General features: G+C 50.0%; 2 protein-coding genes and 2 long non-coding RNA genes across 4 annotated transcripts; 2 read left to right on the top strand and 2 right to left on the bottom strand.

The window, feature by feature from the left end:
- Window positions 1-18,273: 18,273 nt before the first annotated feature.
- Window positions 18,274-21,198, bottom strand: LOC138916720 (uteroglobin). The gene is made up of 3 exons (XM_070230005.1): window positions 20,987-21,198; window positions 18,725-18,912; window positions 18,274-18,420 (listed from the first exon to the last, which is right to left on the bottom strand). Exons 1-3 carry the CDS (start codon window positions 21,111-21,113, stop codon window positions 18,388-18,390), a joined length of 348 nt encoding a protein of 115 aa, XP_070086106.1. The 5' UTR covers window positions 21,114-21,198; the 3' UTR covers window positions 18,274-18,387.
- Window positions 21,199-21,493: 295 nt separating this feature from the next.
- Window positions 21,494-25,327, top strand: LOC138916721 (uncharacterized). The gene is made up of 2 exons (XR_011424057.1): window positions 21,494-21,630; window positions 22,894-25,327. It is a non-coding gene; the product is annotated as an uncharacterized lncRNA (long non-coding RNA).
- Window positions 25,328-40,641: 15,314 nt separating this feature from the next.
- On the bottom strand, window positions 40,642-43,723 carry LOC138916722 (uteroglobin-like). The gene is made up of 3 exons (XM_070230006.1): window positions 43,355-43,723; window positions 41,093-41,280; window positions 40,642-40,788 (listed from the first exon to the last, which is right to left on the bottom strand). Exons 1-3 carry the CDS (start codon window positions 43,575-43,577, stop codon window positions 40,756-40,758), a joined length of 444 nt encoding a protein of 147 aa, XP_070086107.1. The 5' UTR covers window positions 43,578-43,723; the 3' UTR covers window positions 40,642-40,755.
- A 137-nt stretch (window positions 43,724-43,860) lies between these two features.
- Window positions 43,861-56,677, top strand: LOC138916723 (uncharacterized). The gene is made up of 4 exons (XR_011424059.1): window positions 43,861-43,998; window positions 45,262-45,382; window positions 54,360-54,539; window positions 55,620-56,677. It is a non-coding gene; the product is annotated as an uncharacterized lncRNA (long non-coding RNA).
- The last annotated feature ends 2,671 nt before the right edge of the window (window positions 56,678-59,348 follow it).

A 59,348-nucleotide genomic window follows, 5' to 3' on the forward strand; every position in this document is an offset into this window, starting at 1 on the left:
TCCTGCCTTGTCTACTTGTCCAAATCCTATTTGTATTTCAAGATTCAATCACATGTCTGTTCACTCATTCATTCAATGAATGTTGACACCTACTGTGTGCCAGGCACTGTGCTAGGACTTGGGGTAGACATGGAGAGGCACTGCCTGGAGCCCCTTCAAGAAGAACTTGCCACCTGGCTACGAGGAGTGTGGTCAGCAGAGAGCTGCCAGCTGCCAGTAACTTTCGGGTCTGCTCCAGCTGCAGACTGCTGCGTCACTCAAGTCATGCCCTTCCTGGGGCTGCTCACATCTGGTGACCCAGCAAGGAGGGCACTTCTGCACCGTGTGGGATAATTCTGGTGGGCAGGACTTACTCCAGCGCTCCCTGCCCAGTTGGCTGAGACTTTGCCAGGCCTGCATTGCAGGCCAATTTTCCTTTTGTCCAGTCCTGCTTTCCCCACTTCCCTTCACAGTTGCTGATCCCTAATGACAATCTTGCACTCCAGACTCCATCTCAGCATCTGCTTTCTTGACAGCATCAACCCACGACAGAGATGCAGCGATGAACGAAGCAGGCCTGGGTCCCTGCCTCTGTGGAGCTTCAGTCTGCTGGGGGAGACAGACAAGGAAACAGGGATGAAAACAAAATAATTGCAGGTGTGTTCAGTGCTAGGGGAGGAATTAGCATGGCGCTGGGACAGAAAAGGCGAGTGAGACTCACTCAGGTGGGGGAATCAGGGCGCTCCTCTCCAAGCAGGTGATCGATGCTGAGCCCCATATGGGGAGGGGTTCTGGGTGGAGGGGATGCCAGCACTGAGGCCACCAGGTGGGAAGGACTTGAGTGGACCTGAGGAGCACAGAGGGGCCCTTGTGCTGCAGTGAGGAGCATGTACCAGATGTACAAGCCCCGCGGGGACCAGATCTCACAGGGCCTCCCCCTAAGGTCACGGAAAGCTCTGGAAGGGTTTTTTTTAATGCTTTTTTTTATTGTGTTACGATACACGTAATGTAAAATTTACCATCTTAACCATTTTTATGTGTACAGGTCAGTGGTATTAAATACATTAACATTGTTATGCAACCGTCACCACCATCCATCCCATAACTTTTTCATCTCGTAAAACCGAAACTCTGTACCCATTAAACACGAACTCCCCATTCTCCCCTCCTCTAGCCCCTGGAAACCACCATTCTACTTTCTAGCTCTATGATTTGACTACTCTAAGTATCTCATATAAGTGGAGTCATGCAGCATTTGTCTTTTTGTGACTGGCTTATTTCACTAAGCGTAATGTTCTGAAGGTTCATCGTGTAGCATACTGCAGAATTTCTTTCCCTTTTAAGGCTGAATGAGATTCTAGTGTATGTATAAACACGTTTTGCTTACCCGTTCATCCCTCGATGGCCACTGGCATCGTGTCCACGTTTCAGCTACTGTGGATAATGGTGCTGTGAACATGGGCAAACAATCCGGAAGATTTTATTCAGGAGCGGGGTGTCTGATTTTCCTTTTGGTGAGATGGTTCCTGACTATTCTGAGAAGGGATGGGGTGGTGTGAGGGTGACAGAGCAGCTCAGCAGAAGAGATGGTGGGGTTTGGACCAGCTTACGGCAGCGGGGTGAGGATCTGAGAGACACACAGACATGCTTGGTGCTGGATAGAACAAGGCGGGTGGGGGAGAGGCAGGTGTCAGGATGAGCCCTGTGGGTTTCTGGCACGGACAGCTGGGTGCCTGAGGTACTATTCTCTGACCAGGGAAGACTCGGGGGGAAGCGGGTCGGGGATGGGAACAGAGTGAAGCCTTCTCCGACCTGTCTCTCCCGTTAGTGTTCCCTTTCACTGTGAGTGGCTATATCCCCACCGTACGCTGTTTTGACTCCACAATTGTTTACTTGTTCAGCTCTTTTACGTGATGGTTGCTAAACAGAAATCCATGGAGCATGAATTGATGAATGAGGCCTTCACATCACGTGATATTTGGAGGCTCAGAGGTGCCTTAACGTGGTTGAGAACACAGGTTCTGTAACTAGGCACCCATGAGGACTTGTGGAGTAAATTACTGTGAGTCCATACAATAAAACACCGTGTGGCTGAAAAATCAGGATAGGAAGTCCTTCTGAGTGGATGAAGAAATGACCCCCAAGGCAAGCTGCAAAGGGAAGAAAAACCAAGGCAGAACAGAATCAAAAACAGACTAAAAAGGAGCAAAAAGAAGCCACCTAAGTAATTGCTTGTATATGCATAAAACATCTCAGGGAATGGATGGTACGGGTTGTTTCCAGAAAGGAGAACCATGTGGAGGGATCACTGAGAGAAGACTTCACCGTAAGCCCTTTGGTACCCTTTGAATTTGGAGTCGTATGAATATATCATCGATCCAAAGTAAATTTTTAAAAAGAGCGAACAGATTTCACACATGCTATGACACGGACGAACCTGGAGGACATGATGCTGAGTGAAATAAACCAGTCACAAGAAGACAAGTGCTGTATGAGTCCACTTACATGAGGTACCCAGAATCGTCAGATTCTTAGAGACGGAAAGGAGAGTGGTGGTTTTCAGGGGCTGGGGGGACGAGAATGGGGAGTTTATGTTTGTTTAATGGGGACAGAGTCATAGTTTGGGATGATGACAACGTCCTGGAAGTGAATGGTTGCACAACAATGTGAATGTGCTTAACACCACTGAACTATACACTTAGAAGTGGTTAAGAGTGTAAATTTTATGTTATATGTATTTTATCACAATTAAAAAATAATAATAATAAAAAGAGGGAGAGCAAGTTCTAGAATAAGCCTGTCTGAGTTGAATCCCAGATCCATCGGTTACTAGCTATCTTATCTTGGGCAAAGTACTTCACCCCTCTCTGTCTCGATTTCCTTGTCTGTACACTGAGCATAATGATATTATCTACTGCATTCGGCCGTGAGGATTAAATCTGTGTAACGCCCTGTAAGTGGCACCTGGCGTGGAGAATGTATTCGGTGAACGTTGTCGAGTATTGTGTTTGCACGTCTCCGTGTTGAAGGCACAAGAGGGAGGCCTTTCAATGTTGGGTTTTCTTGTTCAAGTCTACACACGCGTGACTCTGGGGAATACAGAGGATCTTGGGTAAGCTGTGCTGCTTTCACGCTGGCCTGGGCCATTAGGATGAGCTTTTCCTTTGTTCCTGCCACCCTGCTGTGTCCATCACGTATACCTGTGGGCCTAGCTGACTCCCGTGTTCCTGACCTGATCCCAGGGCAGGGGTTGATAAGTAAGGTTACTTGAGGACAGAGTGCTTCCAGGGTCCACCTGTAGGTAAGCCGTGCAAAGAGGCTTAGGGTACCCAGGAGTATTTTCACAGCTCCGTCCTTGAGCTGTAGAGTGAGGGCCTCTGTGTGTATCCTCCCCCAAGCCAGCTGTTTGACAGAGAGGGCCTCCTGGACACACGACATGACCACTTAGTGACATGGCCCAGAGGTCATGCAGAGAATGGCCCCACGAGTGTCATTTGAGACAGTTCATTGGGTCAGTAAGCTTAAAAATAGCACTCTGTGTGATATTCTCCAAGTTGTGATATAGGAATTGTGTACATCCTGTTCTTGCTCCTGCCATCTCTCTTTGGATGTTCCTTCTCTGGTTCCAAGGGTCCCCAGACAGGCGCTTCCATCCTGGCCCTTGGGAGAGCCTTACCCGGTGGCAGGGCTGTCTCTCTCCCCTGCCCAGAAGCCTGTAGAGCGCTGGCTTCTCTGACTTGCCCTGTGGAACAGTTAGGCAAAAAGTGTTAGTCAAGGCTCAGAGCTTCTCAGACTCTAACACCTGCTCCTTAAATCCCTAAACCCCACACGCTGTGAGTTCCAGGCCAGAGCCCTCAAGCCTGCCTCAGCACATCTGAGGGCTGGGAGCCACTATTTCTGGCTAGTTGTGGGCAGTCACCTGGTCACTGTGCAAAGAGCAACTGTTTGCAGGAAGACAAGCCACTCGATTCTTAGCACCCGGGGCATGGCAGTGAATTGGCATGGCTCCTGCCAGGCCCCCGAACCAAAACCACACGCCGCGTTGGCTCCTCCTGGCTCTGGGTGAGCCCTGACCCGGAGTTACTGGAGCTTCAAGGGCAGGGCCTGGCCACAGATGGGGGAGCGGCCAGGGAGCCTGCCCTAGGCCCAGCCTTCCCCTGGCTCCGGCTCGGAGGGTGTGAGCGCCTTGTACCTGGCTCTGGCCTGTGAGAAGAGCAGGAGAAAGCCTCAGCCAGAGCCTGAGGGTGGGAGGGACCCAGGGGACCCTGAAGCCCTGCCTGGGGATTTGGATTCTAATGTCTACTGGCTCCTCCTCCATGCACACAGTGTGAGTACGACACATGGGTGCCAGGTTGTGAGCCATCTTCAAGGCCCCTCAGGGAGCCTGCCCAGGTCCCCACTCAGAGGTCTGGCAGCAGTGGGGGGGGGGGGGGGGGGGGGGGGCGGTGGTGGTTCTGGGCCAGCAGCAGCTCCCAGCTCATGCTGCTAGAAAGTATCAACTGAGACCAGATGTTTACCTCTGGGCTTGGCGCATGGCTATCCTGATGAGCAGGAAGCGGAGGTACAGCCTGTGCTGGCATCTGGCTGCAAGTCCCAGCAGGGCCCAGAAAACAGGTTGGAGGCCATGGGCGGGCCATTCTGATTCTTTCCATCCTGTTTGGCCACTGGGGGTCAGGCCACCGGCTCATGAGGTCAAGGGGTCAGCTCATGGGGCAGACCAGAGCTCAGCCTCCTCCCTCCACCCTGGGCTTCAGGCTCTGTGCTCGCTCAGGAAGCAGCCCCTGAGCACAGCAGATTTTCCCTGTGGGTGTGGTCCATTCTCTTCTGCCTCGGTGGCTCCTGGGGCTGACCCCTGCATTGACCCAGGACCCTCCCGGGAGGGCCTGGCAACTTCTGGATACTCCAGCTATTTTGTCCACTGGTCACGATGCCTAGGGCCTGTGAGTTTTTAGAGGATCTAAAAAAATGTCATGGATTTACTGGCTCCAAAATATAAAGAGAAAATCTCAAAATAGTAATTAATAAATATTTATCTAGGTAATGTTACTGCAAATAGATTGTTGCAACTCATTTCAACCATGATATAGTTATATGTAGATACAATAAAGTTTAAATCGTAGGAACCAAATCATAATTCTTCCTAGGATCAGAATTATTAAATTTATACAAGCCCCTTCAAAAGTTTACAGCCAAAATTACATTCATTATGAGAAGTTTATCTATTTGAATGTGTTTGATATAATATGGAGTGGGAACATCAAAACTAAGATTAGCGCCTCGTGTCCTGCTCGCCCAATATCCGCAGCTATGGCCATACCAGAGCACAGCCAACCGCAGAACAGGCAGCGTGGATCAGAGGGAAGAAATACTCCAGCTTTCCTCTCGTCCTATCCTCCAATCTATAGCCAGAACCTTCCACGGGCTAACCAACTGGCGTCCAGCCAGCAAGGGGGCCCAGGTTTCCTGGTCCTTAGAGGTCGGCCTCCTGAGGCACAAAACAGATCAGAGACAGGTGCAGAATGGATGGTTGGGTGAGTTCGAATATAGAATAACCAGCACATAACAGTATCGTTCTATATATTCAGCTCTGGATCTCGCTTTTCCCACTTAATACTATGTCTTGGATAGCTTTCAACTTTGGCACCTGTAGATACACTTGATTTTTCTCATGCTACACAATATCCCTTTGCAGGATGCAATCTCATCTTATATAATATAATGTAACCAGTACCATATTGACGGACACCTGGATTGTTTCTAGTTTTTGTCCTATTACAAATCACACAGTGACCTACACACCTCCTTCTGTCCTGGGGGTTCTTTCTGTGGGAGAGACCCCTGGATTTAGACATGCTGCCATTGGTATTGACTTTCCCAAGCTCATCCGTTGCCACTGCAGACGGGTTGTTGATGGTGAATGTCAGGGCTGGGAGGCGGGAGGGTGTCAGGGGTGGGATTGTCAACTGTTCTGATTTCCCACAGGGATCTTGGTCATTTTTCCAGTGCAAATTGGCCCTCAGCCCATAGATAGGACAGTAGCTGGTGTACTGAGAGTCAGCAGAGATGTTAATGTGGGCTGCTGAGAGGCATCCTGGGGGCACACATCACCCACCCCCAGCTGTGGGTTGTACCCAGACACAAAGTGACCTGGCTTTTGCTGTTTGGAGGGTTTCAGGGAGGGGTGGGGGTGCGGCAGGCTTGACCTGCTGAGGATCTGAGCACTTTCTTGGCTCCCCACCGGGCAGGGCAGACTGAGCTGAAACTTGGGAGTGGGCGGGTGGAGCGGGGCCGGGAGCTGGGGATGTGCCTCCGGAGTCCGGGGCACCCAGCAGAACCAGCAGGTTCGTTGCTCTGGGGTAGGCTCCCTCCGAGGGGTGGGGACACTCAAGTTGATGGAAGTCCCTGTTCTGCAGGCTGGAAACTGGTTCCCCTCCGTTTCACAGGCCGGCTCTGCGGATTTGGGCAGCAGATTTCGGGGTTGACAGCACATGACACGATGCACTTCTTGACCTTCCTCAGGAAGCTTCCTCACTTTCTTGCTTAATTCTGCAGGTTCTTTGTTCGGTGGCAAATCACCCGCGTCCTGTCCTCCGTTTCTGCCCTCTCCCACCTTCCCTGTCCTGTGCTTGTTCCCACCCGTAGGCTTGGTAGGTCACCGCTGGGGCCCATCTGCCCCAGCACCCTCAGGGTGCTTTGCATGGGGCTCTCAGCTGTCATGGGGCACATGAGCCGACATGGTCAGCAGACGTGGGGCAGGGCCCCGCTCTGATGCTGGCCGGCCCAGCGGCTCTGCAGGGCTGCAACTGTCCTGTGCGCACAGGGAGCAGGGAGGGGAGACAGCTGCAGGCTCCTTCTGGCTCTTGGTCTGAGGCCCAGCGATACCTCACCCAGAGGAGCCTGGTGAGCCCCTGGCCCTGCGTCCCCCACCCAACGGCCTACGCTGTCCCCTCTTATCACCACCTCACCTTCGGTCCATCAGGGTGATTCAGGGTCCTCGAAGACAGGCGCTTAGGAAATGAAATAGAAGTTCCCTTTATCTGTCAATCTCTCTGGCATCTATCTATCATCTATCTATCTATCAGGTATCTAGCTTTTTCTATCTATTTTTATAACTAACGTAGTTATATTCTATATTAATATATATTTTGTATCTAATATATATTACGTAATGTATATTTATCGCACATACATATATAAATATATAAAGATCGTATATTACATAGGATACATAATATACACTATAATGTTTATATTATAGGGGGCCGGCCCGGTGGCATAGTAGTTAAGTTCGTGTGCTCCTCTTCGGTGGCCCGGGGTTCGCTGGTCAGATCCTGGGTGTGGACCTACACACCTCTCATCAAGCCATGCTGTGGTGGTGTCCCACATAGAAGAACTAGAAGGGCTTACAACGAGGATAAACAACTATGTACTAGGGCTTTGGGGAGAAAGAAAAAAGGAAGATTGGCAACAGATGTTAGCTCAGGGCCAATCTTCCTCACCAAGAAAAAAAAAAGCATAACAAAAAGAACCTGGTGTTATGATTCATTAGAAAAAAGTTTATGTTATAACTAAAATAAAATGTAATTTCAGTCTCAAGCCTTCAGTCTGCTAAGGGGATAGAAACTTAGTCTCTGTCATCTTGGGGACCCCCTCTCCAGGGTTGTGCCTATCTTTCAGGGGGCTTGTGCGGAACCAAGGAGTTGGCAGGATTTGTGTTGGTGAAGGCATCTGGTACTTGATATCTATCACCTGTCACCAGCCTGTCCCTTGTTTGCCATCAGTCTGTGTGGGCCGCTCCTGAGTGGTCCCTCGACATCATCCACAGGCCTCCAGTTCACTGGCTTTCTCTGCCACCTCGGGGCCACTCCTGGCTGCACAGGAATCCTGCTGCTGCTCCCACGCTGTCCTGGGGCCTGGAAGTTCTGCAGTGACACCTCCGAAGGCCTGTATCATGCTCCCATTTCTTCTTGAAGGGTTCTGCCCTCTGCTCCCAGATTCTTCAAACCCATCTGGGGACTGCCACCTCACTAAGGCTTGGTCTCTCCAGTGGCTTACCTGGGGGATTTGATGCCTGGAGAAGATAATTTTTTACTGCTTCCCTACTCTAGACAACAAAAATTATTCTCAGTAATAGCTGTGAAATAAAATGAACAAAAATACAGGTCAGAAAAGAAAGGCAGATGGTGATCATTTATTTATATATTCATGAAGATCATTTCTTTTATTGAAATACACACACACACACATGTGTGTGTATATATATAAAACCATGCCAGTAAAAATAAAGATATTAGAGCACACACAAATAGGCACACATTAAAACACAACTATTTATTAATAGTTTGTAGATTTCCCTAACGAAATTTGATACTTTGGTTATAGTCCGATATATTAATATTTCATGTAAATAATTATCAAACTATATTCACCAATAAGTGAATTTTATTAAACCAAAATGTCTGCCAAAGGTAAAATGTAAGCAATTGCTCAACTGTACCACTGATATAATGTTTTATTGTTTTGATTTGTCCTTTAGTTCTAAAACAATCAACTGAAAAAGACTACGTTTGAACTTCAAAGATACTAAAATTCTATAAAAGATTTTATGTACGAACTAAAATTTTCACTTTTCCAATAAAAGTATTACACCTTATACTCTTTTACTATTTACAATTTTAAAACTCAAATAAAACCTCCAAGTGGCCTCACAGGATGACAGAAGCGCAGCAACTCAAGTTCTGTTTCGTGGTCTTTACAACCACGGTGCTTTCGTCGTTTACTTTGAATTTACGGTTTGAACGCAGGAAGAAGTAGCTCACAGGAGCCAAGTCTGAGGCCCGTTCCAAGGATTCTGCACCTTTGTGAACCGACTCTTGACACAAACGTGGCAGAGACCAGCTGTGTGACTGGGAGTTCTCAGAAATACTGTCCACACAGAATATAATGTTTATTAAAAGATAAGCCATAAACGTGCTCATTTGGAGCTTACATCTATGTTATGAAAACTCAACTGTGACCACAGCAAATGCGTAAAACTCTGGGGAGTTTGTAGGTTGGAGTATTTTGTCACTGACGTTTAGAATTGCTGGCACCTGGTGATAGTAAAAAGCATACTGACTTTTAGTCAGTCTTAATCGTTGTTTTTATTTATTTATTTTTTTGGTGAGGAAGATTGGCCCTGAGCAAACATCTGTTGCCAATCTTCTTCTTTTTGTTAGAGGAAGATTGTCAGTGACCTAATATCTGTGGCAATCTTCCTCTATTTTATGTGGGATGCCGCCACTGTGTGGCTTGACGAGCAGTGCTATGTCCCGGCCCGGGGTACGAACCTACGAACCCCAGGCTGCTGAAGCTTGGGGACTCAAGCACTGCACCACCGGGCCGGCCCTTAACCATTGTTTTTAAATCCTTTTACTGCCTGTTCCTGGAGTGGGCGGCAGGCAGGCTGCTGGTTTCTGCGGGGACCACCAACCTGAGGTAATACTTGCTTTTCACATTCCGGCCTCCCTGAGAATCCTTTCCTAGGCCAGGGGTGCTGTGGGGGCTCTGGAAGTCTGGCTGTTACACGAAACGAGCGCCTGGAGGTCTTTCCATTCCTGGGAAGGTCTAGGATTCTGAACTGCATAAGCCAGGAAAAGACGCCCTCTTTCTCTGCCTTCCCAGGGCCACCTGAATCAGAGGCAGAGCCAAGAGAAGAAAGAAAAATAAGAGAGAAATAATAGGTTACTGTTTCAAAAACTTCCCATGGCAAGTGGACGGCTTGGGAGGAATCTCCTCTGCTTGTGCCCCTGGGAGCTGGGCAGGCGCAGGGCGGCTGCACCCTACCGTGGTGGCGAGGCCCAGGTGAGGTCCTTTCTGTCTCTTTAGCCCCAGACAGCTGGGAAGAGGCCAGGCTGCCCAGGCCTGAGATGGCCGGGTGGTTCTTGGGAGTGCCTTCAGCTTGCCCTAAATCTGAACTCCGGGGAATTCTACTTCTATCCTCTGGAAGGGCCAGGAGGAGCATCAGCTCCACCCTCTGAGCTCTGGAGACGGGGTCTCAGGCCCAGAGAGATGCTGTAGTTAGCAGAGGTGGCCTAGCATGTTAGGGGCAGAGGAAGCACTTGAACCCGGCCCTGCGGCGCTCTGCCCACGAGCCTTCCCGCTGTGCTGAAGCGGAGAGCACAGCCTGGCTCCTGCTGTTTATTGCTCATCTCTAAACACACCCAATATTGTATGAGCAAACACGGTTAAATGCATGTGTGCTCTGAATTTCATGGGCCCTTGGCGCTTGTAAAAATGCTGAAAAACAACCACTCCTGGCTGTAATTCACTTTTCTCTAAAATCACTGGTGGCTCTTTTCTGGGTGGGTTCAGAAGGCCAGGAGATAAGATAACTAGAGACCACGCGTCCCTCAGTCCCAGAGGCTGGAGATGGAGATGCCCTGGCCAGGCAGGGACAACTGTGAGCAGCCTGTCCCCAGTGGCCCCGGAGAGGCCTGTGACAGACAGGTGGCCTGACCTGAAGGGACAGAAAGTGTGGGGGTTGCGTTCTTGGGGCTCTGGCTCAGCATCGGGTTCATGTCCAAGGTTAATTAAGGTCCACGTTGCCCCGCTGAGGTCTGATGAGGGGTCGGTGAGCCGAGGAGTCGAAAGAAAGATTTCTTAGACTCTCAAGATCTGGCAGTAGTGCTCTTTTATTTAGAGAATAGTGTGGAATAGCATGGGGACAGGACCCATGGGCAGTCAGAGCTTCTGCTGCCGCCGCTTCTGCTGCCCCCGCTGGCATGGGGACAGAACCCATGGGCAGGCAGAGCTGGTGCGTGGGGACAGGACCCACGGGCAGTCAGAGCTCCTGCTGCTGCCCCGAGTTGAGGGTTAGGGCTAATTTTATAAGGCATAGGTATGTGATTCATCTCTTTACAAGACAAAGGAAAGAACATGAAAAAAAGTTAAAATGGTATCAGTGCGGCTGGGGTCTGGTCATTGGGTGATCCCATGACTTTTAGCCAAGAATCAAATCGGATTAAGTAAAGGTTAGAAAGGTTAGACGCCACCACCCTAAACCAGTTACATGAGATTGCCAGACAGCAACCAACTTAAGTTCTTGCCTTCCCCATTAAGAGCTTCTAGAGATAAGACCATTCCCCCTTCTTCCTGGCACAGAGAGGGAGGCATCTTCACAGATAGAGGTTTCCCTTAGAAATGTAAATGTTTCCCAACAAAGGGGCAAAACAAATTCCACTCCTTGGAGCCTGAATCTCATCTGTAGTTTTAAAACTAACCAGCCTAAAAATCCTCATCATAAGCCATTTTAAAATTAAGCAGCCTAAAAATCCTCATCAAGGTCCATTCTCCCCAGAGCAGCCAGAATGACCTTTTTAAAAATGTAAATCAGATTACGTCATTTCTCTGTTAAACCCTTCTTGGCTTCCCACAACACTTAGAATAAAATCCAAAAATCTTACCTGGTCCATGCGACCCGGCGTGACCTGTCTTCAACCTTCTCTCAGGTCCCACCCTGTGTCACTCCCCTCTCACTCAGTATCCTGTCGCCTCCTTTCCTGCAGGGTACACAGAGCCCAGGCCACCTCCAGGCCTTAGCTCCTGCGTGCCCTCTGCCTGGACACTCCACTGCAGATTATTTTCAGATTGCGCCTTCTCTCATCATCATACAGGTGTCGCCTCATGCATCCCCTCTGCGGATAAGCCTGCCCTGGTCACTGTGTCCCCCTCCTCAGTCAGTCCGGGTCCAGAATCTGGCTTTCTTGCCTTCAGAGCCTTTGTCACCGTCGAAATGCTCTTGTTGACATGTTTATCTGTTTATTACCTGTCTCCCCCCTAGAATGTGAGCTCCACGCTCACCTCTGGTTCTCCAGGGCCCAGCACACAGTCAGTACTTATTAAATATTTGTTGAATGAATAAACAAGGCTCTGAGCCTTTCACCCTTCGGCCCCAAGCCCCTGCTCCAGCCTCACTTCCAGGTGTGCTGGAGCATTCGTGGGAGGCTGCGTATAGCACCCAGGCCCACCCCTGGGGTCTGGCCTCAGCAATTTCTGGCCTCCCGAAATGCACTCAGCTGTCTTGCCCCATCTCCACCTGCTGAAATCCTTCTTACCTTCAAGACCAAAGGCAGCCCACAAAGTCTCCTCTCACCTCTTCAGGGACAGTATGTCATTGACAGTGCCAACAGCAGCCATGACTCACACCTCCCCTCTTCCCGGCACCTTGCTGATGCCCTCTCTCATTTAACCTTCACAAGAACCCTCTGAGGTAGGTACTATTCCTGTCCCCATTTCAAAGATGGGGAAACTGAGGCCCAGAAAGTCGCCCAAGCTCTCCTAGTCAGCAAGTAGAGGAGTTAGGATCTAAACCCAGGGCGGCTGACCCCAACCCATGACCTGCACCCTCTCTGCTGAGCCTGCCTCCCTCTGGCCCCACCTCGCCTCTCCCCTCACTTGCAGCACTGGTCCCTGCAGTCTGTCTGGAGCGACCCGAGATCCTGCTGACATCCCCATCTCGAGGCTCTGGGCCCTCCTCGCTGTTCCTGGAACCTTGGCATGCTGTGCATCTCCACCACTGTTGCCGAGTGGGATTGAAAATAATTTTAGCCCTCTCTCCCCACCTCAAGCCTCTGCCCTTTCTGGGGTGGTGGAGGCGAGGCACCCTTTTTTCCCCCTTTATCTTTTATTTTATTAATTATTTTTGACAATAAAAATTGATTCCAGGGGTCGGATGTGTGGCTTGGTGGTGTGGGGACCTGGAATTGGCCACCCCAAGATATGTCTCTTTTGCATCAGGATTATTTGATGCTGATTGTTTTTGATAAACTGTGACAGGGAAGGAGGCTCTGAGGAATGTAACTAGCCCTTCGTTGGGACACATTCACATTTGTAAGGTAAATCTCTATCTGTAAAGGTGCCTCCCTCTCTGCATCAGGAAGAAGAAAGGAGATGACCTTCTCTCTAGAAACTCTTAATCAATACCAAAGGCAAAGACTTAAATCTGCATTTTATTGTGCTAGTCTGGTAACCTGCTGTAACTGACTTCCCTCCCCCTCCCAACGCTGGCATTTCTTTAAGGATTAAGCATCTTTCCTTAGGCTAGGAACTGATTGCTGGGCTCACCTGTGACCACCCATCTCCAGACAATCGACTTGCCTCCGGCTACGCCCTCTGAGATAGCAGACCATTACCTGCTGTGTCCATGAAGCACTGTTCTGACAGGGCAATCTTGTGACTATTGTGGGAGGGACTTTTCAATCACATGTGAAACACCCTGTTTGGGGGTATACAACCACTATGTGCACCCCGCTTCTTCGGTGCCCTTTCCTCCTTCTGGAAGAAAGGCCCCGGGCCATGGTTCCTCATAAAGCTTTGTTTAATTTTCTCTTGTTATTCTGTCTCACGTGAATTTAATTCATTCTCCGGCCAGACGAACCCACATTTGGGAAGAGGAAATGTCTTCCTCCCCTACAGTTTTGGCACAGTCAGCAGGATGAAATTTACCTGGCTGGACACTGCTTGCTCCTGGACTGCTGTGGCCGAGAGATCCCGGACCCCTGACGAGAGCCGGCAAAAGGTAAGAGTTCTTACCACTTCAGTCTCCCGGATCTCTGCCTGCAGGCTCCAATGGAAGCAAGAGTGGTGAGTTTTTGCTCTTCTAAATTTAGATTAGCAGGAGAAAATGTTGGTGAGGCTAGCTTCTTGGATTCAGCGATTGTAGGATTTGAGTACTCACTGGTTGTAGATCCTTTTCCTCCCAGAGATAGACTTTTCCTTGTCTCTGTCTTTTTGTTTGTCATAAGACACAGGCGTCTCTATAAGCCTGTTGTCTGGGCTTTTTGTCTTGTTCTATATCTTGAGAGCTTGGTTTTGTGACCTTTCTGGTCTCTGCCATCGGAGGATGCATGTACCGGCACGCATCTTGGCGGCCAGTCACATAGACTGGGGCTCTGGGAAAGTTTAGATGTCTTGAGAGCTTGGCTCTCTTTGTCTGGCTATGTAAGCTCTCGGGGAAGTTTGTCATAAGAGGTCCCAGTTGCTTTCATAGGGGGCCTTTGTTGTCTGAACCTTTGTTGCTTACTGTGCAATGAAGGTCTTTACTTTCTTAGGCTATTTTTGGGAGTGAATTTTCTGGATCTCTTTTGGGGACGCCTCTTTGTCCTTGGTTAAGCTTTGGTTGAGTTGCTGTTAAGATCCTATTCGTCAAATCGGCCAGATGCTGGCTCATTTACATTCGGAAAACTTCTAAATTGGGGGAAAAAAAATTGTGAGAGCTCTCATCTGGTATATTTCGGACTACCAATTCGGTTAGGTAGTTTTCTATGCTGGTTTTCTTAGTTTTCTCCTTATTTATCATTTGTGTCTCTGTTCTAATTATTTGTTTAGTTGTTACCATGTGGTTTGTATAAAAAATCTCATAGATGAGATAGTACATTTTCTGATAGCCTCGTATTTCCTTAGACTAAGCTGGTTCCATCCCTTTCCTCTTCCCCTTCTAAGTTGTTACTGTCACATCTTATTTCTTCTTGTGTTGTGAGCTTGTGGTTAAAATGACCAGATTATGTTTATTCTTGGTGTTCTCCTTCCCTTTATCTTTAATGTCATAATTAAGCATTTGCTAACCTGTTCTGATGGAGAGCTGCAATTTTTTGATTTTATCTTTCTACTTATCACCTTGCTCAGAGTTTTGTAACCCCTTTCCTTTTGCTTTTCTTTTTTTGTAGGTATCAGGGCCTTCCTGAAGATTTCTTGTAGGGGAGGTCTTGTGGCAATGAACTCCCTTAACTTGTTTATCTGAGAAAGTTATCTCTCCGTTGTATTTGAAAGATATTTTCTCTGGATAGAGTATTCTTGGCTGAAAGTTTCTGTCTTTCAGAATTTTGAATCTATCATTCCACTCCCTCCTAGCCTGTAAGGTTTCTGTTGAGAACTCTGCTGACAGCCTGATAGGGGTTCCTTTGTAGGTCATTTTCTTCTGCCTTGCTGCCCTTAATCTTTTTTCTTTGTCATTGAATTTTGCCAGCTTCACTACTATGTGCCTTGGAGTGGGTCTCTTTACATTGATAAAGTTGGGAGTCCTATTGGCTTCTGTTACATGGATTTCTAGCTCCCTCCTCAGGTTTGGGAAGTTCTCAGCTATTGTTTCCTTGAACAAGCTTTCTGCTTCATTCTCCTTCTCTTGGCCCTCTGGGATACTTATAATCCTTATGTTGCATTTCTTTAGTCAGATAATTGGTTGCACCAGGCCTTGAGCTTGGTTGGCAGGGCCCCCCCCCCTCCCGCCCCCGACTGGGACAGAGCCCGAGTCACTCCATGGGGCCACAGTGGGACTGTGGATTTTCCCACTAGACCAAGGAAGCATCACGCTGGGGCTCAGGGTTGTCACTGCCCACTCCCACAGCCCTGCTGGGTCTCACTGGCCTTTTCGGGGCTGCAGCAGAGCTATGGGAGTTTAAGGCACCTGGCAGTTTTGCTCACCTGGCTGCACTGCATCTGCTCCTAGGTCTCACCAGCCTTTGAGCTTGGTGGGCGGGGCCTCCCTACCAGGTCTGAGCCCGAGTCACTTCCTGGGGCCGCAGTGGGACTGTGGATTTTCCCACTGGTCAAAAAAGTAATCACAGGGGTCTCAAGCCTGCAGTCACCTGTTTCCACAGTCTCGCCAAGCTGCACGCCCACCCTTGGGGCCACAGTGGTGCTATGAGCACTTCAACTGGGAGATCAGTCGCTCGTGGATACTGGGCTGTCTGGGGGCCAGAGAGTTTTCACCTATCTCCACCTCCTCCCTGGGGGTAGTCCATCCACTTCCCAATGTATAGCAGCGCCGCTCTGTCAGGCATCCTGAGGTGCTGTGTGAGTATCCTCCACTGATCAAGGAATGTCCATTTAGTTGTAGCTCAAAGGGGGAGAGACAAAGGGAACTGCTCACTCTGCCATGTTGCTGATATCCTAGGATGATTTTTAAAACCAATCACCAGTACTTTTTCAGCAGTCGATGCTGTGTGGCCTGTGCAAAGGCCCTGAGGTGGGAAGGGGCTTGGATCTTTAAAAAAACCACAACTGAAGGAGGCCCAGGAGGTGTGGGTGGGGGTTGTGGACTGAGCAGGAGGAGTGAGCAGTGGGATGGAGGTGGGAGATGACAGTTAGTGATGGGCATGCTCTGCATTTAGTATTTTATGAGAGTCCTGGGAAACTTTGAAGGATTTTACTTGGGGGAGGTGTGGCAGTGGAAGGGGGTTTTCATTTGATAAGAATTGCCTTGGTGGTTGCCTAGAGAAGGGACTGCAGGGATACCATTGTGAGCTGGGAGCCAGTTAGGAGGCCCCTGGGGTTGTGCACGTGGGCTGGGTGGTGTGGCCAGGGGTGGCCCGGTGGACACAGAGAGGGTTCGCAGAGGTGCTCTGGAGGTAGTCTTGCTTGACTGGGTGTGCTGGTGCTGGAGAGGGGAGGGTCAGGGATGCCCCTCTGGCTTCTGGTTGGAGCTGCCGGGAGGATGGAGATAGACCTTACTGAGATTAGAAGCAGACTAGGGAGAGGGATCAGGAGCTCTGCTGGACAAGAGGAGTTTGAGATGTTGGGTAGATGGTAGGATACAAGGGAAGGAGGTCTGGGCTCTTTTGGTGGCAGGTAATAGAAACCTAGAGGAAAGCTTCTAAATTTTCTGCTGGGGCCCAAGGGCATGGCTTAGTGGCATTCAAAAAGGGTGGGGCCGGGGGGGAGCCCCAAGCATCCTCCACACTGCATTCTCTGTGCACCTGCCTCATCTTCCCTTTTGCTTGATCCTCTGCCTGGAATGCTGTGTCCTCCTGCCCTCATCCCTCCTGTCTGGGTCCCCTCATCCCTCCTGTCTCCGCTCAAATCATAGACAGGGGACTCCAGAGCTAAGGCCTGTCCAAGCTACTCTTGCTCACAACGCTCCTTTGATTTGTTCTATGGCTTTTATCACAGGTTTATCTATCTGTCTATTTGTTTACTTGCTTCTTTTGAGGGAGCTGGTAATCTTCCCCGCTAGATGGCCAGCTCCCTGTGAGCAGAGGCTACTGTTTTATTCACTCCTCTCTATTCGGGGCTTATGTGTTTGTTGGGTTATGAAATCTGCTCCTGGGTTCCTCAGAGTGCCCAGCACCACTGTGAACACATTGAAAGTGCCAGTAAATACCTAGGGATTAATTTCATGTCTGAGGTCCCCTTTGCCACAAGGAAAAAGGGGTGACTGATTCTCTTTTTGCGTGAAAGTTGACTGGACAGGGACTCAGGCATCGGGGACAGGGTGGGGAGCAAGTCAGAGAGGGACCTCGGGGTCAGAACAAGAGCATCGCCCAGTGGACAGCAGTAACCGGGTGCTGACCATTCTGGTCTTGACCCTCCCGCCCCCCCCAAGCGTCTTCTGGGCAGAGATGTCCTTAAAGCAAGACTGACACAAAGGGACGGTTTGGTGTGCAGGCCTCTGCAATGTAAGCCTGGAAATAGGATGTCTTCACACTGGTGACCAATAGAGGATCTAGAATATGCATAGGAAGGGGTTTTTCTGTTTTCCACCTCCTTTAAAAAAAGTCCGACAAATAATTTCATGTAGCAAACATGAAGTGTGCAAAATATTTAACCCGCCATCTCTGAGGACTCCCCTCAGGGTCTGTCACTCCTCAAAGTCACCCCCAAACACCCTGGTCCCTAATCAGGGAATCGAGTGTATTCCTCCCTCCAGCCTTTGTTTTCTAAGCATCTGACAGGAATCCGATTCCTTCCATAAGTGGAGGGCAGTGTCGTGTGCTGTGTGTGACGTGAGCGACTCTGACACAGGGCCGTCCAGCCCCTAATGGTCCCTGCTGCTCTGTCAAAATTCTTGAAATAGCCACCATTTATCTTTGGGAGATGGGACTCTCTGGAAAGCTCCATCTTTGCTTGCAGGCACGTCTGGGTAGCATAACCACCTTTAATATTTCCTTTTCCACCCAAGAGCAGGATCTCAAAGGGACTGGAAGAAACAGAAGAATCTCATCACTACATGGATGGGGGTTGTGGGGTCAGCCACCACCCTATGCAGACCTCCCCTCCCTCCCCTGCAGGTCAGGTTTGATCAGGGCCTTGGTACTTTTCCATCTTCTCTCTGCCCGTGGAAGGGAGTGTGCGCTGGAAGCTGCTCTTGCCGCCTGTGGCTAGCCTGGAAGGTGGACTGGTAGGGAGACATGGGCGTGGGCCCCTTGGGGATGTGTTTGCATGCCACTGCTTCTCTTTCTGCTCCTGCTCAACCTTTCCCCAGCAGTGACAGACCGTCCCACTCCAGCACAAATTAAAAAAGAGGCAAGGGCACAAGGGTGAGATGCTTATCCTTTATTAAAGAGAGCCAGCCTAGGCTGCTGGGGACAGTGAAGGAAGCATCCTGGCAGTGGCAGGGGCTTCCAGCAACTGCAGCTCTTCAGCTTCTAAATCCTAAGCACACAGTGGGCTCTTTGCTATTTTGTCCTAAAAGAAAGAAACAAACAAACAAAACCCAATATAATAGTGAACGAACCTTAAAGTTGGACGAAGATGGTGGAACACAGAAACTTTAACATCAGATAAGAAGTTCAGTCAATCTGGGAGGAGCTAAGCTTGTAAACACTTTGATTATTTCTCAGAAGCCTCTTAAAAGGTGCGATGACTGTGCCTCCCTCCCCGGGGACATTTACATTGTGACTGTCCTCTCTGGATTGCAAAAGGGGCCGAAAAGCATCCAGGGGCTTGGGCAATCCACTGCTAAGCAGTGTGAGTGGAGGAAGCCGTGTACCATGAGCTTTAAGATGCTGTCCTTGGTGTTCTTGGGGAGGAAGTCCACCAGCGTCTTCAGCTGGGTCGTCGCAGCTTTCATGTCTGCATCAGGTTTGAAGGGTTCCACTGCAGCCTCGAAACTGGCAGGTGTGCCCAGGAAGAGGCCTTGAATGATGTCTGCAAAGCTCTGGCAGATTTCTGCAGAAGCTGGAGCACGGGAAAGAGAAAGCACATGAATCCAGGCCCCCTTTCAAGCTGGCCAGCTCCCTGGCTGGGCCCACCCCAGGTGCAAACAGCCAGGCCTGTCAGCAAGAGATAGCAGCCTTTTCGTCGATGGTGAAGGATATGAGATTGTTGATGCTCCAAGCAGCTGGCTCTTGGGCTGTGTGGATACTTCCTGGGTTGCAGCCAGCTTTCTGTGGCTTGCCTGAGCCTTCCTTGCACTTCCTGGGTTGGGGTGAGGCAAGGCGCCATTTGTTCTCTCTGTTAGATTTCTAGGCAGAGTATTGACAGCAGAAGCTGCTGGTCTGATTTTTTTTTTAATTAATTATTATTGTTTTGAAGAAGACTGGCCCTGAGCTAACATCTGTGCCAAACTTCCTCTATTTTATATGTGGGATGCCTGCCACAGCATGGCTTGGTGAGGTGTGTAGGTCCGTGCCCGGGATCCAAACCGGCAAACCCTGGGCCTCTGAAGCAGAGTGCACGAACTTAACCACTGTGCCACCGGGCCGGCCACTGGTCTGATTTTTCATGCCGTGTCGGGGATGGGAAGAGGCCACGGAGAATTTTGGCTCCCACTAGAAACAGGTCCCTGCCCTCAGGAACATGGGCAAGAGTCACCATTTCCTACTTTTTCTTCCTCCTTCTTCTCACTAAGCCTCAGATCGCGTCCTTGAGTTCTCTGCCTTGTGTGCAAATTCGGCTTCTGTGCCTGGACTCCAGGGCCCCACCCAAAGTGGGCGCTCCAAGTCAAAAACCCTCTCCGGAACCTAGACCCCTGCTTTGCAACTTACTATGTCACCGGGGAAGTTATTTTAGCTTTCTGTGGCTCCGTTTGCTCATCTGTAAAATGGGGATAATATCCCTACTTTGTAGGGTTGTCGTAAGAATGAAAAAAAAAAAAAAACTATGAAAGGGGCTCGGAACAGTGATTCACACACTGTAAGTACCAAATAAATGTTGGATATTATTGCTGGTGTTATTACCTGTGTGCTCACACATATGCACAAGTGCACCCAAGATCCACCCCAAAACATATTTCAGTCCCGTCTTTCTGAGCCACCTCCACTGTACACAACATCAAGTTCTTCTAATTAATATACTTTTCAGTCCAAAATGATGTTATTTCCCTTTAGAACGAGCATCTCTGCACAATAGCTGTTTCCACCGTCTCTTGGTTTTGGTTTTCTAACTCTTCCCTCATCCCATCTCGCCCTAGGGTCATAAAACTTATTTCCATGGGTATTATGAAACTTTCAAAGTGAGTTCACTGGAATTAGTTAAAAGAATATATATATATATATATATATTATTAAGAGATGAGGCTGTTAGGTGTTAAAAAACAGGTAGGTGACCCAATTCCCAAAAGATCCAGGGGCTTGGAGGGAAGTGTGGTTGACTGTTCTCTCCCTCTCTCTCTCTCTCTCTCTCTCCCCTCCATTCCTTTCCTCTTAGTGACAGCTGAAACTACTCAGAAACTGCTAATCTCCTTTTCGCAGAGGACAAAAATGTTTAGAGAACTCCACTCTGGGTTGGTAATTTCCCAAAGGAAACATCCTCTTCTGGAATATTCCTCTCTGCCCAGAATGGGAGACCTTGCCTTGGTTTGAGTTTCCTTTGAGACATGAGGCTTTGCAGCTCCTTCCAGCCCTTTGGCTGCCACACTGGTGTGCAGACCTCAACCTTGGAGGCTGCACCAAAGTCTCTTGGCATCTTGGGGTCTGTCCAAGTTGGGCTTTGAGGAGCTCGTTATTCCTATTCTGTTGGTCGTTGGACAAATGCATCTATGTGGGATCTCCTCCATGCCTCCCTCCAGTCTATTCCACTCCCTGGAATCCTGAGGCTGTTGGATAGGGAAGATGGGATCATTTTCAGGTTTTCTCACAGTCTCAGGGCTCTCCTCAAGTTCCCCAGATGGGCTTGTTCACTAGACCCAGCTTCCTGGCCGGGAGTCCGCGTGTCCAGGCCCTCCCAGGAGCCACCCTTTCTCCTGAGCAGAAGTGGGCGGCAGGGAGAGTTCCGGAGCCCAGCTTGGGGGAGAGGGGCTCTGGGCACTCACCAGGGCTGCAGCAGAGAGCCAGGATGGCCAGGGTGACGATGATGGCGAGTTTCATGGTGGACAGGAGGCTGGTGAGTGAGGCTCTGGCCGTGTCTCTGGATCCGGTGGTCTTGAGTGAGATGTGCATATTGAGATGCCTTCTTATATGCTCGAGGCTGCACCCAGAGAGAGGAGGACAAGGCGTGGGACCCAAATTACGGGAACACACTATATACTTGGGCATCGGATCCGTGGAAAAAGTAAATATTCTCTTTTCCCAACCCAGTTTCTGACCCCATTGAAACTGAGGTCACACAATGGGCCACTTAGGAGGGGTGGAACCCAGAGTCCTACACGGAGGCAGCAAGGAGATTGGAGTCAGAGAGCATGGAGACCTGGCTAACTGTGCCACTCTCTTTGAACCTGAGCACTGGGGCAGTTCAGTTCAACAGAAGCAATTGTAGAGGCCGCCTGGACCCAGCACCCCGGGAGAAACTGAGTGGCAGTGACAGGATGCGGACTCAGGACTCCTGATCCTCCACTGGGCTCCTTCCACCACTCCTCTCCCAGGGAGGCGGCTGAACCTCAAGCCTTGAGGATCATATGGTCCAGAGCATCACGGTAGTCACACTTGGGGGATACCCTGGAGAGAAGTATGTGGACAGGTGAGAGACTTCTCCAGAATGCCCACGACAAACCCAAGCCCCAAATCAGGCTGGAGAATGCCCTGCTTGAGCTGGGTCCGTTCCCACCTGCAACTGCTCTCAAGTCCTGCCCTCCCGATGGCCAAATCAATGGGCGCTCCAGCCCTTATCTCGCTTGATCTCTTAATGGCCTTGACCCTCTTAACGTTTCCTTCTTAAGCTGTTCTCTCTCCTGTGCTCCCACGCCTCAGTTCTTTCCTCCCCAACTTTCATTGTTCTTTACATGTTTGTTCTTTGCTCACTGTGCTTACGTGTTGGTGGTTCCAGACTTTGGCCATAGCCCCCTTCTTGCCTCCCCTCGCCACGTCCCGTGGCCACTCCCTTCCTTCTCCAATGCCAATGCCCTAGAACACAGGCCTGGCCTGGCTAAAGTGGAGTCCTAAACGGCCCCTTTGCCTCCTAGCCTGCCTTCCTCAGCCATCCTCGGAAAGGCCAGCAGAATGAGCTTTCTAAAATCCACTGATCATATCCTTCTCCTTCTTGAAACCCTTTGAAAGCTTCCTTTTTGTGGACAGGATAAAATTCAAGTGCCATTTACAAGGCCCTTGTCCACTGACCATTTGGGCATGTGGAATTTGAGCCTCGGTCCACCACTCCCATACGGTAATCTGACTCTAGCCTGGTATTTGTAGATTTGAGAACACTCCATGTTTTCCTTCATGCCGTTCTACCTTTACACAGGCTACGCCTTGGTCCTGGAATGCACATCTCCTGCCTTGTCTAATTCTCCCAATGCTATTTGTATTTCAAGATTCAATCACATGTCTGTTCACTCATTCATTCAATGAATGTTGACACCTACTGTGTGCCAGGCACTGTACTAGGACTTGGGGTAGACATGGAGAGGCACTGCCTGGAGCCCCTTCAAGAAGAACTTGCCACCTGGCTACGAGGAGTGTGGTCAGCAGAGAGCTGCCAGCTGCCAGTAACTTTCGGGTCTGCTCCAGCTGCAGACTGCTGCGTCACTCAAGTCATGCCCTTCCTGGGGCTGCTCACATCTGGTGACCCAGCAAGGAGGGCACTTCTGCACCGTGTGGGATAATTCTGGTGGGCAGGACTTACTCCAGCGCTCCCTGCCCAGTTGGCTGAGACTTTGCCAGGCCTGCATTGCAGGCCAATTTTCCTTTTGTCCAGTCCTGCTTTCCCCACTTCCCTTCACAGTTGCTGATCCCTAATGACAATCTTGCACTCCAGACTCCATCTCAGCATCTGCTTTCTTGACAGCATCAACCCACGACAGAGATGCAGCGATGAACGAAGCAGGCCTGGGTCCCTGCCTCTGTGGAGCTTCAGTCTGCTGGGGGAGACAGACAAGGAAACAGGGATGAAAACAAAATAATTGCAGGTGTGTTCAGTGCTAGGGGAGGAATTAGCATGGTGCTGGGACAGAAAAGGCTAGTGAGACTCACTCAGGTGGGGGCATCAGGGCGCTCCTCTCCAAGCAGGTGATCGATGCTGAGCCCCATATGGGGAGGGGTTCTGGGTGGAGGGGATGCCAGCACTGAGGCCACCAGGTGGGAAGGACTTGAGTGGACCTGAGGAGCACAGAGGGGCCCTTGTGCTGCAGTGAGGAGCATGTACCAGATGTACAAGCCCCGCGGGGACCAGGTCTCACAGGGCCTCCCTCTAAGGTCACGGAAAGCTCTGGAAGGGTTTTTTTAATGCTTTTTTTTATTGTGTTACGATACACGTAATGTAAAATTTACCATCTTAACCATTTTTATGTGTACAGGTCAGTGGTATTAAATATATTAACAGTGTTATGCAACCGTCACCACCATCCATCCCATAACTTTTTCATCTCGTAAAACCGAAACTCTGTACCCATTAAACACGAACTCCCCATTCTCCCCTCCTCTAGCCCCTGGAAACCACCATTCTACTTTCTAGCTCTAAGATTTGACTACTCTAAGTATCTCATATAAGAGGAGTCATGCAGCATTTGTCTTTTTGTGACTGGCTTATTTCAATAAGCGTAATGTTCTCAAGGTTCATCGTGTAGCATATTGCAGAATTTCTTTCCCTTTTAAGGCTGAATGAGATTCTAGTGTATGTATAAACACGTTTTGCTTACCCGTTCATCCCTCGATGGCCACTGGCATCGTGTCCACGTTTCAGCTATTGTGGATAATGCTGCTGTGAACATGGGCAAACAATCTGGAAGATTTTATTCAGGAGCGGGATATCTAATTTTCCTTTTGGTGAGATGGTTCCTGACTATTCTGAGAAGGGATGGGGTGGTGTGAGGGTGACAGAGCAGCTCAGCAGAAGTGATGGTGGGGTTTGGACCAGCTTACGGCAGCGGGGTGAGGATCTGAGAGACACACAGACATGCTTGGTGCTGGATAGAACAAGGCGGGTGGGGGAGAGGCAGGTGTCAGGACGAGCCCTGTGGGTTTCTGGCACGGACAGCTGGGTGCCTGAGGTACTATTCTCTGACCAGGGAAGACTCGGGGGGAAGCGGGTCGGGGATGGGAACAGAGTGAAGCCTTCTCCAACCTGTGGTTTCCGTGAGTGTTCCCTTTCACTGTGAGCGGCTATATCCCCACCGTACGCTGTTTTGACTCCACAATTGTTTACTTGTTCAGCTCTTTTACGTGATGGTTGCTAAACAGAAATCCATGGAGCATGAATTGATGAATGAGGCCTTCACATCACGTGATATTTGGAGGCTCAGAGGTGCCTTAACGTGGTTGAGAACACAGGTTCTGTAACTAGGCACCCATGAGGACTTGTGGAGTAAATTACTGTGAGTCCATACAAATAAAACACCGTGTGGCTGAAAAATCAGGATAGGAAGACCTTCTGAGTGGATGAAGAAATGACCCCCAAGGCAAGCTGCAAAGGGAAGAAAAACCAAGGCAGAACAGAATCAAAAACAGACTAAAAAGGAGCAAAAAGAAGCCACATAGGTATATGCATAAAACATCTCAGGGAATGGATGGTACGGGTTGTTTCCAGAAAGGAGAACCATGTGGAGGGATCACTGAGAGAAGACTTCACCGTAAGCCCTTTGGTCCCTTTGAATTTGGAGACGTATGAATATATCATCGATCCAAAGCAAATTTTTAAAAAGACCGAACAGATTTCACACATGCTATAACACGGACGAACCTGGAGGACGTGATGCTGAGTGAAATAAACCAGTCACAAGAAGACAAGTGCTGTATGAGTCCACTTACATGAGGTACCCAGAATCGTCAGATTCTTAGAGACGGAAAGGAGAGTGGTGGTTTTCAGGGGCTGGGGGGACGAGAATGGGGAGTTTATGTTTGTTTAATGGGGACAGAGTCATAGTTTGGGATGATGACAACGTCCTGGAAGTGAATGGTTGCACAACAATGTGAATGTGCTTAACACCACTGAACTATACACTTAGAAGTGGTTAAGAGTGTAAATTTTATGTTATATGTATTTTATCACAATTAAAAAATAATAATAATAAAAAGAGGGAGAGCAAGTTCTAGAATAAGCCTGTCTGAGTTGAATCCCAGATCCATCGGTTACTAGCTATCTTATCTTGGGCAAAGTACTTCACCCCTCTCTGTCTCGATTTCCTTGTCTGTACACTGAGCATAATGATATTATCTACTGCATTCGGCCGTGAGGATTAAATCTGTGTAACGCCCTGTAAGTGGCACCTGGCGTGGAGAATGTATTCGGTGAACGTTGTCGAGTATTGTGTTTGCACGTCTCCGTGTTGAAGGCACAAGAGGGAGGCCTTTCAATGTTGGGTTTTCTTGTTCAAGTCTACACACGCGTGACTCTGGGGAATACAGAGGATCTTGGGTAAGCTGTGCTGCTTTCACGCTGGCCTGGGCCATTAGGATGAGCTTTTCCTTTGTTCCTGCCACCCTGCTGTGTCCATCACGTATACCTGTGGGCCTAGCTGACTCCCGTGTTCCTGACCTGATCCCAGGGCAGGGGTTGATAAGTAAGGTTACTTGAGGACAGAGTGCTTCCAGGGTCCACCTGTAGGTAAGCCGTGCAAAGAGGCTTAGGGTACCCAGGAGTATTTTCACAGCTCCGTCCTTGAGCTGTAGAGTGAGGGCCTCTGTGTGTATCCTCCCCCAAGCCAGCTGTTTGACAGAGAGGGCCTCCTGGACACACGACATGACCACTTAGTGACATGGCCCAGAGGTCATGCAGAGAATGGCCCCACGAGTGTCATTTGAGACAGTTCATTGGGTCAGTAAGCTTAAAAATAGCACTCTGTGTGATATTCTCCAAGTTGTGATATAGGAATTGTGTACATCCTGTTCTTGCTCCTGCCATCTCTCTTTGGATGTTCCTTCTCTGGTTCCAAGGGTCCCCAGACAGGCGCTTCCATCCTGGCCCTTGGGAGAGCCTTACCCGGTGGCAGGGCTGTCTCTCTCCCCTGCCCAGAAGCCTGTAGAGCGCTGGCTTCTCTGACTTGCCCTGTGGAACAGTTAGGCAAAAAGTGTTAGTCAAGGCTCAGAGCTTCTCAGACTCTAACACCTGCTCCTTAAATCCCTAAACCCCACACGCTGTGAGTTCCAGGCCAGAGCCCTCAAGCCTGCCTCAGCACATCTGAGGGCTGGGAGCCACTATTTCTGGCTAGTTGTGGGCAGTCACCTGGTCACTGTGCAAAGAGCAACTGTTTGCAGGAAGACAAGCCACTCGATTCTTAGCACCCGGGGCATGGCAGTGAATTGGCATGGCTCCTGCCAGGCCCCCGAACCAAAACCACACGCCGCGTTGGCTCCTCCTGGCTCTGGGTGAGCCCTGACCCGGAGTTACTGGAGCTTCAAGGGCAGGGCCTGGCCACAGATGGGGGAGCGGCCAGGGAGCCTGCCCTAGGCCCAGCCTTCCCCTGGCTCCGGCTCGGAGGGTGTGAGCGCCTTGTACCTGGCTCTGGCCTGTGAGAAGAGCAGGAGAAAGCCTCAGCCAGAGCCTGAGGGTGGGAGGGACCCAGGGGACCCTGAAGCCCTGCCTGGGGATTTGGATTCTAATGTCTACTGGCTCCTCCTCCATGCACACAGTGTGAGTACGACACATGGGTGCCAGGTTGTGAGCCATCTTCAAGGCCCCTCAGGGAGCCTGCCCAGGTCCCCACTCAGAGGTCTGGCAGCAGTGGGGGGGGGGGGGGGGGGGGGGGGGCGGTGGTGGTTCTGGGCCAGCAGCAGCTCCCAGCTCATGCTGCTAGAAAGTATCAACTGAGACCAGATGTTTACCTCTGGGCTTGGCGCATGGCTATCCTGATGAGCAGGAAGCGGAGGTACAGCCTGTGCTGGCATCTGGCTGCAAGTCCCAGCAGGGCCCAGAAAACAGGTTGGAGGCCATGGGCGGGCCATTCTGATTCTTTCCATCCTGTTTGGCCACTGGGGGTCAGGCCACCGGCTCATGAGGTCAAGGGGTCAGCTCATGGGGCAGACCAGAGCTCAGCCTCCTCCCTCCACCCTGGGCTTCAGGCTCTGTGCTCGCTCAGGAAGCAGCCCCTGAGCACAGCAGATTTTCCCTGTGGGTGTGGTCCATTCTCTTCTGCCTCGGTGGCTCCTGGGGCTGACCCCTGCATTGACCCAGGACCCTCCCGGGAGGGCCTGGCAACTTCTGGATACTCCAGCTATTTTGTCCACTGGTCACGATGCCTAGGGCCTGTGAGTTTTTAGAGGATCTAAAAAAATGTCATGGATTTACTGGCTCCAAAATATAAAGAGAAAATCTCAAAATAGTAATTAATAAATATTTATCTAGGTAATGTTACTGCAAATAGATTGTTGCAACTCATTTCAACCATGATATAGTTATATGTAGATACAATAAAGTTTAAATCGTAGGAACCAAATCATAATTCTTCCTAGGATCAGAATTATTAAATTTATACAAGCCCCTTCAAAAGTTTACAGCCAAAATTACATTCATTATGAGAAGTTTATCTATTTGAATGTGTTTGATATAATATGGAGTGGGAACATCAAAACTAAGATTAGCGCCTCGTGTCCTGCTCGCCCAATATCCGCAGCTATGGCCATACCAGAGCACAGCCAACCGCAGAACAGGCAGCGTGGATCAGAGGGAAGAAATACTCCAGCTTTCCTCTCGTCCTATCCTCCAATCTATAGCCAGAACCTTCCACGGGCTAACCAACTGGCGTCCAGCCAGCAAGGGGGCCCAGGTTTCCTGGTCCTTAGAGGTCGGCCTCCTGAGGCACAAAACAGATCAGAGACAGGTGCAGAATGGATGGTTGGGTGAGTTCGAATATAGAATAACCAGCACATAACAGTATCGTTCTATATATTCAGCTCTGGATCTCGCTTTTCCCACTTAATACTATGTCTTGGATAGCTTTCAACTTTGGCACCTGTAGATACACTTGATTTTTCTCATGCTACACAATATCCCTTTGCAGGATGCAATCTCATCTTATATAATATAATGTAACCAGTACCATATTGACGGACACCTGGATTGTTTCTAGTTTTTGTCCTATTACAAATCACACAGTGACCTACACACCTCCTTCTGTCCTGGGGGTTCTTTCTGTGGGAGAGACCCCTGGATTTAGACATGCTGCCATTGGTATTGACTTTCCCAAGCTCATCCGTTGCCACTGCAGACGGGTTGTTGATGGTGAATGTCAGGGCTGGGAGGCGGGAGGGTGTCAGGGGTGGGATTGTCAACTGTTCTGATTTCCCACAGGGATCTTGGTCATTTTTCCAGTGCAAATTGGCCCTCAGCCCATAGATAGGACAGTAGCTGGTGTACTGAGAGTCAGCAGAGATGTTAATGTGGGCTGCTGAGAGGCATCCTGGGGGCACACATCACCCACCCCCAGCTGTGGGTTGTACCCAGACACAAAGTGACCTGGCTTTTGCTGTTTGGAGGGTTTCAGGGAGGGGTGGGGGTGCGGCAGGCTTGACCTGCTGAGGATCTGAGCACTTTCTTGGCTCCCCACCGGGCAGGGCAGACTGAGCTGAAACTTGGGAGTGGGCGGGTGGAGCGGGGCCGGGAGCTGGGGATGTGCCTCCGGAGTCCGGGGCACCCAGCAGAACCAGCAGGTTCGTTGCTCTGGGGTAGGCTCCCTCCGAGGGGTGGGGACACTCAAGTTGATGGAAGTCCCTGTTCTGCAGGCTGGAAACTGGTTCCCCTCCGTTTCACAGGCCGGCTCTGCGGATTTGGGCAGCAGATTTCGGGGTTGACAGCACATGACACGATGCACTTCTTGACCTTCCTCAGGAAGCTTCCTCACTTTCTTGCTTAATTCTGCAGGTTCTTTGTTCGGTGGCAAATCACCCGCGTCCTGTCCTCCGTTTCTGCCCTCTCCCACCTTCCCTGTCCTGTGCTTGTTCCCACCCGTAGGCTTGGTAGGTCACCGCTGGGGCCCATCTGCCCCAGCACCCTCAGGGTGCTTTGCATGGGGCTCTCAGCTGTCATGGGGCACATGAGCCGACATGGTCAGCAGACGTGGGGCAGGGCCCCGCTCTGATGCTGGCCGGCCCAGCGGCTCTGCAGGGCTGCAACTGTCCTGTGCGCACAGGGAGCAGGGAGGGGAGACAGCTGCAGGCTCCTTCTGGCTCTTGGTCTGAGGCCCAGCGATACCTCACCCAGAGGAGCCTGGTGAGCCCCTGGCCCTGCGTCCCCCACCCAACGGCCTACGCTGTCCCCTCTTATCACCACCTCACCTTCGGTCCATCAGGGTGATTCAGGGTCCTCGAAGACAGGCGCTTAGGAAATGAAATAGAAGTTCCCTTTATCTGTCAATCTCTCTGGCATCTATCTATCATCTATCTATCTATCAGGTATCTAGCTTTTTCTATCTATTTTTATAACTAACGTAGTTATATTCTATATTAATATATATTTTGTATCTAATATATATTACGTAATGTATATTTATCGCACATACATATATAAATATATAAAGATCGTATATTACATAGGATACATAATATACACTATAATGTTTATATTATAGGGGGCCGGCCCGGTGGCATAGTAGTTAAGTTCGTGTGCTCCTCTTCGGTGGCCCGGGGTTTGCTGGTCAGATCCTGGGTGTGGACCTACACACCTCTCATCAAGCCATGCTGTGGTGGTGTCCCACATAGAAGAACTAGAAGGGCTTACAACGAGGATAAACAACTATGTACTAGGGCTTTGGGGAGAAAGAAAAAAGGAAGATTGGCAACAGATGTTAGCTCAGGGCCAATCTTCCTCACCAAGAAAAAAAAAAGCATAACAAAAAGAACCTGGTGTTATGATTCATTAGAAAAAAGTTTATGTTATAACTAAAATAAAATGTAATTTCAGTCTCAAGCCTTCAGTCTGCTAAGGGGATAGAAACTTAGTCTCTGTCATCTTGGGGACCCCCTCTCCAGGGTTGTGCCTATCTTTCAGGGGGCTTGTGCGGAACCAAGGAGTTGGCAGGATTTGTGTTGGTGAAGGCATCTGGTACTTGATATCTATCACCTGTCACCAGCCTGTCCCTTGTTTGCCATCAGTCTGTGTGGGCCGCTCCTGAGTGGTCCCTCGACATCATCCACAGGCCTCCAGTTCACTGGCTTTCTCTGCCACCTCGGGGCCACTCCTGGCTGCACAGGAATCCTGCTGCTGCTCCCACGCTGTCCTGGGGCCTGGAAGTTCTGCAGTGACACCTCCGAAGGCCTGTATCATGCTCCCATTTCTTCTTGAAGGGTTCTGCCCTCTGCTCCCAGATTCTTCAAACCCATCTGGGGACTGCCACCTCACTAAGGCTTGGTCTCTCCAGTGGCTTACCTGGGGGATTTGATGCCTGGAGAAGATAATTTTTTACTGCTTCCCTACTCTAGACAACAAAAATTATTCTCAGTAATAGCTGTGAAATAAAATGAACAAAAATACAGGTCAGAAAAGAAAGGCAGATGGTGATCATTTATTTATATATTCATGAAGATCATTTCTTTTATTGAAATACACACACACACACATGTGTGTGTATATATATAAAACCATGCCAGTAAAAATAAAGATATTAGAGCACACACAAATAGGCACACATTAAAACACAACTATTTATTAATAGTTTGTAGATTTCCCTAACGAAATTTGATACTTTGGTTATAGTCCGATATATTAATATTTCATGTAAATAATTATCAAACTATATTCACCAATAAGTGAATTTTATTAAACCAAAATGTCTGCCAAAGGTAAAATGTAAGCAATTGCTCAACTGTACCACTGATATAATGTTTTATTGTTTTGATTTGTCCTTTAGTTCTAAAACAATCAACTGAAAAAGACTACGTTTGAACTTCAAAGATACTAAAATTCTATAAAAGATTTTATGTACGAACTAAAATTTTCACTTTTCCAATAAAAGTATTACACCTTATACTCTTTTACTATTTACAATTTTAAAACTCAAATAAAACCTCCAAGTGGCCTCACAGGATGACAGAAGCGCAGCAACTCAAGTTCTGTTTCGTGGTCTTTACAACCACGGTGCTTTCGTCGTTTACTTTGAATTTACGGTTTGAACGCAGGAAGAAGTAGCTCACAGGAGCCAAGTCTGAGGCCCGTTCCAAGGATTCTGCACCTTTGTGAACCGACTCTTGACACAAACGTGGCAGAGACCAGCTGTGTGACTGGGAGTTCTCAGAAATACTGTCCACACAGAATATAATGTTTATTAAAAGATAAGCCATAAACGTGCTCATTTGGAGCTTACATCTATGTTATGAAAACTCAACTGTGACCACAGCAAATGCGTAAAACTCTGGGGAGTTTGTAGGTTGGAGTATTTTGTCACTGACGTTTAGAATTGCTGGCACCTGGTGATAGTAAAAAGCATACTGACTTTTAGTCAGTCTTAATCGTTGTTTTTATTTATTTATTTTTTTGGTGAGGAAGATTGGCCCTGAGCAAACATCTGTTGCCAATCTTCTTCTTTTTGTTAGAGGAAGATTGTCAGTGACCTAATATCTGTGGCAATCTTCCTCTATTTTATGTGGGATGCCGCCACTGTGTGGCTTGACGAGCAGTGCTATGTCCCGGCCCGGGGTACGAACCTACGAACCCCAGGCTGCTGAAGCTTGGGGACTCAAGCACTGCACCACCGGGCCGGCCCTTAACCATTGTTTTTAAATCCTTTTACTGCCTGTTCCTGGAGTGGGCGGCAGGCAGGCTGCTGGTTTCTGCGGGGACCACCAACCTGAGGTAATACTTGCTTTTCACATTCCGGCCTCCCTGAGAATCCTTTCCTAGGCCAGGGGTGCTGTGGGGGCTCTGGAAGTCTGGCTGTTACACGAAACGAGCGCCTGGAGGTCTTTCCATTCCTGGGAAGGTCTAGGATTCTGAACTGCATAAGCCAGGAAAAGACGCCCTCTTTCTCTGCCTTCCCAGGGCCACCTGAATCAGAGGCAGAGCCAAGAGAAGAAAGAAAAATAAGAGAGAAATAATAGGTTACTGTTTCAAAAACTTCCCATGGCAAGTGGACGGCTTGGGAGGAATCTCCTCTGCTTGTGCCCCTGGGAGCTGGGCAGGCGCAGGGCGGCTGCACCCTACCGTGGTGGCGAGGCCCAGGTGAGGTCCTTTCTGTCTCTTTAGCCCCAGACAGCTGGGAAGAGGCCAGGCTGCCCAGGCCTGAGATGGCCGGGTGGTTCTTGGGAGTGCCTTCAGCTTGCCCTAAATCTGAACTCCGGGGAATTCTACTTCTATCCTCTGGAAGGGCCAGGAGGAGCATCAGCTCCACCCTCTGAGCTCTGGAGACGGGGTCTCAGGCCCAGAGAGATGCTGTAGTTAGCAGAGGTGGCCTAGCATGTTAGGGGCAGAGGAAGCACTTGAACCCGGCCCTGCGGCGCTCTGCCCACGAGCCTTCCCGCTGTGCTGAAGCGGAGAGCACAGCCTGGCTCCTGCTGTTTATTGCTCATCTCTAAACACACCCAATATTGTATGAGCAAACACGGTTAAATGCATGTGTGCTCTGAATTTCATGGGCCCTTGGCGCTTGTAAAAATGCTGAAAAACAACCACTCCTGGCTGTAATTCACTTTTCTCTAAAATCACTGGTGGCTCTTTTCTGGGTGGGTTCAGAAGGCCAGGAGATAAGATAACTAGAGACCACGCGTCCCTCAGTCCCAGAGGCTGGAGATGGAGATGCCCTGGCCAGGCAGGGACAACTGTGAGCAGCCTGTCCCCAGTGGCCCCGGAGAGGCCTGTGACAGACAGGTGGCCTGACCTGAAGGGACAGAAAGTGTGGGGGTTGCGTTCTTGGGGCTCTGGCTCAGCATCGGGTTCATGTCCAAGGTTAATTAAGGTCCACGTTGCCCCGCTGAGGTCTGATGAGGGGTCGGTGAGCCGAGGAGTCGAAAGAAAGATTTCTTAGACTCTCAAGATCTGGCAGTAGTGCTCTTTTATTTAGAGAATAGTGTGGAATAGCATGGGGACAGGACCCATGGGCAGTCAGAGCTTCTGCTGCCGCCGCTTCTGCTGCCCCCGCTGGCATGGGGACAGAACCCATGGGCAGGCAGAGCTGGTGCGTGGGGACAGGACCCACGGGCAGTCAGAGCTCCTGCTGCTGCCCCGAGTTGAGGGTTAGGGCTAATTTTATAAGGCATAGGTATGTGATTCATCTCTTTACAAGACAAAGGAAAGAACATGAAAAAAAGTTAAAATGGTATCAGTGCGGCTGGGGTCTGGTCATTGGGTGATCCCATGACTTTTAGCCAAGAATCAAATCGGATTAAGTAAAGGTTAGAAAGGTTAGACGCCACCACCCTAAACCAGTTACATGAGATTGCCAGACAGCAACCAACTTAAGTTCTTGCCTTCCCCATTAAGAGCTTCTAGAGATAAGACCATTCCCCCTTCTTCCTGGCACAGAGAGGGAGGCATCTTCACAGATAGAGGTTTCCCTTAGAAATGTAAATGTTTCCCAACAAAGGGGCAAAACAAATTCCACTCCTTGGAGCCTGAATCTCATCTGTAGTTTTAAAACTAACCAGCCTAAAAATCCTCATCATAAGCCATTTTAAAATTAAGCAGCCTAAAAATCCTCATCAAGGTCCATTCTCCCCAGAGCAGCCAGAATGACCTTTTTAAAAATGTAAATCAGATTACGTCATTTCTCTGTTAAACCCTTCTTGGCTTCCCACAACACTTAGAATAAAATCCAAAAATCTTACCTGGTCCATGCGACCCGGCGTGACCTGTCTTCAACCTTCTCTCAGGTCCCACCCTGTGTCACTCCCCTCTCACTCAGTATCCTGTCGCCTCCTTTCCTGCAGGGTACACAGAGCCCAGGCCACCTCCAGGCCTTAGCTCCTGCGTGCCCTCTGCCTGGACACTCCACTGCAGATTATTTTCAGATTGCGCCTTCTCTCATCATCATACAGGTGTCGCCTCATGCATCCCCTCTGCGGATAAGCCTGCCCTGGTCACTGTGTCCCCCTCCTCAGTCAGTCCGGGTCCAGAATCTGGCTTTCTTGCCTTCAGAGCCTTTGTCACCGTCGAAATGCTCTTGTTGACATGTTTATCTGTTTATTACCTGTCTCCCCCCTAGAATGTGAGCTCCACGCTCACCTCTGGTTCTCCAGGGCCCAGCACACAGTCAGTACTTATTAAATATTTGTTGAATGAATAAACAAGGCTCTGAGCCTTTCACCCTTCGGCCCCAAGCCCCTGCTCCAGCCTCACTTCCAGGTGTGCTGGAGCATTCGTGGGAGGCTGCGTATAGCACCCAGGCCCACCCCTGGGGTCTGGCCTCAGCAATTTCTGGCCTCCCGAAATGCACTCAGCTGTCTTGCCCCATCTCCACCTGCTGAAATCCTTCTTACCTTCAAGACCAAAGGCAGCCCACAAAGTCTCCTCTCACCTCTTCAGGGACAGTATGTCATTGACAGTGCCAACAGCAGCCATGACTCACACCTCCCCTCTTCCCGGCACCTTGCTGATGCCCTCTCTCATTTAACCTTCACAAGAACCCTCTGAGGTAGGTACTATTCCTGTCCCCATTTCAAAGATGGGGAAACTGAGGCCCAGAAAGTCGCCCAAGCTCTCCTAGTCAGCAAGTAGAGGAGTTAGGATCTAAACCCAGGGCGGCTGACCCCAACCCATGACCTGCACCCTCTCTGCTGAGCCTGCCTCCCTCTGGCCCCACCTCGCCTCTCCCCTCACTTGCAGCACTGGTCCCTGCAGTCTGTCTGGAGCGACCCGAGATCCCGCTGACATCCCCATCTCGAGGCTCCGAGCCCTCCTCGCTGTTCCTGGAACCTTGGCATGCTGTGCATCTCCACCACTGTTGCCGAGTGGGATTGAAAATAATTTTAGCCCTCTCTCCCCACCTCAAGCCTCTGCCCTTTCTGGGGTGGTGGAGGCGAGGCACCCTTTTTTCCCCCTTTATCTTTTATTTTATTAATTATTTTTGACAATAAAAATTGATTCCAGGGGTCGGATGTGTGGCTTGGTGGTGTGGGGACCTGGAATTGGCCACCCCAAGATATGTCTCTTTTGCATCAGGATTATTTGATGCTGATTGTTTTTGATAAACTGTGACAGGGAAGGAGGCTCTGAGGAATGGAACTAGCCCTTCGTTGGGACACATTCACATTTGTAAGGTAAATCTCTATCTGTAAAGGTGCCTCCCTCTCTGCATCAGGAAGAAGAAAGGAGATGACCTTCTCTCTAGAAACTCTTAATCAATACCAAAGGCAAAGACTTAAATCTGCATTTTATTGTGCTAGTCTGGTAACCTGCTGTAACTGACTTCCCTCCCCCTCCCAACGCTGGCATTTCTTTAAGGATTAAGCATCTTTCCTTAGGCTAGGAACTGATTGCTGGGCTCACCTGTGACCACCCATCTCCAGACAATCGACTTGCCTCCGGCTACGCCCTCTGAGATAGCAGACCATTACCTGCTGTGTCCATGAAGCACTGTTCTGACAGGGCAATCTTGTGACTATTGTGGGAGGGACTTTTCAATCACATGTGAAACACCCTGTTTGGGGGTATACAACCACTATGTGCACCCCGCTTCTTCGGTGCCCTTTCCTCCTTCTGGAAGAAAGGCCCCGGGCCATGGTTCCTCATAAAGCTTTGTTTAATTTTCTCTTGTTATTCTGTCTCACGTGAATTTAATTCATTCTCCGGCCAGACGAACCCACATTTGGGAAGAGGAAATGTCTTCCTCCCCTACAGTTTTGGCACAGTCAGCAGGATGAAATTTACCTGGCTGGACACTGCTTGCTCCTGGACTGCTGTGGCCGAGAGATCCCGGACCCCTGACGAGAGCCGGCAAAAGGTAAGAGTTCTTACCACTTCAGTCTCCCGGATCTCTGCCTGCAGGCTCCAATGGAAGCAAGAGTGGTGAGTTTTTGCTCTTCTAAATTTAGATTAGCAGGAGAAAATGTTGGTGAGGCTAGCTTCTTGGATTCAGCGATTGTAGGATTTGAGTACTCACTGGTTGTAGATCCTTTTCCTCCCAGAGATAGACTTTTCCTTGTCTCTGTCTTTTTGTTTGTCATAAGACACAGGCGTCTCTATAAGCCTGTTGTCTGGGCTTTTTGTCTTGTTCTATATCTTGAGAGCTTGGTTTTGTGACCTTTCTGGTCTCTGCCATCGGAGGATGCATGTACCGGCACGCATCTTGGCGGCCAGTCACATAGACTGGGGCTCTGGGAAAGTTTAGATGTCTTGAGAGCTTGGCTCTCTTTGTCTGGCTATGTAAGCTCTCGGGGAAGTTTGTCATAAGAGGTCCCAGTTGCTTTCATAGGGGGCCTTTGTTGTCTGAACCTTTGTTGCTTACTGTGCAATGAAGGTCTTTACTTTCTTAGGCTATTTTTGGGAGTGAATTTTCTGGATCTCTTTTGGGGACGCCTCTTTGTCCTTGGTTAAGCTTTGGTTGAGTTGCTGTTAAGATCCTATTCGTCAAATCGGCCAGATGCTGGCTCATTTACATTCGGAAAACTTCTAAATTGGGGGAAAAAAAATTGTGAGAGCTCTCATCTGGTATATTTCGGACTACCAATTCGGTTAGGTAGTTTTCTATGCTGGTTTTCTTAGTTTTCTCCTTATTTATCATTTGTGTCTCTGTTCTAATTATTTGTTTAGTTGTTACCATGTGGTTTGTATAAAAAATCTCATAGATGAGATAGTACATTTTCTGATAGCCTCGTATTTCCTTAGACTAAGCTGGTTCCATCCCTTTCCTCTTCCCCTTCTAAGTTGTTACTGTCACATCTTATTTCTTCTTGTGTTGTGAGCTTGTGGTTAAAATGACCAGATTATGTTTATTCTTGGTGTTCTCCTTCCCTTTATCTTTAATGTCATAATTAAGCATTTGCTAACCTGTTCTGATGGAGAGCTGCAATTTTTTGATTTTATCTTTCTACTTATCACCTTGCTCAGAGTTTTGTAACCCCTTTCCTTTTGCTTTTCTTTTTTTGTAGGTATCAGGGCCTTCCTGAAGATTTCTTGTAGGGGAGGTCTTGTGGCAATGAACTCCCTTAACTTGTTTATCTGAGAAAGTTATCTCTCCGTTGTATTTGAAAGATATTTTCTCTGGATAGAGTATTCTTGGCTGAAAGTTTCTGTCTTTCAGAATTTTGAATCTATCATTCCACTCCCTCCTAGCCTGTAAGGTTTCTGTTGAGAACTCTGCTGACAGCCTGATAGGGGTTCCTTTGTAGGTCATTTTCTTCTGCCTTGCTGCCCTTAATCTTTTTTCTTTGTCATTGAATTTTGCCAGCTTCACTACTATGTGCCTTGGAGTGGGTCTCTTTACATTGATAAAGTTGGGAGTCCTATTGGCTTCTGTTACATGGATTTCTAGCTCCCTCCTCAGGTTTGGGAAGTTCTCAGCTATTGTTTCCTTGAACAAGCTTTCTGCTTCATTCTCCTTCTCTTGGCCCTCTGGGATACTTATAATCCTTATGTTGCATTTCTTTAGTCAGATAATTGGTTGCACCAGGCCTTGAGCTTGGTTGGCAGGGCCCGCCCCCCTCCCGCCCCCGACTGGGACAGAGCCCGAGTCACTCCATGGGGCCACAGTGGGACTGTGGATTTTCCCACTAGACCAAGGAAGCATCACGCTGGGGCTCAGGGTTGTCACTGCCCACTCCCACAGCCCTGCTGGGTCTCACTGGCCTTTTCGGGGCTGCAGCAGAGCTATGGGAGTTTAAGGCACCTGGCAGTTTTGCTCACCTGGCTGCACTGCATCTGCTCCTAGGTCTCACCAGCCTTTGAGCTTGGTGGGCGGGGCCTCCCTACCAGGTCTGAGCCCGAGTCACTTCCTGGGGCCGCAGTGGGACTGTGGATTTTCCCACTGGTCAAAAAAGTAATCACAGGGGTCTCAAGCCTGCAGTCACCTGTTTCCACAGTCTCGCCAAGCTGCACGCCCACCCTTGGGGCCACAGTGGTGCTATGAGCACTTCAACTGGGAGATCAGTCGCTCGTGGATACTGGGCTGTCTGGGGGCCAGAGAGTTTTCACCTATCTCCACCTCCTCCCTGGGGGTAGTCCATCCACTTCCCAATGTATAGCAGCGCCGCTCTGTCAGGCATCCTGAGGTGCTGTGTGAGTATCCTCCACTGATCAAGGAATGTCCATTTAGTTGTAGCTCAAAGGGGGAGAGACAAAGGGAACTGCTCACTCTGCCATGTTGCTGATATCCTAGGATGATTTTTAAAACCAATCACCAGTACTTTTTCAGCAGTCGATGCTGTGTGGCCTGTGCAAAGGCCCTGAGGTGGGAAGGGGCTTGGATCTTTAAAAAAACCACAACTGAAGGAGGCCCAGGAGGTGTGGGTGGGGGTTGTGGACTGAGCAGGAGGAGTGAGCAGTGGGATGGAGGTGGGAGATGACAGTTAGTGATGGGCATGCTCTGCATTTAGTATTTTATGAGAGTCCTGGGAAACTTTGAAGGATTTTACTTGGGGGAGGTGTGGCAGTGGAAGGGGGTTTTCATTTGATAAGAATTGCCTTGGTGGTTGCCTAGAGAAGGGACTGCAGGGATACCATTGTGAGCTGGGAGCCAGTTAGGAGGCCCCTGGGGTTGTGCACGTGGGCTGGGTGGTGTGGCCAGGGGTGGCCCGGTGGACACAGAGAGGGTTCGCAGAGGTGCTCTGGAGGTAGTCTTGCTTGACTGGGTGTGCTGGTGCTGGAGAGGGGAGGGTCAGGGATGCCCCTCTGGCTTCTGGTTGGAGCTGCCGGGAGGATGGAGATAGACCTTACTGAGATTAGAAGCAGACTAGGGAGAGGGATCAGGAGCTCTGCTGGACAAGAGGAGTTTGAGATGTTGGGTAGATGGTAGGATACAAGGGAAGGAGGTCTGGGCTCTTTTGGTGGCAGGTAATAGAAACCTAGAGGAAAGCTTCTAAATTTTCTGCTGGGGCCCAAGGGCATGGCTTAGTGGCATTCAAAAAGGGTGGGGCCGGGGGGGAGCCCCAAGCATCCTCCACACTGCATTCTCTGTGCACCTGCCTCATCTTCCCTTTTGCTTGATCCTCTGCCTGGAATGCTGTGTCCTCCTGCCCTCATCCCTCCTGTCTGGGTCCCCTCATCCCTCCTGTCTCCGCTCAAATCATAGACAGGGGACTCCAGAGCTAAGGCCTGTCCAAGCTACTCTTGCTCACAACGCTCCTTTGATTTGTTCTATGGCTTTTATCACAGGTTTATCTATCTGTCTATTTGTTTACTTGCTTCTTTTGAGGGAGCTGGTAATCTTCCCCGCTAGATGGCCAGCTCCCTGTGAGCAGAGGCTACTGTTTTATTCACTCCTCTCTATTCGGGGCTTATGTGTTTGTTGGGTTATGAAATCTGCTCCTGGGTTCCTCAGAGTGCCCAGCACCACTGTGAACACATTGAAAGTGCCAGTAAATACCTAGGGATTAATTTCATGTCTGAGGTCCCCTTTGCCACAAGGAAAAAGGGGTGACTGATTCTCTTTTTGCGTGAAAGTTGACTGGACAGGGACTCAGGCATCGGGGACAGGGTGGGGAGCAAGTCAGAGAGGGACCTCGGGGTCAGAACAAGAGCATCGCCCAGTGGACAGCAGTAACCGGGTGCTGACCATTCTGGTCTTGACCCTCCCGCCCCCGCCAAGCGTCTTCTGGGCAGAGATGTCCTTAAAGCAAGACTGACACAAAGGGACGGTTTGGTGTGCAGGCCTCTGCAATGTAAGCCTGGAAATAGGATGTCTTCACACTGGTGACCAATAGAGGATCTAGAATATGCATAGGAAGGGGTTTTTCTGTTTTCCACCTCCTTTAAAAAAAGTCCGACAAATAATTTCATGTAGCAAACATGAAGTGTGCAAAATATTTAACCCGCCATCTCTGAGGACTCCCCTCAGGGTCTGTCACTCCTCAAAGTCACCCCCAAACACCCTGGTCCCTAATCAGGGAATCGAGTGTATTCCTCCCTCCAGCCTTTGTTTTCTAAGCATCTGACAGGAATCCGATTCCTTCCATAAGTGGAGGGCAGTGTCGTGTGCTGTGTGTGACGTGAGCGACTCTGACACAGGGCCGTCCAGCCCCTAATGGTCCCTGCTGCTCTGTCAAAATTCTTGAAATAGCCACCATTTATCTTTGGGAGATGGGACTCTCTGGAAAGCTCCATCTTTGCTTGCAGGCACGTCTGGGTAGCATAACCACCTTTAATATTTCCTTTTCCACCCAAGAGCAGGATCTCAAAGGGACTGGAAGAAACAGAAGAATCTCATCACTACATGGATGGGGGTTGTGGGGTCAGCCACCACCCTATGCAGACCTCCCCTCCCTCCCCTGCAGGTCAGGTTTGATCAGGGCCTTGGTACTTTTCCATCTTCTCTCTGCCCGTGGAAGGGAGTGTGCGCTGGAAGCTGCTCTTGCCGCCTGTGGCTAGCCTGGAAGGTGGACTGGTAGGGAGACATGGGCGTGGGCCCCTTGGGGATGTGTTTGCATGCCACTGCTTCTCTTTCTGCTCCTGCTCAACCTTTCCCCAGCAGTGACAGACCGTCCCACTCCAGCACAAATTAAAAAAGAGGCAAGGGCACAAGGGTGAGATGCTTATCCTTTATTAAAGAGAGCCAGCCTAGGCTGCTGGGGACAGTGAAGGAAGCATCCTGGCAGTGGCAGGGGCTTCCAGCAACTGCAGCTCTTCAGCTTCTAAATCCTAAGCACACAGTGGGCTCTTTGCTATTTTGTCCTAAAAGAAAGAAACAAACAAACAAAACCCAATATAATAGTGAACGAACCTTAAAGTTGGACGAAGATGGTGGAACACAGAAACTTTAACATCAGATAAGAAGTTCAGTCAATCTGGGAGGAGCTAAGCTTGTAAACACTTTGATTATTTCTCAGAAGCCTCTTAAAAGGTGCGATGACTGTGCCTCCCTCCCCGGGGACATTTACATTGTGACTGTCCTCTCTGGATTGCAAAAGGGGCCGAAAAGCATCCAGGGGCTTGGGCAATCCACTGCTAAGCAGTGTGAGTGGAGGAAGCCGTGTACCATGAGCTTTAAGATGCTGTCCTTGGTGTTCTTGGGGAGGAAGTCCACCAGCGTCTTCAGCTGGGTCGTCGCAGCTTTCATGTCTGCATCAGGTTTGAAGGGTTCCACTGCAGCCTCGAAACTGGCAGGTGTGCCCAGGAAGAGGCCTTGAATGATGTCTGCAAAGCTCTGGCAGATTTCTGCAGAAGCTGGAGCACGGGAAAGAGAAAGCACATGAATCCAGGCCCCCTTTCAAGCTGGCCAGCTCCCTGGCTGGGCCCACCCCAGGTGCAAACAGCCAGGCCTGTCAGCAAGAGATAGCAGCCTTTTCGTCGATGGTGAAGGATATGAGATTGTTGATGCTCCAAGCAGCTGGCTCTTGGGCTGTGTGGATACTTCCTGGGTTGCAGCCAGCTTTCTGTGGCTTGCCTGAGCCTTCCTTGCACTTCCTGGGTTGGGGTGAGGCAAGGCGCCATTTGTTCTCTCTGTTAGATTTCTAGGCAGAGTATTGACAGCAGAAGCTGCTGGTCTGATTTTTTTTTTAATTAATTATTATTGTTTTGAAGAAGACTGGCCCTGAGCTAACATCTGTGCCAAACTTCCTCTATTTTATATGTGGGATGCCTGCCACAGCATGGCTTGGTGAGGTGTGTAGGTCCGTGCCCGGGATCCAAACCGGCAAACCCTGGGCCTCTGAAGCAGAGTGCACGAACTTAACCACTGTGCCACCGGGCCGGCCACTGGTCTGATTTTTCATGCCGTGTCGGGGATGGGAAGAGGCCACGGAGAATTTTGGCTCCCACTAGAAACAGGTCCCTGCCCTCAGGAACATGGGCAAGAGTCACCATTTCCTACTTTTTCTTCCTCCTTCTTCTCACTAAGCCTCAGATCGCGTCCTTGAGTTCTCTGCCTTGTGTGCAAATTCGGCTTCTGTGCCTGGACTCCAGGGCCCCACCCAAAGTGGGCGCTCCAAGTCAAAAACCCTCTCCGGAACCTAGACCCCTGCTTTGCAACTTACTATGTCACCGGGGAAGTTATTTTAGCTTTCTGTGGCTCCGTTTGCTCATCTGTAAAATGGGGATAATATCCCTACTTTGTAGGGTTGTCGTAAGAATGAAAAAAAAAAAAAAACTATGAAAGGGGCTCGGAACAGTGATTCACACACTGTAAGTACCAAATAAATGTTGGATATTATTGCTGGTGTTATTACCTGTGTGCTCACACATATGCACAAGTGCACCCAAGATCCACCCCAAAACATATTTCAGTCCCGTCTTTCTGAGCCACCTCCACTGTACACAACATCAAGTTCTTCTAATTAATATACTTTTCAGTCCAAAATGATGTTATTTCCCTTTAGAACGAGCATCTCTGCACAATAGCTGTTTCCACCGTCTCTTGGTTTTGGTTTTCTAACTCTTCCCTCATCCCATCTCGCCCTAGGGTCATAAAACTTATTTCCATGGGTATTATGAAACTTTCAAAGTGAGTTCACTGGAATTAGTTAAAAGAATATATATATATATATATATATTATTAAGAGATGAGGCTGTTAGGTGTTAAAAAACAGGTAGGTGACCCAATTCCCAAAAGATCCAGGGGCTTGGAGGGAAGTGTGGTTGACTGTTCTCTCCCTCTCTCTCTCTCTCTCTCTCTCCCCTCCATTCCTTTCCTCTTAGTGACAGCTGAAACTACTCAGAAACTGCTAATCTCCTTTTCGCAGAGGACAAAAATGTTTAGAGAACTCCACTCTGGGTTGGTAATTTCCCAAAGGAAACATCCTCTTCTGGAATATTCCTCTCTGCCCAGAATGGGAGACCTTGCCTTGGTTTGAGTTTCCTTTGAGACATGAGGCTTTGCAGCTCCTTCCAGCCCTTTGGCTGCCACACTGGTGTGCAGACCTCAACCTTGGAGGCTGCACCAAAGTCTCTTGGCATCTTGGGGTCTGTCCAAGTTGGGCTTTGAGGAGCTCGTTATTCCTATTCTGTTGGTCGTTGGACAAATGCATCTATGTGGGATCTCCTCCATGCCTCCCTCCAGTCTATTCCACTCCCTGGAATCCTGAGGCTGTTGGATAGGGAAGATGGGATCATTTTCAGGTTTTCTCACAGTCTCAGGGCTCTCCTCAAGTTCCCCAGATGGGCTTGTTCACTAGACCCAGCTTCCTGGCCGGGAGTCCGCGTGTCCAGGCCCTCCCAGGAGCCACCCTTTCTCCTGAGCAGAAGTGGGCGGCAGGGAGAGTTCCGGAGCCCAGCTTGGGGGAGAGGGGCTCTGGGCACTCACCAGGGCTGCAGCAGAGAGCCAGGATGGCCAGGGTGACGATGATGGCGAGTTTCATGGTGGACAGGAGGCTGGTGAGTGAGGCTCTGGCCGTGTCTCTGGATCCGGTGGTCTTGAGTGAGATGTGCATATTGAGATGCCTTCTTATATGCTCGAGGCTGCACCCAGAGAGAGGAGGACAAGGCGTGGGACCCAAATTACGGGAACACACTATATACTTGGGCATCGGATCCGTGGAAAAAGTAAATATTCTCTTTTCCCAACCCAGTTTCTGACCCCATTGAAACTGAGGTCACACAATGGGCCACTTAGGAGGGGTGGAACCCAGAGTCCTACACGGAGGCAGCAAGGAGATTGGAGTCAGAGAGCATGGAGACCTGGCTAACTGTGCCACTCTCTTTGAACCTGAGCACTGGGGCAGTTCAGTTCAACAGAAGCAATTGTAGAGGCCGCCTGGACCCAGCACCCCGGGAGAAACTGAGTGGCAGTGACAGGATGCGGACTCAGGACTCCTGATCCTCCACTGGGCTCCTTCCACCACTCCTCTCCCAGGGAGGCGGCTGAACCTCAAGCCTTGAGGATCATATGGTCCAGAGCATCACGGTAGTCACACTTGGGGGATACCCTGGAGAGAAGTATGTCGACAGGTGAGAGACTTCTCCAGAATGCCCACGACAAACCCAAGCCCCAAATCAGGCTGGAGAATGCCCTGCTTGAGCTGGGTCCGTTCCCACCTGCAACTGCTCTCAAGTCCTGCCCTCCCGATGGCCAAATCAATGGGCGCTCCAGCCCTTATCTCGCTTGATCTCTTAATGGCCTTGACCCTCTTAACGTTTCCTTCTTAAGCTGTTCTCTCTCCTGTGCTCCCACGCCTCAGTTCTTTCCTCCCCAACTTTCATTGTTCTTTACATGTTTGTTCTTTGCTCACTGTGCTTACGTGTTGGTGGTTCCAGACTTTGGCCATAGCCCCCTTCTTGCCTCCCCTCGCCACGTCCCGTGGCCACTCCCTTCCTTCTCCAATGCCAATGCCCTAGAACACAGGCCTGGCCTGGCTAAAGTGGAGTCCTAAACGGCCCCTTTGCCTCCTAGCCTGCCTTCCTCAGCCATCCTCGGAAAGGCCAGCAGAATGAGCTTTCTAAAATCCACTGATCATATCCTTCTCCTTCTTGAAACCCTTTGAAAGCTTCCTTTTTGTGGACAGGATAAAATTCAAGTGCCATTTACAAGGCCCTTGTCCACTGACCATTTGGGCATGTGGAATTTGAGCCTCGGTCCGCCACTCCCATACGGTAATCTGACTCTAGCCTGGTATTTGTAGATTTGAGAACACTCCATGTTTTCCTTCATGCCGTTCTACCTTTACACAGGCTACGCCTTGGTCCTGGAATGCACATCTCCTGCCTTGTCTAATTCTCCCAATGCTATTTGTATTTCAAGATTCAATCACATGTCTGTTCACTCATTCATTCAATGAATGTTGACACCTACTGTGTGCCAGGCACTGTACTAGGACTTGGGGTAGACATGGAGAGGCACTGCCTGGAGTCCCTTCAAGAAGAACTTGCCACCTGGCTACGAGGAGTGTGGTCAGCAGAGAGCTGCCAGCTGCCAGTAACTTTCGGGTCTGCTCCAGCTGCAGACTGCTGCGTCACTCAAGTCATGCCCTTCCTGGGGCTGCTCACATCTGGTGACCCAGCAAGGAGGGCACTTCTGCACCGTGTGGGATAATTCTGGTGGGCAGGACTTACTCCAGCGCTCCCTGCCCAGTTGGCTGAGACTTTGCCAGGCCTGCATTGCAGGCCAATTTTCCTTTTGTCCAGTCCTGCTTTCCCCACTTCCCTTCACAGTTGCTGATCCCTAATGACAATCTTGCACTCCAGACTCCATCTCAGCATCTGCTTTCTTGACAGCATCAACCCACGACAGAGATGCAGCGATGAACGAAGCAGGCCTGGGTCCCTGCCTCTGTGGAGCTTCAGTCTGCTGGGGGAGACAGACAAGGAAACAGGGATGAAAACAAAATAATTGCAGGTGTGTTCAGTGCTAGGGGAGGAATTAGCATGGTGCTGGGACAGAAAAGGCTAGTGAGACTCACTCAGGTGGGGGCATCAGGGCGCTCCTCTCCAAGCAGGTGATCGATGCTGAGCCCCATATGGGGAGGGGTTCTGGGTGGAGGGGATGCCAGCACTGAGGCCACCAGGTGGGAAGGACTTGAGTGGACCTGAGGAGCACAGAGGGGCCCTTGTGCTGCAGTGAGGAGCATGTACCAGATGTACAAGCCCCGCGGGGACCAGGTCTCACAGGGCCTCCCTCTAAGGTCACGGAAAGCTCTGGAAGGGTTTTTTTAATGCTTTTTTTTATTGTGTTACGATACACGTAATGTAAAATTTACCATCTTAACCATTTTTATGTGTACAGGTCAGTGGTATTAAATATATTAACAGTGTTATGCAACCGTCACCACCATCCATCCCATAACTTTTTCATCTCGTAAAACCGAAACTCTGTACCCATTAAACACGAACTCCCCATTCTCCCCTCCTCTAGCCCCTGGAAACCACCATTCTACTTTCTAGCTCTAAGATTTGACTACTCTAAGTATCTCATATAAGAGGAGTCATGCAGCATTTGTCTTTTTGTGACTGGCTTATTTCAATAAGCGTAATGTTCTCAAGGTTCATCGTGTAGCATATTGCAGAATTTCTTTCCCTTTTAAGGCTGAATGAGATTCTAGTGTATGTATAAACACGTTTTGCTTACCCGTTCATCCCTCGATGGCCACTGGCATCGTGTCCACGTTTCAGCTATTGTGGATAATGCTGCTGTGAACATGGGCAAACAATCTGGAAGATTTTATTCAGGAGCGGGATATCTAATTTTCCTTTTGGTGAGATGGTTCCTGACTATTCTGAGAAGGGATGGGGTGGTGTGAGGGTGACAGAGCAGCTCAGCAGAAGTGATGGTGGGGTTTGGACCAGCTTACGGCAGCGGGGTGAGGATCTGAGAGACACACAGACATGCTTGGTGCTGGATAGAACAAGGCGGGTGGGGGAGAGGCAGGTGTCAGGATGAGCCCTGTGGGTTTCTGGCACGGACAGCTGGGTGCCTGAGGTACTATTCTCTGACCAGGGAAGACTCGGGGGGAAGCGGGTCGGGGATGGGAACAGAGTGAAGCCTTCTCCAACCTGTGGTTTCCGTGAGTGTTCCCTTTCACTGTGAGCGGCTATATCCCCACCGTACGCTGTTTTGACTCCACAATTGTTTACTTGTTCAGCTCTTTTACGTGATGGTTGCTAAACAGAAATCCATGGAGCATGAATTGATGAATGAGGCCTTCACATCACGTGATATTTGGAGGCTCAGAGGTGCCTTAACGTGGTTGAGAACACAGGTTCTGTAACTAGGCACCCATGAGGACTTGTGGAGTAAATTACTGTGAGTCCATACAAATAAAACACCGTGTGGCTGAAAAATCAGGATAGGAAGACCTTCTGAGTGGATGAAGAAATGACCCCCAAGGCAAGCTGCAAAGGGAAGAAAAACCAAGGCAGAACAGAATCAAAAACAGACTAAAAAGGAGCAAAAAGAAGCCACATAGGTATATGCATAAAACATCTCAGGGAATGGATGGTACGGGTTGTTTCCAGAAAGGAGAACCATGTGGAGGGATCACTGAGAGAAGACTTCACCGTAAGCCCTTTGGTCCCTTTGAATTTGGAGTCGTATGAATATATCATCGATCCAAAGCAAATTTTTAAAAAGACCGAACAGATTTCACACATGCTATAACACGGACGAACCTGGAGGACGTGATGCTGAGTGAAATAAACCAGTCACAAGAAGACAAGTGCTGTATGAGTCCACTTACATGAGGTACCCAGAATCGTCAGATTCTTAGAGACGGAAAGGAGAGTGGTGGTTTTCAGGGGCTGGGGGGACGAGAATGGGGAGTTTATGTTTGTTTAATGGGGACAGAGTCATAGTTTGGGATGATGACAACGTCCTGGAAGTGAATGGTTGCACAACAATGTGAATGTGCTTAACACCACTGAACTATACACTTAGAAGTGGTTAAGAGTGTAAATTTTATGTTATATGTATTTTATCACAATTAAAAAATAATAATAATAAAAAGAGGGAGAGCAAGTTCTAGAATAAGCCTGTCTGAGTTGAATCCCAGATCCATCGGTTACTAGCTATCTTATCTTGAGCAAAGTACTTCACCCCTCTCTGTCTCGATTTCCTTGTCTGTACACTGAGCATAATGATATTATCTACTGCATTCGGCCGTGAGGATTAAATCTGTGTAACGCCCTGTAAGTGGCACCTGGCGTGGAGAATGTATTCGGTAAACGTTGTCGAGTATTGTGTTTGCACGTCTCCGTGTTGAAGGCACAAGAGGGAGGCCTTTCAATGTTGGGTTTTCTTGTTCAAGTCTACACACGCGTGACTCTGGGGAATACAGAGGATCTTGGGTAAGCTGTGCTGCTTTCACGCTGGCCTGGGCCATTAGGATGAGCTTTTCCTTTGTTCCTGCCACCCTGCTGTGTCCATCACGTATACCTGTGGGCCTAGCTGACTCCCGTGTTCCTGACCTGATCCCAGGGCAGGGGTTGATAAGTAAGGTTACTTGAGGACAGAGTGCTTCCAGGGTCCACCTGTAGGTAAGCCGTGCAAAGAGGCTTAGGGTACCCAGGAGTATTTTCACATCTCCGTCCTTGAGCTGTAGAGTGAGGGCCTCTGTGTGTATCCTCCCCCAAGCCAGCTGTTTGACAGAGAGGGCCTCCTGGACACACGACATGACCACTTAGTGACATGGCCCAGAGGTCATGCAGAGAATGGCCCCACGAGTGTCATTTGAGACAGTTCATTGGGTCAGTAAGCTTAAAAATAGCACTCTGTGTGATATTCTCCAAGTTGTGATATAGGAATTGTGTACATCCTGTTCTTGCTCCTGCCATCTCTCTTTGGATGTTCCTTCTCTGGTTCCAAGGGTCCCCAGACAGGCACTTCCATCCTGGCCCTTGGGATAGCCTTACCCGGTGGCAGGGCTGTCTCTCTCCCCTGCCCAGAAGCCTGTAGAGCGCTGGCTTCTCTAACTTGCCTTGTGGAACAGTTAGGCAAAAAGTGTTAGTCAAGGCTCAGAGCTTCTCAGACTCTAACACCTGCTCCTTAAATCCCTAAACCCCACACGCTGTGAGTTCCAGGCCAGAGCCCTCAAGCCTGCCTCAGCACATCTGAGGGCTGGGAGCCACTATTTCTGGCTAGTTGTGGGCAGTCACCTGGTCACTGTGCAAAGAGCAACTGTTTGCAGGAAGACAAGCCACTCGATTCTTAGCACCCGGGGCATGGCAGTGAATTGGCATGGCTCCTGCCAGGCCCCCGAACCAAAACCATACCCCGTTTTGGCTCCTCCTGGCTCTGGGTGAGCCCTGACCCGGAGTTACTGGAGCTTCAAGGGCAGGGCCTGGCCACAGATGGGGGAGCGGCCAGGGAGCCTGCCCTAGGCCCAGCCTTCCCCTGGCTCCGGCTCGGAGGGTGTGAGCGCCTTGTACCTGGCTCTGGCCTGTGAGAAGAGCAGGAGAAAGCCTCAGCCAGAGCCTGAGGGTGGGAGGGACCCAGGGGACCCTGAAGCCCTGCCTGGGGATTTGGATTCTAATGTCTACTGGCTCCTCCTCCATGCACACAGTGTGAGTACGACACATGGGTGCCAGGTTGTGAGCCATCTTCAAGGCCCCTCAGGGAGCCTGCCCAGGTCCCCACTCAGAGGTCTGGCAGCAGTGGGGGGTGGGGGTGGGGGGGTGGTTCTGGGCCAGCAGCAGCTCCCAGCTCATCCTGCTAGAAAGTATCAACTGAGACCAGATGTTTACCTCTGGGCTTGGCGCATGGCTATCCTGATGAGCAGGAAGCGGAGGTACAGCCTGTGCTGGCATCTGGCTGCAAGTCCCAGCAGGGCCCAGAAAACAGGTTGGAGGCCATGGGCGGGCCATTCTGATTCTTTCCATCCTGTTGGGCCACTGGGGGTCAGGCCACCAGCTCATGAGGTTAAGGGGTCAGCTCATGGGGCAGACCAGAGCTCAGCCTTCTCCCTCCACCCTGGGCTTCCGGCTCTGTGCTCGCTCAGGAAGCAGCCCCTGAGCACAGCAGATTTTCCCTGTGGGTTTGCTCCATTCTCTTCTGCCTCGGTGGCTCCTGGGGCTGACCCCTGCATTGACCCAGGACCCTCCCGGGAGGGCCTGGCAACTTCTGGATACTCCAGCTATTTTGTCCACTGGTCACGATGCCTAGGGCCTGTGAGTTTTTAGAGGATCTAAAAAAATGTCATGGATTTACTGGCTCCAAAATATAAAGAGAAAATCTCAAAATAGTAATTAATAAATATTTATCTAGGTAATGTTACTGCAAACAGATTATTGCAACTCATTTCAACCATGATATAGTTATATGTAGATACAATAAAGTTTAAATCGTAGGAACCAAATCATAATTCTTCCTAGGATCAGAATTATTAAATTTATACAAGCCCCTTCAAAAGTTTACAGCCAAAATTACATTCATTATGAGAAGTTTATCTATTTGAATGTGTTTGATATAATATGGAGTGGGAACATCAAAACTAAGATTAGCGCCTCGTGTCCTGCTCACCCAATACCCGCAGCTACGGCCATACCAGAGCACAGCCACCCGCAGAACAGGCAGCGTGGATCAGAGGGAAGAAATACTCCAGCTTTCCTCTCGTCCCATCCTCCGATCTATAGCCAGAACCTTCCACGGGCTAACCAACTGGCGTCCAGCCAGCAAGGGGGCCCAGGTTTCCTGGTCCTTAGAGGTCGGCCTCCTGAGGCGCAAAACAGATCAGAGACAGGTGCAGAATGGATGGTTGGGTGAGTTCGAATATAGAATAACCAGCACATAACAGTATCGTTCTATATATTCAGCTCTGGATCTCGCTTTTCCCACTTAATACTATGTCTTGGATAGCTTTCAACTTTGGCACCTGTAGATACACTTGATTTTTCTCATGCTACACAATATCCCTTTGCAGGATGCAATCTCATCTTATATAATATAATGTAACCAGTACCATATTGACGGACACCTGAATTGTTTCTAGTTTTTGTCCTATTACAAATCACACAGTGACCTACACACCTCCTTCTGTCCTGGGGGTTCTTTCTGTGGGAGAGACCCCTGGATTTAGACATGCTGCCATTGGTATTGACTTTCCCAAGCTCATCCGTTGCCACTGCAGACGGGTTGTTGATGGTGAATGTCAGGGCTGGGAGGCAGGAGGGTGTCAGGGGTGGGATTGTCACCTGTTCTGATTTCCCACAGGGATCTTGGTCATTTTTCCAGTGCAAATTGGCCCTCAGCCCATAGATAGGACAGTAGCTGGTGTACTGAGAGTCAGCAGAGATGTTAATGTGGGCTGCTGAGAGGCATCCTGGGGGCACACATCACCCACCCCCAGCTGTGGGTTGTACCCAGACACAAAGTGACCTGGCTTTTGCTGTTTGGAGGGTTTCAGGGAGGGGTGGGGGTGCGGCAGGCTTGACCTGCTGAGGATCTGAGCACTTTCTTGGCTCCCCACCAGGCAGGGCAGACTGAGCTGAAACTTGGGAGTGGGCGGGTGGAGCGGGGCCGGGAGCTGGGGATGTGCCTCTGGAGTCCGGGGCACCCAGCAGAACCAGCAGGTTCTTTGCTCTGGGGTAAGCTCCCTCCGAGGGGTGGGGACACTCAAGTTGATGGAAGTCCCTGTTCTGCAGGCTGGAAACTGGTTCCCCTCCGTTTCACAGGCCGGCCCTGCGGATTTGGGCAGCAGATTTCAGGGTTGACAGCACATGACACGATGCACTTCTTGACCTTCCTCAGGAAGCTTGCTCACTTTCTTGCTTAATTCTGCAGGTTCTTTGTTCGGTAGCGAGGCACCCGTGTCCTGCCCTCCCTTTCTGCCCTCTCCCACCTTCCCTGTCCTGTGCTTGTTCCCACCCGTAGGCTTGGTAGGTCACCGCTGGGGCCCCTCTGCCCCAGCACCCTCAGGGTGCTTTGCACTGGGCTCTCAGCCGTCATGGGGCACATGAGCCGACATGGTCAGCAGACGTGGGTCAGGGCCCCGCTCTGATGCTGGCCCGCCCAGCGGCTCTGCAGGGCTGCAACTGTCCTGCGCGCACAGGGAGCAGGGAGGGGAGACAGCTGCAGGCTCCTTCTGGCTCTTGGTCTGAGGCCCAGTAATACTTCACCCAGAGGAGCCTGGTGAGCCCCTGGCCCTGCGTCTCCCACCCAACGGCCTACGCTGTCCCCTCTTATCACCACCTCACCTTCGGTCCATCAGGGTGATTCAGGGTCCTCGAAGACAGGCGCTTAGGAAATGAAATAGAATTTCCCTTTATCTGTCAATTTCTCTGGCATCTATCTATCATCTATCTATCTATCAGGTATCCAGCTTTTTCTATCTATTTTTATAACTAAAGTAGTTATATTTTATATTAATATATATTTTGTATCTAATATATATTATGTAATGTATATTTATCACATATACATATATAAATATATAAAGATCGTATATTACATAGGATACATAATATACACTATAATGTTTATATTATAGGGGGCCGGCCTGGTGGCATAGTAGTTAAGTTCGTGTGCTCCTCTTCGGTGGCCCGGGGTTCGCTGGTCAGATCCTGGGTGTGGACCTACACACCTCTCATCAAGCCATGCTGTGGTGGTGTCCCACATAGAAGAACTAGAAGGGCTTACAACGAGGATATGCAACTATGTACTAGGGCTTTGGGGAGAAAGAAAAAAGGAAGATTGGCAACAGATGTTAGCTCAGGGCCAATCTTCCTCACCAAGAAAAAAAAAAGCATAACAAAAAGAACCTGGTGTTATGATGCATTAGAAAAAAGTTTATATTATAACTAAAATAAAATGTAATTTCAGTCTCAAGCCTTCATTCTGCTAAAGGGATAGAAACTTAGTCTCTGTCATCTTGGGGACCCCCTCTCCAGGGTTGTGCCTATCTTTCAGGGGGCTTGTGCGGAACCAAGGAGTTGGCAGGATTTGTGTGGGTGAGGGCATCTGGTACTTGATATCTATCACCTGTCACCAGCCTGTCCCTTGTTTGCCATCAGTCTGTGTGGGCCGCTCCTGAGCGGTCCCTCGGCATCATCCACAGGCCTCCAGTTCACTGGCTTTCTCTGCCACCTCGGGGCCACTCCTGGGTGCACAGGAATCCTGCTGCTGCTCCCACACTGTGACGGGGCCTGGAAGTTCTGCAGTGACACCTCCGAAGGCCTGTATCATGCTCCCATTTCTTCTTGAAGGGTTCTGCCCTCTGCTCCCAGATTCTTCAAACCCATCTGGGGACTGCCACCTCACTAAGGCTTGGTCTCTCCAGTGGCTTACCTGGGGGATTTGATGCCTGGAGAAGATAATTTTTTACTGCTTCCCTACTCTAGACAACAAAAATTATTCTCAGTAATAGCTGTGAAATAAAATGAACAAAAATAAAGGTCAGAAAAGAAAGGCAGACGGTGATCATTTATTTATATATTCATGAAGATCATTCCTTTTATTGAAATACACACACACACGTGTGTGTGTATATATATAAAACCATGCCAGTAAAAATAAAGATATTAGAGCACACACAAATAGTCACACATTAAAACACAACTATTTATTAATAGTTTGTAGATTTACCTAATGAAATTTGATACTTTGCTTATAGTCTGATATATTAATGTTTCATGTAAATAATTATCGAACTAAATTCATCAATAAGTGAATTTTAGTAAACCAAAATGTTTGGCAAGGTAAAATTTAAGCAATTGCTGAATTGTACCACTGATATAATGTTTTATTTTTTTGATTTGTCCTTTAGTTCTAAAACAATCAACTGAAAAAGAATACGTTTGAACTTCAAAGATACTAAAATTCTGTAAAAGATTTTATGTACGAACTAAAATTTTCACTTTTCCAATAAAAATATTACACCTTATACTCTTTTACTATTTACAATTTTAAAACTCAAATAAAACCTCCAAGTGGCCTCACAGGATGACAGAAGCGCAGCAACTCAAGTTCTGTTTCGTGGTCTTTACAAACACAGTGCTTTCATTGTTTACTTTGAATTTACGGTTTGAACGCAGGAACAAGTAGCTCACAGGAGCCAAGTCTGAAGCCTGTTCCAAGAATTCTGCACCTTTGTGAACCGACTCTTGACACAAACGTGGCAGAGACCAACTGAGTGACTGGGAGTTCTCAGAAATACTGTCCACACAGAATATAATGTTTATTAAAAGACAAGCCATAAACGTGCTCATTTGGAGCTTACATCTATGTTATGAAAACTCAACTGTAACCACAGCAAATACGTAAAACTCTGGGGAGTTTGTAGGTTGGAGTATTTTGTCACTGACGTTTAGAATTGCTGGCACCTGGTGATAGTAAAAAGCATACTGACTTTTAGTCAGTCTTAATCATTGTTTTTATTTATTTTTTTGGTGAGGAAGATTGGCCCTGAGCAAACATCTGTTGCCATTCTTCCTCTTTTTGTTAGAGGAAGATTGTCACTGAGCTAATATCTGTGGCAATCTTCCTCTATTTATGTGGGATGCCGCCACTGTGTGGCTTGACGAGCAGTGCTATGTCCCGGTCCGGGGTACGAACCTGCGAACCCCAGGCTGCTGAAGCTTGGGGACTCAAGCACTGCACCACCGGGCCGGCCCTTAACCATTGTTTTTAAATCCTTTTACTGCCTGTTCCTGGAGCGGGCGGCAGGCAGGCTGCTGGTTTCTGCGGGGACCACCAACCTGAGGTAATACTTGCTTTTCACATTCCGGCCTCCCTGAGAATCCTTTCCTAGGCCAGGGGTGCGGTGGGGGCTCTGGAAGTCTGGCTGTTAGATGAAACGAGCGCCTGGAGGTCTTTCCATTCCTGGGAAGGTCTAGGATTCTGAACTGCATAAGCCAGGAAAAGACGCCCTCTTTCTCTGCCTTCCCAGGGCTGCCTGAATCAGAGGCAGAGCCAAGAGAGGAAAGAAAAATAAGAGAGAAGTAATAGGTTACTGTTTCAAAAACTTCGCATGGCAAGTGGACGGCTTGGGAGGAATCTCCTCTGCTTGTGCCCCTGGGAGCTGGACAGGCGCAGGGCGGCTGCACCCTACCGTGGTGGCGAGACCCAGGTGAGGTCCTTGCTGTCTCTTTAGCCCCAGACAGCCGGGAAGAGGCCAGGCTGCCCAGGCCTGAGATGGCCGGGTGGTTCTTGGGAGCTGCCTTCGGCTTGCCCTAAATCTGAACTCCGGGGAATTCTACTTCTATCCTCTGGAAGGGCCAGGAGGAGCATCAGCTCCACCCTCTGAGCTCTGGAGACGGGGTCTCAGGCCCAGAGAGATGCTGTAGTTAGCAGAGGTGGCCTAACATGTTAGGGGCAGAGGAAGCACTTGAACCCGGCCCTGCGGCGCTCTGCCCACGAGCCTTCCCGCTGTGCTGAAGCGGAGAGCACAGCCTGGCTCCTGCTGTTTATTGCTCATCTCTAAACACACCCAATATTGTATGAGCAAACACGGTTAAATGCATGTGTACTCTGAATTTCATGGGCCCTTGGCGCTTGTAAAAATGCTGAAAAACAACCACTCCTGGCTGTAATTCACTTTTCTCTAAAATCACTGGTGGCTCTTTTCTGGGTGGGTTCAGAAGGCCAGGAGATAAGATAACTAGAGACCACGCGTCCCTCAGTCCCAGAGGCTGGAGATGGAGATGCCCTGGCCAGGCAGGGACAACTGTGAGCAGCCTGTCCCCAGTGGCCCCGGAGAGGCCTGTGACAGACAGGTGGCCTGACCTGAAGGGACAGAAAGTGTGGGGGTTGCGTTCTTGGGGCTCTGGCTCAGCATGGGGTTCATGTCCAAGGTTAGGGTCCACGTTGCCCCCCTGAGGTCCATTCTCCCCAGAGCAGCCAGAATGACCTTTTAAAAATGTAAATCAGATTACGTCATTTCTCTGTTAAACCTTTCTTGGCTTCCCACAACACTTAGAATAAAATCCAAAAATTTTACCAGGTCCTTGCGACCCGGCGTGACCTGTCTTCAACCTTCTCTCAGGTCCCACCCTGTGTCACTCCCCTCTCACTCAGTATGCTGTCGCCTCCTTACCTGCAGGGTACACAGAGCCCAGACCACCTCCAGGCCTTTGCTCTTGCGTGCCCTCTGCCTGGACACTCCACTGCAGATTATTTTCTGATTGCGCCTTCTCTCATCATCATACAGGTGTCGCCTCATGCATCCCCTCTGCGGATAAGCCTGCCCTGGTCACTGTGTCTCCCTCCTCAGTCAGTCCGGGTCCGGAATCTGGCTTTCTTGCCTTCAGAGCCTTTGTCACCGTCGAAATGCTCTTGTTGACATGTTTATCTGTTTATTACCTGTCTCCCCCCTAGAATGTGAGCTCCACGCTCACCTCTGGTTCTCCAGGGCCCAGCACACAGTCAGTACTTATTAAATATTTGTTGAATGAATAAACAAGGCTCTGAGCCTTTCACCCTTCGGCCCCAAGCCCCTGCTCCAGCCTCACTTCCAGGTGTGCTGGAGCATTCGTGGGAGGCTGCGTATAGCACCCAGGCCCACCCCTGGGGTCTGGCCTCAGCAATTTCTGGCCTCCCGAAATGCACTCAGCTGTCTTGCCCCATCTCCACCTGCTGAAATCCTTCTTACCTTCAAGACCAAAGGCAGCCCACAAAGTCTCCTCTCACCTCTTCAGGGACAGTATGTCATTGACAGTGCCAACAGCAGCCATGACTCACACCTCCCCTCTGCCCGGCACCTTGCTGATGCCCTCTCTCATTTAACCTTCACAAGAACCCTCTGAGGTAGGTACTATTCCTGTCCCCGTTTCAAAGATGGGGGAACTGAGGCCCGGAAAGTCGCCCAAGCTCTCCTAGTCAGCAAGTAGAGGAGTTAGGATCTAAACCCAGGGCGGCTGACCCCAACCCATGACCTGCACCCTCTCTGCTGAGCCTGCCTCCCTCTGGCCCCACCTCGCCTCTCCCCTCACTTGCAGCACTGGTCCCTGCAGTCTGTCTGGAGCGACCCGAGATCCCGCTGACATCCCCATCTCGAGGCTCCGAGCCCTCCTCGCTGTTCCTGGAACCTTGGCACGCTGTGCATCTCCACCACTGTTGCCGAGTGGGATTGAAAATAATTTCAGCCCTTCTCTCCCCACCTCAAGCCTCTGCCCTTTCTGGGGTGGTGGAGGAGAGGCACCCTTTCCCCCGCCCTTTATCTTTTATTTTGTTAATTATTTTTGAGAATAAAAATTGATTCCAGGGGTCAGATCTGTGGCTTGGTGGTGAAGTTTGGCTCCACCACTTCAGCAGCCTAGGTTTGAATCCTGGGCGTGGCCCTACACCACTCATGGTGGCCATGCTGTGGTGGTGACCCACAAAGAAAATAGAGGAAGATTGGCACAGATGTTAGCTCAGGGCAAATCTTCCTCAAGCAAAAAGAGGAAGATTGGCAATAGATATTAACTCAGGGTGACTCTTCCTCAGCAGGGAAAAAAAAAAAATTGATTCCATAGAATGAGACATAAAAATTCTGAAGGGAAAGTAGATTCCGCACTGGTAAGGGACCAACAGAACTTTGGTAAAAAGAAACCAATGACTGTAGATGTCACCTTAACAGTTTTGGGTAATAACGTCCTTCTCTGTGGTCCAAACTGCTAAACAGTAAGTATTAAAATACCATCCTGACTGAAGTAAATTCCCCTCTCTTTCCTCTGGAGGGTTGGACTTTTGGTGAAAAGGTCCACAGCCTGAGGGTGGCACTTCTGGGACATTGTCCTCTCAACAGACAAGGCAGCGTTAATCTGTGGATGTTTATGGAGGCGGGACTTTTTCCTCTTAGCCTCGGGGGTCTCCTCTGTAACGGGGCCAATGGCAGCCACCAGCCTTCCTCTCAGAGGGGCCGTCAGAGTTCGGTCAGTGACGGGAGGAAGCCAAGGCTTTCCAGAGGCCTCGGTTTGAGTAGTGAGAGGAGACGGGTGTGGGGAAGGGACTGTGGCTGGCCGGCCCAGGCGCCGCGGAGGGTCTCACAACCGTGTGGGGAGGCAGACGGACCATAGCTCATGGGCAGTGCCCTAGGAGCTGCTCGGAGGAGAAGACGACTTCTGAGTGGATGCGGAGGCTTCCTGGAGGAGGCGTCTGTGAGCTGGGTTTGGCGGGGGCCGGGAGGAAGCAAGGTCAGAGCTGGAGAGGCGGGGCGCCTCCGCCTGCTGTTCTTTCATTCAGCACTCACTTGGTAAGGCCCAGTGCCGCTTCTGGAGACACGTCTAGCGGAGGAGACAGGCGCTAACTGCGATCGTGACATGTCCATGAAGGAGAGACTCGGGCGTGTCACAGGGATTGCGGGGGTCTGGGTGCTAGAGGAAGTGCCTTTGGGCAGAGGGAAGGAAGAGTATAGGAAGCTTGGTGGCTGAGGGGCACAGGAGACCCGGGAGAAGCCAGCGTGGCCGAAGCCCATGTACTAGATGAGGCTGGGGACCTCTGGGCAGTGGCCTGTCCAGACAGAGCCCTGAGCGCTGAAGGGCTGTCTGGGTTTAACTTGGTCGCAGGACACTACTAAAGGTGAGTGGGGAGGCTGGAGCCGGGCAGTGGGAGGGGAAGGAAGTGCAGCCCGAGACTGGAGGACCGAGGAGAAGGGGTCTTGTCGGGTGGGAGAGCTGTACCAGTCGCACACTTCAATTCACTGAGTCTTCTAGAAACACCACGTTGGAGGGCGGGTTGGGAGTGGGGTGGCCTTTGGTTTCATTGTTATCTATACTCTGAGGTCATGGCTGTTATGGTTGTTAAGAGAATGCGAATGGTCCCCCGACTGGGCTCATGGACTTGGACTCACACAGGGACACCGCCGCGCATACACACCCACGCAGGCCTGGGACGGGCGTCTGCCTCCCTTGCTTGGCCTGAGCCTGGCTCCACCCTCAGCCCGGCAAGCCCTCAGATCATCTCCTGGGAGAGCCGGCTAGAGAAATGGCCTCCAAGGGGGGATCTTGTGTGGTTGGGCTGGTGACCCGGGGCACCCTAGACGTGGACTCCTGTTCTGCCTGCCCTGTCCTCAACTCCTCACCATGCTCATCCCTGCTCCACCCTGCCCCACTCGAATTCTCACGGAGCCCTGTCTTCTCTTCCCCAACAAGGCCCTGACCTGCTGGAGCCTCAGCCCACAGAGCCTTCACCACGACCGGGAGCTGACCCCTCTCCCCCAGCAGCAAGGGTGACCCCTGACCCAGTGAGCTGGATGGTGGGGCCCTGGGGCATCCTGGTGGGCCTGGCTGTGGGCTGGGTGTTAGGACGGGGCTGTGGGCAGGGCTGGCGGTGCTTCCCAGGTCTCAGGGTGGGTTTGCCCCAGCCAGGCCCCTTTGTGACCAGAGCTGAGGCATGGGCTATACCCACTTCATCCTTAAGTGAAGGATGCACCTGAGGATTCATGCTTTCATTTCACAAATATTTACTGGGCACAGCTATAGGCCTGGGGGACCAGCTATAAGCAAATTAGGTGTGGTCCCTGCCCTCAAGGAAGCTATGTCTTGCTTTGACGAGTATTCCAGTGGACAAGCTCCCCCAGTTGGAGCCCCACAGTCATCTCTTCCCAAGCCTTGGTTTTCCCATCTGAAAAATGGGTGTAGCACCCGGTTGGCAGGGTTGTTAGGGTTAGAGAGGGTTAGTGGTGACATGGCTGGCCTTGGACCCTCTTCGTTCTGACCCTGGAGTTAAGCAGCCTTGCGGTCTGGCCCCAGTTCTGGGGAGAGGCTTTCCTGGCCCAGGGGGCTCACAGGCCTTCCTTAGCGAGGCCCCTTCTGCCAGGAGCTGAGCTCACGGGGCGGGGCGGCCCCAGGGGCCACACATCCGTTATTCTCCCTTTCCTGGGAGCTGGTCCAGAGACAAGGGGCAGGGTGTCTGGTTTTCGTCGTGTGGCTGTCTCTAATTCCTTTGGCATCTGAGC

Source organism: Equus caballus, chromosome 12 (genome assembly GCF_041296265.1).
Source record: "Equus caballus isolate H_3958 breed thoroughbred chromosome 12, TB-T2T, whole genome shotgun sequence".
NCBI classification, from domain to species: domain Eukaryota; kingdom Metazoa; phylum Chordata; class Mammalia; order Perissodactyla; family Equidae; genus Equus; species Equus caballus.

Bases quoted from the DNA above. Each gene is read 5' to 3' on its own strand.
- LOC138916720 (XM_070230005.1), bottom strand. From the start codon at position 21,113: ATGCACATCTCACTCAAGACCACCGGATCCAGAGACACGGCCAGAGCC. The intron at 18,913-20,986 runs GTGAGTGCCCAG...CCCGTGCTCCAG, and splicing joins GGCTCTCTGCTGCAGCCCTG to CTTCTGCAGAAATCTGCCAG. The intron at 18,421-18,724 runs GTACACGGCTTC...TCTTTCTTTTAG, and splicing joins ACAGCATCTTAAAGCTCATG to GACAAAATAGCAAAGAGCCC.
- LOC138916722 (XM_070230006.1), bottom strand. From the start codon at position 43,577: ATGCCCAAGTATATAGTGTGTTCCCGTAATTTGGGTCCCACGCCTTGT. The intron at 41,281-43,354 runs GTGAGTGCCCAG...CCCGTGCTCCAG, and splicing joins GGCTCTCTGCTGCAGCCCTG to CTTCTGCAGAAATCTGCCAG. The intron at 40,789-41,092 runs GTACACGGCTTC...TCTTTCTTTTAG, and splicing joins ACAGCATCTTAAAGCTCATG to GACAAAATAGCAAAGAGCCC.